Source organism: Zonotrichia leucophrys, unplaced genomic scaffold (genome assembly GCF_028769735.1).
Source record: "Zonotrichia leucophrys gambelii isolate GWCS_2022_RI unplaced genomic scaffold, RI_Zleu_2.0 Scaffold_101_159032, whole genome shotgun sequence".
NCBI lineage: Eukaryota > Metazoa > Chordata > Aves > Passeriformes > Passerellidae > Zonotrichia > Zonotrichia leucophrys.
The window spans coordinates 81,809-152,639 of record NW_026992306.1 but is presented as its reverse complement, the minus strand read 5'-3'; the positions used below and the strand labels follow the sequence as shown (position 1 = coordinate 152,639).

General features: G+C 51.2%; 3 protein-coding genes across 3 annotated transcripts; all 3 read left to right on the top strand.

Annotated features, from left to right (window-relative positions):
- Positions 1-15,244: 15,244 nt before the first annotated feature.
- Positions 15,245-16,168, top strand: LOC135460806 (olfactory receptor 14J1-like). Its single transcript, XM_064737739.1, has one exon. It carries the CDS (start codon positions 15,245-15,247, stop codon positions 16,166-16,168), a length of 924 nt encoding a protein of 307 aa, XP_064593809.1.
- A 26,252-nt stretch (positions 16,169-42,420) lies between these two features.
- On the top strand, positions 42,421-43,353 carry LOC135460805 (olfactory receptor 14C36-like). The gene has a single exon (XM_064737738.1). The coding sequence runs from the start codon at positions 42,421-42,423 to the stop codon at positions 43,351-43,353; it is 933 nt and encodes a 310-aa protein (XP_064593808.1).
- Positions 43,354-54,571: 11,218 nt separating this feature from the next.
- Positions 54,572-55,504, top strand: LOC135460804 (olfactory receptor 14A16-like). The gene has a single exon (XM_064737737.1). It carries the CDS (start codon positions 54,572-54,574, stop codon positions 55,502-55,504), a length of 933 nt encoding a protein of 310 aa, XP_064593807.1.
- The last annotated feature ends 15,327 nt before the right edge of the window (positions 55,505-70,831 follow it).

Here is a 70,831-nt window from a genome sequence, read left to right as displayed (position 1 = left end):
GTGCACAGCAAAGCCCAGGTCACTCTGGGAACACTGGCTCCTGGCCAGGGACATGGCAGAGACAGGAGGAGTGGGATGGAGCACCTGTTGGGGCTGGTGGCAAGGCCGTATTCCTCCTGGCATTCCTTCCAGAATGCATCAACCTCCTCTGGCATATCCAGAGTGCTCAAGAACACTTGGGAGAGCAGATGTACAAAGAAGCGAGGGAAATACACCGTCACCATATGTGGGACACAGGGCACCTGGAGGATCTTCCACATCACCACAGTTGCCTGCAAAGGACAAAGACCCCGAGACAGGGCTCAGTGCCGAGGTGTCCGTGTGGCAGGGCCTGAGCAGGGGAGGGAGAGGCTCAGAGACACGTAGGGGGAGCACAGGGCCTGGTGGGCCTGAAGCTGCCCCTGGGCCGGGTTTCAACCCAGCGCCTGAGGCAGGGAGATGCAGTGAGGGAAGGAGGATGGAGAGCTGCTGGAGAGGCAGCCTTGGGGCCAGCAAAGGCCAGTTACAGAAACTCACAGCCAGGACAAAGACACCCGTTTTGTCCCCATCGGAGGTGCACGTGCTGTGCTCTGGCCAGCTCCCCAGCACATCCAGGAGTATCAGCAGCGCCGGCTCTGCAGTCCTGGGCGAGCACATGATGCTCTTCCACATGGTCAAAGCAGCTCTGTGGGGTTAGAGCTCTGTCTCAGGAGGGTCTCAGACACAGCACCGTGGCCTGGGCAGCAGTGGGGACCTGAGCTGGCTGCCTGCTCTGCCTGTGCCCATTGCCACTCGCCAGCAGCACCCAGGCAGCCCAGCCCTGTGGGACAGGCCCCTGCGGGGCAGCGAGGGAGCACGGCAGCAGGCTCGGGGGCTGATGTGCCAGGGCTGGCCAAGGGAGCAGCCAGAGGGCCCTGGAACTCTCTGTTGGTCAGACACCTGGGCCAGGCTGTACAGGCTGATGGGCTGGCGAGCCCTGAGCCCTTTGAGCAGGTGGGCCCATACCTGTCACAGGATGGGGCCACACGCAGGAGCGTCATGACCACGTCAGCGGGCTGTGCTTCGGTGAGATCCAGCAGGGTCCTGTTCAGCCTGTGCTCAGCAAACTGATTGGCCAGGAGCCACTGGTGGATGTACCTGACCAGGGCAGGAACCTGGAGAAGGCACGGGGAGACTTGGAAAGCTGCCAGAGGGAGGAATTTCCCCAGCGAAATGCTTCCCTTCCCACCACACTGCCATGGCCTCAAAGGCTTCCAGTAACCAGCAGGTGTGGTCAAGCAATTCCTGGGAGGATCAAACTCTGGCCACAGGCTGCTTACTTGCTTTGGATTGGTAAAGCCCTCCTCTACGAGCATATCCAGCAGGGCAGCACTGGTCTTGGTTTTGAAGATGTGCGAATATGCTCTGAGCCCAGTGCCCATGGGGCTGGCCTCTTCCTCCCGAATTCTCCTCATGAATTGGCAAACCAGCTGTACGAGAAGGGCAAGAAGGCAGGGATGTTGCAGGGAATGCTCCAAGCGCGGTGCCAGCAGGCCCAGCCCAGGTGGGGATGGCTGCAGGTACCTGGGCTGTTCTGCGGAAGAGGCCACGGGCGGGGTCCTGCTCTTGTGTGCGCTGCAGGGCTGCACCTGGCAAAGAGCGAGCGCAGCCAGAGCTGAGGGGCTGCGGGAGAGGCCGGAGAACACAGCCCAGCCCTGCGCTCCCAGGCAGGGACAGCCCTGGGATGGCTCAGGGGATGGAGCACGGCCCCTGCGGGGTGTCTGCCCGGCCCCTCTTCTGTCCTGTCCATGGGCATGTCCCCAGGGAATGGGATGGGATGGGATGGGATGGGATGGGATGGGATGGGATGGGATGGGATGGGATGGGATGGGATGGTAGAGGATGCAATGGGATGCGATGGGATGGGATGCAAAGGTGCCAAGCTGGTGCAGGCACCAACCCTGTGGCCCAGCTCTGGCACTCACCCTCCTGTGGCAGCTCAAGTGGCACCGCCTCTTTTGTCTCCTGTGCTGGGGCAGCTCCAGGGCCTTCTTCCTCCTCTTCCAGCCAGGCCAGCTTGGGTGCTTTCAGAGGTCTCTGTTCCATGTTAGTGATTGGATTTGTGGCTACTTGCAGGAGAGATGCCTTGGAAAAGTTCCAAGTCAGCAAGTCCTGCAGTGCTGCCTGGAAGGCACCTTCAAGACAGAAGACTCGGGAAGGCTACAGGACAGAAAGTCCTGCACTGTGGTCTCGAGGGCTCCTGCCACAAGGACAGGAGACTCCTGTCAAGGATTGTGGTCTGGCCTTGAGGGCACTGGTGTCAGGGATAGGAGATGCCTCTGGGGCACCAAGTCCTGTGGTCTGGCCTCGAGCTCAGCTGCAGGAATAACGCCTCGGAAAGGCTCCCGGTCAGACAGGAACGAGTGCGCTGTGCGGGGGCTCCTCCCAGCACCGCTCTGTCCCGTTCTGTCCCGTTGTGTGCTCCAAGCACTGTGGCATGGTCCTGTCACCACCAGCTCCTATGTCACCACGTGTCACAAAGGGCCCTTGGACACCCGTTCCATGCCAGGGTGACCATGCTGCACCATGTCACAAAGGGCCCCTGCACACACACCCCCCTGCCCTGGGGCTGCCCCCAGCCAACCCAAAATGGCCCAGGTTGCAAGGAATCTCTCACCCCAAGTGTCTAAGACAGCCCAACATATGCTTTAGGAACAGCTCAAGCCATCAGCAAATGCTGCCCTGCTCTGTGGGCTCAGTGCAGCAGAAGGAGCCCCAGGGCTGCCGACGCAGCCACGCTGGGAAGGGCACAGGACCTTCGGCACGGCCTCCTTGGGACACGTCCCAGCTGGTGAACATCCTAAACCCACAGGTGAGACACAGACAAGGAGCGTGTGGGCCAGGGCACGAATGCTGCTCTGACCCTTTGGGGCCCGGGCAGCGCTGACATCAGCAGGTGTGGCAGAGTCCCTGCCCAAGCAGAGCTGCCACCCCTGAGCCCTGGCAGCGCTGGTGCCCATCTCCTGCCCCAGAGACCTGTGCCCCCGGGGGGCTTCTGTGCCACAGGGAGCCAAAGCCCACGTGCATTGGGGGCTGTGCTCCTTCCTGCAGGGGCTGTTGGCAGCAGCACCTGGAGCAACTGCTGGCAACACTTGGTCTCTGTCAGAAGCTCTTACTCCATGCTGAAATTATTTTCTCATTGAAGTAATTTCCTTCAGCACAAAAACACCTTAGTGGCAAAGGCACAGAAGGACCTGTCATTTAACACTCCACAATTCAGGAAAGTTTTACTTCCCATTGTTCAACTCACATAGTTCCAAAAAGTTGCAAACTTCCCAAATTCATTGGGATGGTGAAGGTGAAGAGTTGGAATTTTGCTTCCCTTCTCAAAGCAGCAACTCATTTGCCTTAATGTCATCCACTGAGAGTCACTTTACAGAACATAACACTGCACAGAGGAAAGAAAAGGCCATTCTTTGGTTTGCAAATGGTTTTCTGTGAAGGGATGATAATATCCTAATTCTCTTAAGGAATAAAAGCTCTCAAGAAATGAAAGTCCACTCAGTGTTATAAAAGTAGCCCAAGCAAATGAGTAGATGGCAAAGGGGCTAATCCTCCCCCTGGTACAGATATCCAAGTGGCCAGTAAAGTACAGCTCTCCTCTCTTGTTCCCTTTAAAAGAATCAGGACCATGAACAGGAAAAATCACAGATTTTCTTTCTGCTCTCCGTAACCAAAGCTGTGCCAAACCACAGATGCTGCCTTCAAACTGACTCAAATTCCAGCTGAGACCTCCCACCTTCCAGACAACACCTTCTCCAACACCCCACCAACATCAACCTCCCCAAACTCTCCCACAGAAGCCCTCAACACCCCACCAGGTCCCCCAGCTGTCCCTGTCCCTCCGCAGAGCTTTCACCCCCTCTGGCAGACACCCTGGTTCCCTGCACGTGCCGTGGGATGGCACTCAGGAGGATCTGCTCCAAGGCCCTCCCCGGGGGCAGCTCAGGCTGCCAGGCCTGTGGTTCCTGGATCACCCTTCCCACCGAGCCTTCCTGGGCACGGCTGTTCCATTGGCACCTCTGCGCTCAGCTCGGACTGCTCCACTCCGCCAGGGCTGCTGGTAAAGGATCCAGAGCAGCCTGGCCAGCTCTTTCTCCAGCTCCCTCTTTACTCTCCGGGCAGGTAGAACATCCCACAGGAAAGCAACTGGTGCCACAAGGAGCAGGGGGCCTCAGGCACCTTTGGCAATAGAACAAGGCCTTTGTTTGACATAAGTGAGCACAAGCAATTCACATTAGTACACAAGTGCTTAGCGCAGACAGACATAAGTACTTACCACCAGTTAGCATAAGAAAAACGTGGCTGGCCTAACTTGAGATGAGAGCGACTTGACAAAAAGCTTTAGACATAGTCTGCCAGAAGAACCAAGGGCAAGTAGGGAATCAGCCCAGTGCAGGGAAGCCCTGAGGAAGACTTTGTGCTGCTTTAGGGCATGGTGACTGCTCCTGGCCAGTGCCTGCATTTCAGCTTCAAGTCTAGGAATCTGACACAATGTATTTCTAACCCCCTGCCTATCGAATCACCTCAGCAGTGCAAAGATGGATGGTATTTTTGATACAATTCCTACATTAACCCACTGAAATGTATACATGGTGGAGAAACATTTTAGTGGGGTGCAGACTCCTGCCTCCTGCCAGATCAATGAAAGGGCTTCTGGCAGACAATGCATTTGTCTGCTGATTTCTTTGAATGAGGGAGACAGACCCCTCAGGACTGCTATATCCTGAGGGAACACCCTTGGCCTTGACCTGTAGGCACCTGCACAAGCGTAAAATCAGCTGCCTCAGCTTCCAGGACCTCTCTTGGCCAGCATCCTGATGTGGATGCAGGGCTGCTGCGAGGCACTGCTGGGACCCAGCAGGACAGGACCAGCTTTCTCATGTCCATGTAGCACCCGTGACACAGCCAGGGCCATCCCCAAACCAGACAAACGCTCACGTGTCAGCAGAGGGGAGCAAGGAGCACTGGGCTCCTCTCAGGGTATCTCAGCTGGGCTCGCTCCACAACATGCCCCCATTTTAAGGCCTGCTGATGCCCAGCTGCCAGAAATGCCCACCTTGTTCTCTCCAAGATGCACAGGGAGAGCCAATGAACAGGAGACCTCGGGAGGCAAACCTTCCAAGCCTTTTCTGAGGCCAGGGACACAGCAAGATCAGCCAAGGCTCTCCACGCTGCCTGGCCCACACAGCCCAGCTCTGTGCTGGCCCTGGGCCACAGCAGCTTCCACCAAGCAGCAGGAAAATGTGTATGTCAAGAGCTGAAACACATCAGACAGGAATAATGAGAAAAGTGTGTGCGTAAACGCCTTTAATTCACAGCTCTCAAGGAGAGCTTTGGGGCTTGTGGCTGGACAGAGATGCTCCTGCTCACACCTCTGTCCAAAGGGGGGAACACACCCTACTGCAGGTGCTTGGGTTGGTCTCTGCAGGTCCAGGCGGATGCCAAACCTGCTCTTCACAGCCTTCTCCCTTGCCCTGCCCCTCTGCCAAGTGCAACAGGACTCAAGGACTGAAAGGAGCACAGAGAGCCAAAGTGGGACACTTGCACCTACCTCACTGGAGCTCCCTGGGAAGCACTTTCCTTGAGAAGCAAGCCTCTTTCCTCCAAAGGCATTTCACCAAATGTACAGCTTTCCTGGGAAACACCAACACACTCTTAAGAAATCTGGCAAGGCTGAATGACTCCAGGTCCTTTCAGGACAGGCCCTCCTAAGGGCTGAGGAGAAGAACAGAGCCACTTCTGCTGGAAGGCAGGCACATGGATTCACAGCTATCACACACTAACTGTGTGTTTTTGGGGTTACAATAATATTGGTACTTGCTGTGAGGAAATGACACCAGGGGAAATTTTCTCCCAACCCTTCACCCAGCTCTTTGGGTCTGCCCCACCAGCTTTCAAAGGGTTCAGTTCCACTCTAAATGCCAATGATATCATACAATGGTTGGTGTTTCTGATAGGCCTGCTCTATTTAGCATCCAGAGATAAGGGAATATTAACCTTGATAACCACGTGACACCAACCCCAGAGACAAGGGATGCTGCTGCCCCAGAGCCTGACCCTGCCCCACAGCCCACCTCAGAAATGAACCACCCAGACTGGGTGGGGGTTCTGGTGAAGGAGATGGGCCAGATGCTGAAGGAGCACATTTCCCCAGCTGGTGAGAAACCCTCCCCCTGCCCCAAAGAGGGAGAGTCTGATGGTGCAGCAGTGGAACCCACAGATGTTACAACCATCCAGGTTCCAGCTGAACTGCAAAGGCAGTCACAGCCAGCAGCAGTCACCCCTGTGGAAACAAGGAGATCTAAAATGAAATCAGAGCACCCAGATAAGGATAAGAAAGGAGAGCCCTCACATCCCACAGGAGAGACAATGGTTGAGATCATCACCGAGTCCCTGATGTACAAAAGTCTCTGTAATCTGCACAAAGACATTGTACAATGGGGACGTGAGGCTTATACAACCTGGTTACTCCGTGTCTGGGACCTTATGGGTACAGGCGTGCAACTGGATGGTGGTGAGGCAAAGAATTTGGGGTCCTTGACCCAGGACTCAGGTGTGAATCAGATTTTTGTAAGGGAGTCAGGGTCCCTTTCCCTCTGGGAGCGGCTTTTAATGAGTGTCAGAGAGAGGTTTGTCCACAGGGAGAGAATGCAGGAGCATCACCATAGAATGTGCTGCAAGACCCTCAAGGAAGGGATCCAACAGCTGAGAGAAGTGGCAATACTGGAGGTACTCTTTGGGAGGGATGGACAGCATGATAATGACCCAGACAAGGTCAGGTGCACAGGGCAAATGCTGTGGAGTCTGACAAATCTGGGGCCATCCCAATACACCACCTTCATTGCAATGATTAATACTGATAACAACCGAGAGACAGTGGGTTCTGTCACCAACAAGCTTAGAAATTGTGAGAGTGTGATCAATGGCCCAATGCAGGCTCATGTCTCTGCTATGATTACAAGCCTACAAGAAGAGACAAGGGTGGAGGGAGGAAGAACAGTTCCCATATCACACCAGTGTGAATCACAGGCCCCAAAGTCAGAGCCCAACATCCCCCAGCCAGAGAGAGAGGGTACACCCCACGGGCTGACCTGTGGTTCTTCCTGCATGACCATGGGGAAGACATGGGAAGGTGGGATGGGAAACCCACTTCTGTCCTGGCAGCACGGGTCCATCAACTCAAGGAGGGAAACACTAACTGAGGGAGTTCCTCTAAAGTGAAAGTAGCCTCAACCTCCCATGACCAAGCTGCCAGGTGTGATCTGTCAGATCCCCTTGAAGGAACCTCTACCATGTATGCCCAGGAAAGAAATAATAACAAGGGCTAGGGGTGTCCTGCCTCTAGCTGTGGAAGGGGCTAACAGCAGGCCTGTTAGCTAAAGGAGTGAGAAGAAGCTGTAACCAAGGAGACCGAGAGAAGTGAGGAATTGAAGAAAGATAAGAGAACTTTGCAGCTGGACAAAGTATTTTTAGAAAGTTAGTTGAAATCACTGTAACTTTTCACCAATAGTGTTATGTTGACTTATTGTGGCCAATAGTTAGGATAGAAGAAGCATAAACAATTGGAAAATGTATAAAATGTCAGCCCTGTTCAATAATAAAGAGTGTCCACCTGAGACTGCTTGTGGTCTCTGCTTTGTAACGTGACTGCCTCGACAGCGACATCTAGTCAGGAAGAGGCACAGGAAAACCAGATTTTCTGGACGGTGTGGATCCAATGGCCTGGCACATCAGAGCCACAAAAATACAATGCTTTAGTTGATACAGGTGTGCAGTGTACCCTGATACCATCGGGACATGTGGGGGCAGAACCTGTTTCCGTTGCTGGGGTGATGGGCGATCACAGCAATTGACCCTGTTGGGAGCTGAGGTGAGCCTGACTGAGAAGGAGTGGCAGAAACATCCTATTGTGACTGGCCCAGAGGCCCCGTGGATTCTGGGCATAGACTTCCTCTGGAACAGCTTTACAAAGACCCAAAGGGACTCAGGTGGGCGTTTGGAATAACTGCTGTAGAGGCAGAGAACATAAAGCGGTTGAACACCTTGCCTGGACTATCAGAAAACCCATCTGCAGTAGGACCCCTGAGGGTGGAAGAGCAATGAGTGCCAATTGCCACCCTGACGGTGCACCGCCAGCAGTATTGAACAAATTGAGATGCCATGATCCCCATCCACAGAATGATCCATGAGCTGGAGAGCCAAGGGATGGTCAGCAAAACCCACTCACCTTTTAACAGTCCCATCTGGCCTGTGCACAAATCTGACAGAGAATGGAGATTGACTGTGGACTATTGTGCCTTGAATGAAGTGACTTCACTGCAGAGCACTGCTGTGCCAGACATGCTGGAACTCCAGTACAAGCTGGAGTCCAAGGCAGCAAAGTGCTTTGCCACTGCTGACATTGCCAACGCATTTTTCTCCATTCCTCTGGCAGCAGAATGCAGGCCTCAGTTTCGCTTCACCTGGAGGGGCGTGCAGTACACCTGGAACCGACTGTCCCAGGGGTGGAAGCACAGCCCCAGCATCTGCCATGGACTGACCCAGGCTGCACTGGAAAAGGGTGAGGCTCCAGAGCACTTGCAGTGCATTGAGGACATCATTGTGTAGGGGAACACAGCAATGGAACTGTTTGAGAAAGAAGATCATCCAGATTCTGCTGGAAACCAGCTTCACCATCAAGAAGAGAAAAATGAAAGGACCTGCCTGAGAGATCCAGTTCCCGGGAGTAAAGTGGCAAGATGGACCGTGTCAGATTCCCACTGAGGTCATTATTAAGATCACCGTGATGTCTCCATCAACCAGCAAGAAGGAAACACAAGCTTTCCTGGGTGCCATAGGCTTTTGGCGAATGCAAATTCCCAAGCACAGGCAGATTGTGAACCCTCTATACCTGGTCACCCGCAAGAAGAACGATTTCCACTGGGGCCCTGAGCAGCAACAAGCCTTTGCCCAGATCAAGCAGGAGATCCCTCAAGCGGTAGCCCTTGGTCCAGTCAGGACAGGACCAGAGGTAAAGAACATGCTCTACTCTGCAGCTGGGAACCATGGTCTGTCCTGGGGCCTTTGGCAGAAGATGTCTGGGGAGACTCGGGGTCGACCACTGGGATTTTGGAGCCAAAGCTACAGAGGGTCCAAAGCCAACTACACTCCCACAGAGATGGAAATCTTGGCCACCTATGAAGAAGTTCAAGGGTCCTCTAATGTCACAGACATCTTTTCATTAAAATCCTTTCTTAGTAATTTTTCCTGCTGAAGCTGAGAAGTTTCAGCAACAAAGTGTAAACAAGGGCTATCTGCTGCTGTGGAATGCAACAGGTGGATCCGTGATTGGTCTCCTGTGGATGTTTGGATTTACTGACCACTCACGGCAGAGCTGGGTCTCACTCTCTGCTGAGACACAGATCTTTGTTGTTCATTCATTTCTATTCTTAGCTTAGCTAGCCTTCTGAGAACTTTTCCTTCTATTTCTTTTTAGTATAGTCATAATGTTATATATATATCATAAAATAATAAATCACGCCTTCTGAACATGAGGTCACCATTCTCGCCTCTTTCTTCACCTGCAACCCTTGTGACCACTGTCACACTCAGAATTAACTGGTACAGAAGCACAGCTCCTCGCTGGCACTCTGAATACCAGTGTTTGGGTGGATGTTTAAAGGAACGGTTCCCACTACCGATCATGCCACTGACCCCACATGGGGCAAATGGATTGCCCTCATCACACAGCACACCTGTATTGGGAACCTGAATCACCCTGGGGTTTTAGAGATAATTACAAACTGGCTGGAAGGTGAAAACTTTGGTCTCACTGATGAAGAGAACCAGGAGTAAGTGACAAGGCTAAAGAAGCTCCACCATACAATTAGCTATCAGCAGAGGAAGCACACCATGCTCTTTTCGCTGACGGTTCCTGTCGCATCGTAGGGATGAACTGGAAGTGGAAAGCAGCTGTATGGAGCCCCACACGACAGGTTGCACACGCTACTGAAGGAGAAGGTGGATCAAATCAACTTACTGAACTCAAGGCCATTCAGATGTCCCTGGACATTGCTGAAAGAGAGAAGTGGCCAAAACTCTAACTTTATACTGACTTGTGGATGGTTGCCAGTGCTCTGTGGGGATGGCTGGAAAGGTGGAAAGAGGCCAGCTGGCAGCGTAGAGGAAAACCAATCTGGGCTGCTGATGAGTGGAAAGACATTGCCGTTTGGGTAGAAAATCTACCTGTGCATGTCCACCATGTAGATGCCCATGTCCCCAAGAGTAGAACCAATGAGGAGCACCAAAACAATGAGCAGGTAGGTCAGGCTGCAAAGATATTGGTGTCAAAGATAGACTTAGATTGGCAACATAAAGGAGAGTTATTCCTAGCTCGATGGGCCCATGGTGCCTCAGGTCATCAAGGCAGAGATGCCACCTATAAGTGGGCATGAGACCGAGGGGTGGGTCTAACCATGGACAGTATTTCTCAGGTTATCCATGACGGTAAGACATGTGCTACCATCAAGCAGGCCAAGTGAGTGAAGCCCCTCTGGTACGGTGGGCGGTGGTCCAAGTACAAGTATGGGGAGGCCTGGCAGATTGACTCCATCACACTGCCCCAGACACTCCAAGGCAAGCGCTATGTGCTGACCATGGTGGAAGCCACCACTGGATGGCTGGAGACCTACCCTGCGTCTCATGCTACAGCCCGGAACACCATCCTGGGCCTTGAAAAGCAAATCCTGTGGAGACATGGTGTGGGAGGATCTTTGTCCATTTGTCCCAGGTGTCCACGGGGTTGGGTTTCTTACCTACATACAATCAGTCATTTGGTGATAGCGAGACTCCCACCCCACATGTTAAGAGCGTTATCGTCTACACTTCCCATGGCCATACAAAGATTGTCTGGCTTTAATGACTTCACCAAAGTGACCCAGATGTTTTGTTTTGGCTGAGGGATGATCCAGCTGGTGGTCATTTGGATACAGATGAGGGCGCAGATAAAGACGATGGCAACGGTGGCACTGGTACTGCTGTAGGGTGCCCTGGAGGGTATTGCCCGAAGAATCATACTTCTTCTTTCCGACTGGGTAGTTTTCACTTGTGGATGGTAAAAGCACATATTAGTTGACTTATTTTAAGACATCCTTAAATATTCTTAAGTTCTCCCTATAGCTCTTACCAACTCCTCCCAATCACTCCCTTCTCTTTTTTAAGGGAAGTTTGAGGCAGGGAAAAAGGAGTAGTTTCAAGAGTGGAAAGAGGGAGGGGTAGGGATAAATGGTCACTGGTAGAGGGATGGAAAAGGGACGGGTGTGTCTACATTTGAGATTGACATGGACGTTATCAGTGGGATATATCTACGTGTGATGAGTGTCCTTGCCACAATGTTTGGATATGTGAATTTCTTTCTTCTTCATCTCCAAGAGAAAGCTGCTTCTGTGGCATGGTGGGAGAGGGAGCTGACTTTGTGTTCGTTCAAGGGGTCGTCTTCAGATCTGTGGTCTACGTAGGGACTGATAAATCTTCTGGGAATCCACTGCGGTCCTGTATCTGTAGAAACACAAGCATATTCTGTCACCCACACAATGAGAGGGTATGGCCCTTCAATACTTTTAGATTCATGATTCCGGTCAAGTACTGGAGGTCTTTCTTTGAGGTGTGTGTACATGTTGTTATGAAAGTGCCTTAAGACAGGGGGGTTTGGTTCTTTTTGAGAGCAATTAATGAAATATATATGATATTAGAATTCATGAAATTCGAATAACATAAAGTACTTTGCACAGTCTCTCTTGTGAGGGGAGAGAACCGGGGGCTATGTACAAACCACAAACGGGACAGGGCTGCTGTGGAACGTGCGTTGAGATGTTTTATTTTTCAGCATCAGTCTCATTACATGGTTATGACAATGGGAAGATGCCATCAGCTCACATCCCAAACAGCAGACCAAGAACTTAATGTTGCAACTTACTTTATAAGTTTTTGGACCAATCACACAAAGTAAAAGCTTATTGACAGTTCTATCCAACAACTATAAGCACGCATACCTTTGGATAAATAAATGCTTGATTATTTTGAATACAATACCTGCTTGTAAGCCTTAAAACACAACGCAGAGAGTCCATTATTAAGCTTCATATTCCTAATATCTTGCTAGAAAAACTTTTCTGACTCTTAGGGAGTTATTCTAGACAAGTGTTAATACACAGACCATTTTTCTATTTGCCCTTTCTACTTTTTAAATAATTTTTCTGCTGACCAATCTCATGGCTGCTGCTTAGCTCTAATCACAGTTCTGCTGTCTCTGAGGCCTGCCTTTTGCAGCTTTCCCAAAACCCTCTGATTTTGTGGATTCCCTCACTGAACACAAGTTCAGCTATTTTAAATCAAATGCTCATTGATGTAGATAGGATTAGACATGGCACACTGCAAAATAGAGCTGCTATAGATTTTTTGCTGTTAGCACATGAGCACAGGCGTGATAATTGTGAAGGAATGTGTTTTATGAACCTCTCTTTCATTCACAGGAAACTGAAACAACTACAAGACAACATGAAGAAATTGACTCTGAATGATTTGTGCTTTGATGAATGGTTTGAGGGATGGGGAAAAATTGGATGATTGAAAGATACCTTAAAGGGAGCTTTGTTATTACTAGTAGTTATTAATATATTGCTTTGTATTATTCCATGCATAGTGAAATTGGTGACCTGCTTGGTAGAAAATACAGTAAAAAGGGTTTGGCTGGTGCAAGAAGAAGAAGGGGGAATTGTAGCAATGTATCTGAACAACTTGGGCCACACTGTGCATGAGCCATGTTGCTTGTAGTCGTTCTTATCAGAGCCCTCTGGAATTCATCAAGGTTACTAAGACATAAACTGTGCTAAATGAAGAATGAAAAGACTGAGAAACAGAATACCAAGACCACAAGAACTCGATAACAGAGGGCTGTGAACTACCTGAACTGTAACCAATCACATACTCTGAGAAGTGAGTGGAGAACACAAGGACAAGAGAGAGGCTCCAATGAAGAAGAGCGTGATCAGTGTATGCAGTAGGGTTAGAATGTATAAATAGGTGCATAATGTAAACAATAAAAGGCTTCTGCTTAATCATACTGGTTAGTAGTATGGGAGCCCTGTTTTCCCACAATGGGTGCCTGGGAAGGAAGGAGGATTCTTTTCCATAAAAAGGAAAGCACTGAGGCAGGAGCAGGAGACAAGTGACCCTTGCAGGCCTGGGGCCTCATTGCCTCCTTGTCCCTGCTCAGCAGCCTGGCAGGGGCCGCCCCATGCTCCTGCCCTTGCCATTGCACATCCCCACATGCCAGTGCCCATCCCGGCAAGAGCCCTGAGCAAGGAGGGAGGGACAGGATCTGCCTGGCCAGGGGCTGGGGCTCAGGCCTTGGCCCTTGGCATTCCTCAAACACATCCAGCTTTGCTCAGCACCAGAGACACCTTTGCCTTGTTTGTCCCCAGCTGTCATCACTGCCTCCAGTGTTCTGCTCTAACTGGAACCTTGGGACACTTTGTGAGTCGTGTCTCTCTGTGGTACGCATTAAAACTTTAAGAAACTTCAGAGTTTAAATTAAAACTTTAAGAAACTTCAAAAATTAAATTAAACTTTGAGTTTTGAAAAGTTCTTTGATCACTCTCTCAGGGACTGAGTTTGTTGTAAACAACATCAATGCCCCAAGAGGCTCATTAAAGTCCTTGTGCTGTGTCTGTGCTGCTGAGCTTTAAAGGAACAGCTCTTCCCAGGACCAGCTCCTCTCCCAGCCCAGCAGGGCTGAGGGCTCTGCCTGCAGGCACTGAGGTGACAGGAGCCAGGCAGAGACAGGCTGAAGGCAATCAGGATTGGGAAGACATTGAGCTGAGACTTCACTTGGGGAAAGATCTTCACAGCCCTGTGCCTGGTGAGTGTGTGGGTGCAGGGCAATGTCCCCTGTGCTCCTGGAGGGATCTCCTGAAGCCAGCACACCCCACAGCCTGGGGGATGTGTCAGGAGGACTCTCCCAGTTTCTCTGTGGCACAGGAGCAGGAGGAGGATGTGCTGCAGAGCGGGGCTGCCCTGGGCACTGTCAGAGGGACAGGGCAGGACGGCTCCTGCTGCCAGGGACGGCTGCAGGGGCTGAAGCTGGAACTGCAGCCAGGGCTGCCCAGGGCTGTCCTGCAGAGCAGCTCCTGCAGCCCTCAGGGCTCTTGGCCAGCCCAGGGCATGTGCCACCTGCCAGGGGCAGCTCTCAGCCTGCCTGGCAGCTCCCCATGGACGCTGCAGGGGAGAAGTTGGAGGTGGAAGGAGCCACCCCCATCAGGGCAGATTCCTCCTGCTCTGGAGATGCTGCTGCATGGCCAGGGCTGCTCTCAGCTTTCTCCTGAAGGGAAGGGAAAGGCGCTGTCAGCTTTGGCTGTGTCACTGACACTCCTGCACTGTCACTCTGGGCATCAGCAGATGGGCCTCAGATCTCCCTCAGAAAGTGCCTCCTCAGCCTCCTCTCCCTACAGACAGCAGCAGCAGCACCTTGGCTTGGAGCATCTCTGTTTGTCTGGCCTGCCCTTAAGGCTCTGCTGCCAGGGAGATGTCCCTGGGCAGTGCCCTGTGCTGGGAGGGGTCTGCAGGGCAGAGCTGAGCCCCCAGGGCAGGGCTGGGCTCTGGCAGCACTGGCAGGGACAGGGCTTGGATAGAGAGAAACAGATCCCAATAGGCACAACTCCAGGCAGCAGGGAGCCAGACCAACCCTTGGTATCCCTCCCTGTCCAGCTTCAAAGGGAAAGAGAGAAGAGTTGGGAGAAAATTATCTTTAAACTGGAGAATTCACAAAGTCCACTTTGTTTTCAAGAAAGTTTTAGGTGTGATCACACTTAAATCAAAAGAGGTGAAATTAACAAAGAGCATCTTTCTGGCGACTAGCGCTGACTGCACTGGGGCACAGGGAGCCCTGTTTTCCTTCTGGGCTCCAGAGTGTTCAGGCTGAGAGCAGTGCTGAAGATGAGGCAGAAACTCAGCACACAAACCCCCACTCAAATAACGTTTAGCAAAGTTTCCTCACAGGAAGAAAATTAATTTTGAAGGGAATTCCAACAAAAATACACAGGATAGACTTAAAGACTTGCTCCAGCTATTCAAGTCTTCTTTCAACAGTCCACGATCCCCAGAGTGAAGAAATGTCCAATCTGGCACTGCCATTTCCTTCCCAGGCAGGTGTTAATGCTGTATAAATACCTGTACCCAAAGGCACCAAATGTCCAACAGCAGCTCCATCAGGCACTTCCTCCTGCTGGCATTGGCAGACACGCGGCAGCTGCAGCTCCTGCACTTCTGCCTCTTGCTGGGCATCTCCCTGGCTGCCCTCCTGGGCAACGGCCTCATCATCAGCGCCGTAGCCTGCGGCCACCACCTGCACACGCCCATGTTCTTCTTCCTGCTCAACCTGGCCCTCAGCGACCTGGGCTCCATCTGCACCACTGTCCCCAAAGCCATGCACAATTCCCTCTGGGACACCAGGACCATCTCCTACTCCGGATGTGCTGCACAGCTCTTTTTCTTTCTCTTCTTCATTTCAGCAGAGTATTTTCTCTTGACCGTCATGTGCTACGACCGCTACGTGTCCATCTGCAAACCCCTGCACTACGGGACCCTCCTGGGCAGCAGAGCTTGTGCCCACATGGCAGCAGCTGCCTGGGCCAGTGCCTTTCTCAATGCTCTGCTGCACACAGCCAATACATTTTCCCTGCCCCTGTGCCATGGCAATGCCCTGGGCCAGTTCTTCTGTGAAATCCCACAGCTCCTCAAGCTCTCCTGCTCAAAATCCTTCCTCAGGAAACTTGGAGTTTCTGTTTTCACTACCTTCTTTGCATTTGGTTGTTTTGTGTTCATTGTTTTCTCCTATGTGCAGATCTTCAGGGCTGTGCTGAGGATCCCCTCTGAGCAGGGCCGGCACAAAGCCTTTTCCACCTGCCTCCCTCACCTGGCCGTGGTCTCCCTGTTTGTCAGCACCTCATTTTTTGCCTACCTGAAGCCCCCCTCCATCTCTTCCCCATCCCTGGATCTGGCAGTGTCAGTTCTGTACTCGGTGGTGCCTCCAGCCCTGAACCCCCTCATCTACAGCCTGAGAAACCAGGAGCTCAAGGATGCCCTGAGGAAAATGATGACTAGCTGCTTTTGAGAAGCAGAACATTGCCTGTTTTCTTTTGCATAGCTTTTGGAATGGAACTCATGACAGGCCCAAGAGGCCTTCCTGGGTCTTTGGTAGGGGTCAGTGGGGTTTTTAGTCATAATGTTGTACTTGATGAAGTTATTTAATCACCATCTAATTCACTGTCTTTCTCTTGAATTTGACCCACAAGCTCTGTAAACCAGGGATTGGGCTATCGCTACATTTGAAGAAAAGACGCTTCCTTGCAGTGCATGTTTCATCTGGAATTCCAACTCTGTGCCCTGTGTGAAGTTAGGGGGAAGAAGGGGAAAAGAGTCCCAGCAGAGCAGCACGGCCAGGGAGCAGCAGGGATTGGTCCTTTCGGAGCTGCTCTGCCCAACTCCAGCCTGTCCTTGCCAGCCCTGCTGTGGCTGTAAGGCCGGAGTGCTCTGGCAGCTTGGTCACTGTCCTGCTGCGTGTCCCTGCTGTGGCCACAGGCAGGGCCAGGCCATGGGCACTGCTGGGACACAGCTGGGCTCCAGCACAGCAGCTCCAGCAGCAAAGGGCATCTCCTGAGGGCAGGGCAGGGAGGCTTTGCTCCCCTCCAGAGCTGCTGTCAGCAATGTGCTCCAGGAATGCCCTGGCACAGCAGAGCCCAGTGCCTGGGGCAGGGGGAGTGTGCAGGGGGGGCTCACAGCAGTGTCCTGGCACAGCCAGAGCTCCTGGCATGGACCTGAGGCAGCAGCAGAGCAGGGCCTGGGCTGTGTCTTTGTTCTGGGACAGCCTGGGAAGGTGCCCCAGGGCAATTGTCCCACACCAGCCCCTGCAACCACCATTGCCAGCACTGGCCTCTCCCCACCTGCAGGAGGTTGTTTGTCCCTGCATGGAGGGACACCAAGTGACCAGGCCAGCAGGCCATGTTTGCTCTGCGCTGAGGAGATCTCAGCAGTGCATTGTGTGTGTGTGGGGAGATGAACCCCAGTGAGCACAAACACCATCAGCAGCACCCAGGGGTGGCACAATTCCAGTGGCACAAACAGTGCCTTGAGGCCACTTCACTCTGAGAGTAACGTCCTCTGGGAAAACACCTGAATTCTTTGCTGGGTTGTGGTTAGGACTGCATAGAGAGAAATATCCCAGGCAGGGAGGCTCCAGGAAAAAATGCTCAGGGCAGCCATGGACTGCACAGAGAGACATTGGATAGAGTGAGGGTCTGGGGAGAAATCAGAGCTGCCTCCCTTCTGAACCAGCCCAGGGACCTGGACAGGGCTGTGCTGTGTTCTGGGCACTGACCTGGAACTGAGGGAGGTGGAAAAGGCCTTTGGTGTCAGGGCTGTTGAGAAGGCTGGGCAGTGTCACTGTGGGACCTCTCTCAAACCCCTTGGAAAGGCCAGAGCCATCCCAGAGGGTCCTGGGCACTTGGGAATGGCAGACATGGAACCAGTCTGCAAACAAGGCAGGGAGGGGGCTGGGAGAGTCACAGCCTGGTCAGGCTCAGCAGGGAAGGGGATGTGGCAAATCCTCCTTCAGCCATTCCAGGCACTGGCAGGACAGGGCAGGGACTGCAGAGCCCACGTGGGAGGGAAAAGAAGGGGATGTTGTGTGCCCAGACTTCAGCCAGGCCTGGGACAAGGTCTGCTGTGGTCTCCTCAGAGCCAGACTGGAGAGAGCTGGGCTGAAGGAGTGGAACATGGGCTGGGTGGGAATTTGGCTGAACAATGAGGGTCAAATATCATCCATGGTACACAGTCCTCTTGGCAGCCACTCCCTGGTGACATCCCTCAGTGACCAGCCCTTGGCCACCACTGTGGAATATTTCTATTGTCTCTACAATGGCATGAAATGTATTTTCAATTCCTTTGTGGATGCTGCCAAATTGCAGGGAGTCTGTGACTGAACTCATCTACTTAATGGTGACTGTAAAATGTAATTGGGCAAGATGACTGAGTTGGGTAAATTTATCTTGCCATCAGGCACCAAGCAAGCCACAAGAAAGGGCAGAAAAACTTACGCATCAGAAGAAAGGCAGTTCAATAGGGAAAAACTCAAACCCAAACAAAATAAAACAAAACCAAACCCAATCAAAAAACCCAAAGCAAAACCCACCCACAATAACCCAAAAACCCCACAAAGAAACCAACCACAAAAAGAAAAGACCACAAACAGAAGAAAAGCAAATCCACAGGAAAACTCCTAACAACAGAAAATGTTTAACCACCTTTTGGCAGGAAAGGATTCTGTATGTGTAGGTGCTGTTTTGAAAGAAAAATGTCTTAAAAAAGAAATTAATCCCATACCCTACTTGCCCCCCTGCTTCTCTCAGTTGATTGCTGATCATGGTGTGACATGGAATGGAACATCCCTTGGGTCAGTCCAGCCCAGCTGTCCCATACCTGTTCCCCAGGAACACTTGCCCACCCCAGGCCCATAGGTTGTGGGGGTTGCAGACGCCTCATGCGGGGCGAGCACTGAGACAAGGACAGGAGAACAGAACGACATTTACTCTTGGCAAGGACAGTAGAAGAGAACAGCCTTGGAGAAACTGATTGAGGATGTACCTCTGGCAAACAGAAGTCACACACAATACAAGCAGTATGCCAGCTCAGCTCTGCAAGGCTGACAAAACAGAAGTTATGCCCAACAATAATACTGCCTTTACTCAAAAGGAAGGGTCAAGGAACAGCCACCTTAAAAGGGCACTGGATGTTGAAGACAAAACACAAAGAACCATAAAAGGATTTGAGATAAGGGGTGCAACTATGTCAAATAAACTCAAAGGAACTGGGGATAGGTCATGAACACATAATCAGTGTGTGTGATAAAAACTCTGTTCATTTGATGCTCAGTTCACTCCAATGGAGGAAGGATGGCCCAAGTGACCACCATGCTGTAATAAAGAATACCTGCTTTCAAATACCCAAAACTCTGTTCAGAAGTTTCTATCCAGTGGATTTCAGTATCAGTGGTGTCCTTGACTCCATTATGCCCCACAGTTTCACAATGGCTCCTTGGCTCCATGAGGCCCTGCTGTAGAACAATTGACCCTTGGTTCCATTGGGTTCCGTATTCTCAAAATGGCTTCCTTGGTTCTGCACTGCCACAATGCTCTCCTTGGTTGCACCAGGCCTTGGTGTGTCACAACAGCCCCTTGGTTCCATCAACTGCCAGTGTCACCCTGGTCTCTTGGATCTGCAGTGTCACAATGGACAATTGGTCACAAGCAGCCCTGCTGTGTCACCATGAATATTTGGTTCCATGGGGCCCCACAGTGTCACAATGGCCCCTTGGCTCCACGAAGTTCCACAGCATCACCATGGTCTCCTTGGATCTGCAGTATCTCCATGGACCATTGGTTCCATGTGGCCCTGCTGTGTCACAGTGGCCCCTCGGTATCATGAAGCCCCACAGCATAACAATGATATCCTGGTCCCATGAGGTTCTGTACTGTCACAATGGTCTCCTTGGTTCTGGACTGTAACAATGGACCCTTGGTTCCACGAGCTTCCATGATGTCAAAATGGTCTCCTTGGTTCCACAAGGCCTTGTTTTGTCACAATGGACGCATGGTTCCATAAGCTTCCATGCTGTAACTATGATCTCCTCAGATCCACATTGTCACAATGGACAATGGGCTCCATGGCCTCTGCTGTGTCACAATAAACTCTCAGTGCCATGAGATTCTGTGGTGTCCCAATGGTCTGCCTGGTTCAACGAGGCCCTGGAGTGTCACAATGGCTGCTTGGTTCCATGAGCTTCCGCAGCATCAACAATGGTCTCCTTGTTTCTGCAGTGTCATAATGGACCCTCCAGAAATGAGGTCCCTAGATGTCACTGGTCTACTGGGTTCCATGTGGCCTGCGGTGTCACCATGGCACCTTGTTTCCATGAGTTTCTGTACTGTCAGCAATGGTTCCTTTGTTCCAATGAGGCCCTGCTGTGTCACAATGGACCCTGGGTTCCATGAAGTTCTTCAGTGTCACAATGGTCCCATGGATCCATGAGGTCCCACAGTGTCACCATGGTGTCCTTGCATCCACACTGCCATAATGGGCCATTGTTGCAGGTGGAATAGCTGCTAATAAAGCCCAGGGTAGGAAAGCAAAAAGGGCCTTTGCATAGTACCCACAGATGCTTAATTCAGCCATGCAGTGACATGTTCAGGGTCACAAGGCAGGACTCCTGGGGGAAGTCCAGGTTTCTGTATCTCCAGAGGAAGGGGCTGATCAGTGCCATGGGGGCAGTACAAAGATGGGGCCAATGGGGGAATGGGGAGGGAGGGGCTGAGGGACACAGAACAAGGGGAAGGAGCCAATGGGGTCAAACAGCTTTTGAGGGAAGCTTCTTGTGTCTCCCTAACCCGGGGAATGCCTCTCAGGGTCTCCACAGCTGCAGAGTGTCAAAATGGCCCTTTGGTTCTTTTGGGCTCCTCAGGATCCCAGTGGCCCCTTGGCTGCATGAGGCCCTGCTGTGTCACACTGGCCCGTTGCTTCCATTGGGCCCCACAGTGTCACAACAATCCCTCCCCTTAGTTCCATGAGGCCCTGCAAAGTCACAATGGACCTCTGGTTCCATGAGTCCCACACTGTTCCATGAATCCTTAGTTCCATGGAGATGTCACATCCTAAGTTCCTGTAGTGTCACAATGGGCCCTTGGTTCCATGGTGCCACACAGAGCCACAATTGCCCAACAGGGCCTCATAGTGTCACAATAGACTCCTTGGTTCCACGGATACTCAAAGTGCCCAAATGGCCCTTTGGTTTCACAAGGCCTCAAGGTGTAGAAATGGCCTCCATGGTTTCCTGCAGCCATGCTGTGTCACAATGCACCTGTGGTCCCATGGTGCCCCACAGTGTCACAATGGTCTCCTTGATTCTGCACTTTAAGAATCTCCCCTTGGTCCCATGGAGCCCCACAGTGTCACTATTGTGCCCTTGGTTCAATGAGGCTTTGCTGTTTCACAATGCTCCTTTGGTTCCATGAGGCCCCATGCATCATAATGGTGTCCATGGTTCCATGAGACTTTGCTGTGGCTCAATGGCCCCCTTGGTTCCATGATTTGCCATAGCAGAGCAATGGTCTCCTTGGTTCCATAGTGTCAGAATGGCCCCTTTGTCCCATGGAGCCCCACAGTGTCACTGTGGTCCCCTTGATTCCATGAGGCCCAGAGGTGTCATGGTGGCTCCTGGGCTCCATGAGGCAAAGCAGAATCAGAATGGCCCCTTGGTTCCATGGAGCACCACGGTGTCACCATGATCCCAGTGGTTCCACAGGGCCCCGCAATGTAACAAGGAACCTTTGGTTCCATGAGGTTCCTCAGTGTCTCAGTGGCCCCTTGGCTCCATGTGGCCCTGCTGTGTCACAGTGCCAGGTGGTTCCATGAGGTCCCACAGTGTCCAAATGGTCTCCTTTGTTCTGGGAACCCCCATGGAGCCACAACAGACCCTTGGTTCCAGGAGGCCTTGCTGTGTCCCAATGGACTTTTAGTTCCATTGGGTTCCACTGCATAACCATGGACGCTTTGTTCCATGGGGTTCCATAGCATAACATGATCCCCTTGTTTCCAGAAGGTCCTGCACTGTCCCAATGGACCACTGGTTCCATGCAGCCCCACACTGTCACAATGAGCCCATGGCTCCATGAGCTTCCACACTGTCAGCAATGCTCTCCTTGGTTCCATGAGGCCTTGCGCTGATACAATGGACATTAGGTTCCATGGGGCTCCAATGCATCACAATGGACCCTTTGTTCCATGGGGTTCCACAGTGTCAGAGCTAGGCCCTTGGATCTGTCAGCCTCTGCTGTCACCAAATGTCCAAAATATCAGAAAAAGGCTCCTTAACACTCATTTGCTGTTTATGAGAGCATCATTTCTTCAGGCCTGAGGTCCAACATGGGAAAGTTCCCAACGTTAATTGGACATGTAATTCTACCAGTGCCTTGCTTATATACAGACACTAAATGCGAATTACAATTTACCCATTTCCATAAAATCCACCTCAAGTTCCCACATTCACTCCTTGTTTCCTCTATCCCTGCACCCTTGAGCCAGATGTCTTTTTCTTCTCTTCCATCCATCCTTGCTGGGGAAGCAGTCCCTGCATGCCTTGTTCCTGTGCTGAAAGTTCACAGGCAGTGTAAACATGGAATGAACCCTTTTGGTATCAGCCCCAGGCTTTGTGTGGGCAGGCAGAGGCAGGCAGGAGGCAGAGCTGTCAGCAAAGGAAGGGGCCAGCCAGGTGGGGCAGCCAGGGGATGCCGACAGCCTGCAGGGACAGAGGCGCAGGGCAGGGACACCGTAGCACAGCCTGGGCTGCACAGGGCACAGGCATGTGCAGCAGCTGCAAGACAGCCCTGCCAGAGCCACCTTGGGCAGCACTTTGGCCATGGCTGCTGGGCCTGGGCCTGAGGCAGGAGCAGGAGACAAGTGACCCTTGCAGGCCTGGGGCCTCATTGCCTCCTTGTCCCTGCTCAGCAGCCTGGCAGGGGCCGCCCCATGCTCCTGCCCTTGCCATTGCACATCCCCACATGCCAGTGCCCATCCCGGCAAGAGCCCTGAGCAAGGAGGGAGGGACAGCATCTGCCTGGCCAGGGCCTGGGGCTCAGGCCTTGGCCCTTTGCATTCCTCAAACACATCCAGCTTTGCTCAGCACCACAGACACCTTGGCCTTGTTTGTCCCCAGCTGTCATCACTGCCTCCAGTGTTCTGCTCTAACTGGAACCTGGGGACACATTCTCATTCATGTTCCTCAGTGGGACCCATTAAAACTTTAAGAAAATTTGGAGTTTCAATTTAAGTTTGAGTTCTTGAGAAGTTGATTGAAGACACTCTCAGGGACTGACTCTGATGTAAACAACACCCAAGCCCTGAGAGGATCATTAAAGTTTTCCTGGCACAGTTATGGAGAAAGATTTCAAGGACCTTATAAGAAATACACATTCCTATTTTAAAGCATGTATTTTATTTTATTTCTCTTTACAGCAGAGGTGATTGCAGCATTCTGTGATTGGTATTGACCCCGGGTCTTTCCTCAGCAGCTCTGGCCTGCTCACAGAAGCTGTGCCTTGAGCTCTGACCCAGTGTGGACAACCTTGCTCCACATTGCCCAGCCCCATCCTGTCTGTCCTCACTGCCCTGGGACCTGCTGTCCTTGCAGAGCTGGCTGCACTCAGCCTAAGAGGGGTTTTCCCTTTTTGGGTTTTTTGAAGCAATCTGACACTCCTGAGTTTCCCCACTGCAAACAGACACACTGCTCAGGTGTGTGCCAGCCCCAGGTGCCACCAAAGCCACTGCAGAGCTGCCCTGGGCCAGCTGTGAGGGTGGATCATCAGCCCAAGCTGCACTGGGCCACTGCAAGGGGCTGTGGCCATGGGCACTGCACTGACCCCACTGCTGGGTTTGGCTGCCACGGCCACCGAGAGAAATGAAACTGTCCTTGGAAACACTGGGGAGGACTGGGACATACTGGGGAACACTGGGAACGCTGTGGGAGACACTGGGGCATACTGAGAGTGACACTGGGGGATACTGGGAGAAACTGGGGACACCGGGGATATTGCAGGGAAGACCGGGGGACAATGGGGCGTCCTGTGGATGACATTGGGAGGAAGTGGGAACGACTGGGAATGAACTCGGGTGTGTTGGGATAGATTGGGCTGCACTGGGAGGAACTGGAGGGGCACTGGGGTTGTACTGGGTTCTACTTGGGATGAAATGGACTTTACAGGGGTTACACTGGTGTGTACTGGGAATGAACTGGGCTGTAGTGGAAGGGCCTGGAGGAGGGTGATTTGGCTGTTCCCACCTACAGAACATCCCATTTGCCGAGGCTCCCGCCCATCAGCAGTTGCAGCCAATCAGCACCTGGGATCTGGGTCTGGGGGCGGTTCCTAGATGGGCGTCATATTTCCTATTGCCTACATCTCCCGGCATGCACCGCGGCTGGATACAGCCACATTGGAGCCGGGACTACAACTGCCATAATGCCCTGCGCTCCAAAGAACCCCGGGATCCGTCCCCATCTGTCCCATAAGTGTCCCCCACACACTCCAGGATCCCTCAGTGCCCCCTTAAAGCCCATCCGGTGTTATGAACAAAAAATCAGTTAATATTTTTTTGGTGAGAAAAAGTTACAAAAAGGCAGCCAGATCTCTGTCCCTGCCAAGCTTCTGCGTGTTTTGTTATTGTAATCACGGGTCGTGGTAGCTTATCACCCCTTTTGTATTGGTAAAGGCCCTGGCTGGGGTGGGGTGATGGCCCTTCCCCAAGGCTGTGCTCTTTTCCCAGCATAGTGAAGACACCTGAGAGGGTGGGGGGGGTTATGCAAAGTGACTCCAAGACCAGCATGCTTTGTGGGACCCCGACTCCAAACCCACGGAAAAAAACCCAAAAACAACGAGCCACCCAAGAACTGAGAGACTAAAATGATGTCTCGACATGAGGAACCGATGGCTGAGCCTGCAGAGATGCGGAGCCCCTCTCGCCCTGAGCAGGGAGTGGTTCCAACGCCGGGACTAGCCACCTGGGAAGATCACAGGATCAACATCTGACGGGGACCTCACGCCCTAAAGCTCCCACGAGGACTGGATCCCCAACTCTGCCCCTAGTGGACGGAGCTGCGCATATCCTCCTCCTCTGAGTCGCCCTGGGAGACGCGACGGGGACTGCAGCCCTGCCGAGCCGCCCAATCCTGAGCTGATCACTTTTAATAAAGGCATTATAAAGGAGAAGAAGTCTCCTGGCCTTGTTTATTTCAGCTGGGGGCACTCGTCCGGAATAGCCACGCCGCAAGAAGACTCAAGACTGGCCATCTTGGACTTCAGGACAGCTGGCTACCAGGACCAGAGGGATCGGCTCAGGACCAGCGACACAGAGGAGCACCAGAGCACCGGATTGGTGAGAAAGCCAGTGGCGGGAGCGGGAGACGTGCGCATGTGTGTGTGAATGAGACGAAGGCCGGCAGCCGGACCTTTGAAGCGAGAGCGGACCTCTCAGTACCGCGGTTCCGGACTCCTGCGAAGGGGCCGGCCGGGAACAGGGGGCGGAGCTTGGAATTAGCGTGAGTGAGTCGTCTCCCAAGGGGGAATAAAGGGCCCCCCCCCCCTCCGGGCGTGCGGAGGGAATATTTGTATGAGTGGCACGCACCCAAAATAGGCCCTGACAGAGGGAAGTCAGGCAGATTTGTCAGTCCCGAGAAGGATTCGGGTAGCATTTGTAAGTCTCGAGAAGGATTCGCGTAAGATTTTGTCAGTCCTGAGAAGGATTCGGGTAGCTCACAAGCCCTGCAGCAAAAGTAAGTCCTGGCACAGGAGCCAGGCACAAACCCCAGCGAAGGAGGCTGTGGTTTGCTTTTAAGTCCTGATACGGTGAAGCCTAAAAATTGGCGGGTTAGGCAAACTAAAATCAGGCAGTTGTTTTTCCTGACTGAGGGAGTCAGGCACAGCCCGGATTCTTAGGCCGAGGCTTCGTGTGTTCAAGTCCCGATAGATGTAAGACCTGACGTGGGGAAATTGGGCAATCAAGAGATTGGGCAGTTGTTTCAGTATAAAGTCCTGAGCATCAGGCAGAAATTTGAAGTTTCAGTGGAGGAGGCTGAAGCTCCTCAAAGAAGGTTCTTTTTGAAATTACTGGTCAGTAAAGGCACCTTTGGGATTTTTTACTGTTGAGACCTGTAAAATGGGAGGGTGTAATAGTAAAAAGACCGGCAAGAGGCTGAGGGACATACCTCCCAATAGTCCCTTAGGAGAACTGTTAGTAAAATGGGATTCTATAGAGGCTACAGAGGGATTAGATAAAATTAAAATGATCCATTATTGTATGGAAGTGTGGCCAGAATTAGAGTTACAAGGAGGATGGCCTTGGTGTGGGATGAAGGATAAGTGGATGTGCCAACAATTAAATAATTATCTGACAGCTCGAGGAGATACTGATCCTGAGCAATTATTGTATGTAGCTTGCTGGTTAAAGAGCGCTGTTGGGGATGAAGGGGTGCGAATTTGTAAGGTACAGAGGAAGAAAGAGGGGAATGAAGGAGGGGATGATAGGACTAGTAAAAGATGGGATCCCCTGGATTATCTGCCTCCTTCTGCCCCTCCACTTTATAATCCTCTTCTTCAAGCACCTCAAATGGCAGGTCCGGTTCTTCCCCCAGCTGCCATCTCATTACCACCTGCTCAGACTCCTCCTTCTACCTCTTCAGCTTCCGCTATGATAAACCCAGTATCCCCTCCAGTTCCTTCTGCACCACCACAAGTGCCTACTCCACCTGCTGCATTCTCCACCCCTTCTCCAGCTGCACTTAATATTCACTCAGGCTCTTCTCCCCCTCCTATTGCTGTCCCTTTACCTCCTCCTAGTTGGGGCACAAATGCCTCCTCGCCCGATAAACAGCTATCAGCAAATACACCTGCTGATGGGCAGAAAGTTCAGGGTAACCCAGATATCCCTCAAAGTAGTTTGGCATCTGAAGATGGGCCGTACTGTAGCACCAGATCCAAGACCTCCAAGGCAGAGAGACTCTTTCCCCTCAGAGAGGTTCCTATGGGAGGAGTAGTGGGAGGTGTTGGCTTTGTGAATGCTCCCCTAACTGCTTCTGAGGTGAGAGGATTCAAGAAAGAGTTGGGGCATTTAGTTGAGGACCCAGTGGGCATAGCCAACCAAGTGGATCAATTTCTAGGTCCAAATATCTACACTTGGGGGGAGATGAATTCCATCCTGAGTATATTATTTTCTCCAGAAGAGGTCCAGATGATTAGGGTGGCTGGCATAAGCATTTGGGAGAAAGATAACCATCCAGGACCCCAGGTGCCATCAGGTGAACAGAAATTGCCACTAACGGATCCCAGCTGGAACCCTAACCAGGAGGAGGGGAGGAAGGCCATGATGGAATATAGGTCTTTGATAATACGGGGGATCAAAGAGTCAGTTCCCAAAGGAACTAACACCCAATTGGCATTTGAGGGCATGCAGGAGAAAGAGGAAGCTCCTGCTGCCTGGCTTAATCGCCTAAGGCGGAACTTCCAGTTGTACTCTAGAATAGACCCAGACACCCCAGAAGGTCAAATGCTACTAAAAGTCCAATTTGTTACCAAATCTTGGCCTGATATAAGGAGGAAACTGGAAAAGATGGAAGAGTGGCAAGCGAAGGACATTAATGAGTTATTAAGAGAGGCACTGAAGGTGTATTTAAGGAGGGAGGAAGAAAAAGCAAAGGCCAAGGCTAAGATCATGGTTGCTGTAGCTAGAGAAAGTGCAGGGTGGGCGGGTCCACCACCAGGAGGAGGCAAGGATAGGCCTCTTGTACTGTCAGGTGCAAAAGGGATAGAGACACCTCAAGTCCCTTTGAGAGAACGACATTGCTATTACTGTGGAGAGCCAGGACACACCAGGAGGTTTTGTAGTCTCGATGTGGCAATAGCCAGGGAACAAGATGATGTCTGGAAAGATCCTTAGAGGTGATGAGTAGAGGGTCAGGGGCTTTATACTTTAGGGGACCCAATGCAACATCTAGAAGAGCCCTTGGTAAACTTTGAGGTGGGACCCCTAAATGAAGAATTTGAATTTTTAGTTGATACAGGAGCAGATAAGTCCTGTCTCAACAAAGTAACATCTCAAGTTAGGCAAAAACAGCTAGGCAGAAAGGATATCCAATAGCACCAAAACTGGCCAGTAAGACTACACTTGTAATAAGTGGTGTGAAAGTAAAAGGTACCTTATTGTTGTCTTGTTGTGTGTGTGAGAGTTAGTCACAAGCGAAGTCAGCCTCAACTTCCTGGGCAGGTGGGAAGGGGGCAGTGGGAGTGTGTGTGTGTGTGTGTGTGTGACCTGCAAACCAGGCTTGTGGCCCCGGGCGGGTGGGGGCTGTGACCAAAGCGTGTGTGTGTGTGTGTGTGTGTGTGTGTGTGTGTGTGTGTGACCTGCAAACCAGACTAGTGCTCCCCAGATGTGTGAGGGAGCCGTAGCTGTAAGAGCGTGAGTGACACGCAGGCAGCCTCACAGGTGAATGTGCACCAGAGGCAACCAGAGTCAGGGCCCTTCCAAGAGGCCCAGAGATACTGAGACCTGTGGGCCAACCCCAAGGTGAGGGGGGGCTATAGGGACCTGTGATTTTCTAGCAATAAGTTTGTGTCTTAAAGGTGTGGAGGAGTGTGTGAAAGTGAATGAGAAATGAGAGAGTGAATATAGATGAGTTAGAATAGAAGTGATGTAGATTGTGCATTACAAGTTTTACCACATCTCCTTAGAAGGAAGTGTATTGTGTAAAAGAATGGTGTAAGAAAAAAAAAAAAAGGAAAAAAGAGATAAAGTGTAAGGGGTTGAAAGAAGTATTTAAGCTGTAAGTAAAAGTAAGAAACAGAAGCAAGAGATAAATAAATAAGATCTTGAAAATAGAACAGAAAACCAGTGAATTAAATACACAGAAAAAATAGGAGAATAAAAGTACTTTGAGAGTTAAGCTAGCTGAGAAATACAACTCCTTGCAAAATACAGAGTATGTAGAAGTTGATGAGAGAAACATACAAGCTATGGAAAAAGAGAAATTACTGATAACATTAAACAGAGAGGCTGAGTTTTGATAAAATCATTAACAGTAGACCATTAATGCCTGTGTTTGAAAGCCCGTTTCAGGTGTTCTTCATTACTAAGACGGTTGGACTCACATCACTCTCACCCCTGGTATTGGACCAGGATTCAACACCAAGTTTTACCCTCTGGCATTCTGGTATTGGACCGGACTGCACCCCTTTCTCCCTGGCATTGGGCCAGACTTCCAGTTTCTCCTTGTGGCATTGGACCGGACTCCACCCCTTTCTCCTTCTGGCATTGGGCCAGACTCCCAGTTTTCCCCTCTGGCATTGGGCCAGAGTCCACACCACTCACCTCCGGGCACTGGATAAGGATTCATCCACATCACAAGTTAATTCACCTGGGTATACTGTGATTTGGAGTTGACTCTCAGGAAGAGGAGTCAAAAAGACTGAACTGTATGGGAAAAATTGGTATCAGAGTTCTAATATTGCTTAAAATGTTTCAAAACTGTTTTGTGTAAATTATGTTGGTAAAAAGTTTAAGGCTGTAAATAAGTAATTCTAGTTTAAGTTCCCCAATATACTTCTCAAGACTCCAGGTTAATCCTCTACAGAACACTCCCCTGGGGGGGGAAACTAAAATTTGTAGGGAACAGACCAAGAGAGGCTTAACCAGAGAAGCGGGTAGAAGGGACTCTAAAGAGCTTGGAAGCTTCTTCTCAGTAAAATTCCCCAAGAGGCAAGGCCGGGTGGGCAGGCTGTGCAAGATGACCCATACCGGACTCTTGGGAAGGGTGGTACTGATGGCTCTAATTGCTGGTGGTGCTCAGGGGAGCCCAGCTGAGCCGTGCAGTGAGTGCTACCAACCCCGCTATGAAAAAGAAGTGAGCTCCTTGTCGAGAGTCCACATCAGTTCTAACCCTGATTGTGTTAACCTCTCCCACTTGGTCCTTTATCAGAAAAATAAGAGAGTGTATTGGATAGTCCAGAATACTGCCACTTTTAGGCAGCCACTCCTAGGAGAGTGCCCTATAGAGGAAGCCTGGTTTTGCTTTGAATGTGATGCTGCTGAAACAAGCTCAGCAGATCTAGCAAAAAGCAAAGAAATGGTGAAAATAGTAAGAAAAGTTGTTTGTTACAAGTATTTAGATGAGTGTACTGGAAAAGAGATAAACCCCTTTTGGAACACATTTCAGGGGAACTCTAAATCCCTAAGTTTGATCTCATCTGGCAACTGCATTGCTAGAGTGATAAAACCAATTTTCTTATTACCCAAAGAAACTGGATCAAGTTTGGGAGTTCCTATATATAATGATTTGGGAGAAATTAAACAAAACCGGGAAAGTGAAATAGCAATTGGGAAAATCCAAAATTGTAAAAGTCAAGTTCGGATCCCAAAATCTGTGTTGAACAAAGTCATCCGGCTACAGGCAGTATTAAAAATAAAGAATTCAATTATTAGGGACATTACAAACGAAATAAAAAGACTGGCATGTGTAAATAATCAAGATCAAACTCCTACACCTGATCCCAGTGGGTGGGAGAATTTAGAGATTTTCAGAAAATATGTATGGGAAAAAGTGGTTTTTCTCGCTGTGTGTGTACTTGGAGGATTGCTCTTTTTACTATGCTTATTTGTCTGTTTTAGTAAAACAGTATTGGCTGTACAAACCAATCTGGAAAAACCAAGCAAAGTAACAAGGTTAAGTAAGCATGATTACCAAAGTGCACAAGAGATTTATAGTAGATTCAAAACAAAAAATTGTGAGTTGATGCGAGTTTAAGAATTTAAGCTCGATCAAAGAAAAGGAGGGGGGACTGTTATGAACAAAAATTCAGTTAATATTTTTTTTGTGAGAAAGAGTTGCAGGGGGGCAGCCAGGTCTCAGGCGCTGCCAGGATTCTTAGTGCTTTGTTATTGTAATACCGGGTCGTTAAGGCTTATCTCCTTCTTTTGTATTAGTAAAAAGCCTGGCTGGGTGGGGAAATGGCCCTTCCCCGAGGCAGTGCGCCCTTCCAGCATAGGGAAGACACCTGAGAGGGTGGGGGGGGTTATGCAAAGTGACTCCAAAGTCCAGAATGCTTTGTGGGACCCCGACTCCAGAGGCACAGAAAAAACCCCAAAAACAACGAGCCACCTAAGAGTTGAGAGATTAAAGTGATGTCTGGACGTGAGGAGCCGAGTGCTGAGCCTGCAGAGATGCTGAACACCTTCAGAGCCCCTCTCGCCCTGAGCAGAGAGTCGTCCGGACGCCGGGACCAGACAGGACCGAGCCAGGCAAAGTAACATCTGACAGTGACCTCACGCCCTAAAGCTCCCACGAGGACTGGATCCCCGACTCTGCCCCTAGTGGACGGAGCTGCGCATATCCTCCTCCTCTGAGTTGCCCTGGGAGACGCGATGGGGACTGCAGCCCTGCCGAGCCGCCCAATCCTGAGCTGATCACTTTTAATAAAGGCATTATAAAGGAGAAGAAGTCTCCTGGCCCTGTTTATTACACCTTGGGCAGCAGGATCATCCTACAAATGCTGCAGGAATTGTCTGCAGGCTCCTGCAGTGCCTCGTGCTGCTCCCTTGCCAGAGGCACCCCAGGCCAGGGGGCACATCTGGGCTGCTGTGTCTGGCTCTGGGGCTCCCTGTTCTGGGCAGTGAGGAGGGGCTGCAGAGGCTCTGCAGGACTGACAGGATGGGCTTTGGGGCTGGCAGGAGAAGCTGAGGGACCTGGGCTGCTGGAGCTGCTGAAGAGGAGGCCCAGGGATCCTCCTGCAACTGCTCCAAGGGTGGTTCCAGAGAATCACAGAATCAGCAAGGGTGGAAAAGACCTTGAAGATCATCAATTCCAGCCTGTGCCCTGATACCACCTTGTCTCCCTGAGCCTCCTCTTCTCCAGGATAAACAACCCCAGCTCCCTCAGCCTCTTCTCACAGGACTTGTGTTCCAGACCCCTCACCAGCCTTGTTGCCCTTCTCTGGACACGCTCCATCCCCTCCATGGCCTTCCTAAATTGGGGCCCAGAACTGGACACACCACTCGAGGTGTGGCCTCACCAGTGCTGAGTGCAGGGCAAGAATCACTGCCCTGCTCCTGCTGGCCACACCATTCCTGATCCAGGCCAGGAGCCATTGGCCTTCTTGCCCACCTGGGCACACCGCTGCCTCATGTCCAGCCTGATGTCCATCAGTGCCTCCAGGTCCCTTTCTGCCTGGCTGCTGTCCAGCCACTCTGTCCCCAGCCTGTAGCACTGCAGGGGTTGTTGTGGCCAAAGTGCAGGACCCAGCACTTGGTCTTGTTCAACCTCACCTTGTTGGATTTGGGCCCTGGATCCAGCCTGTCCAGGGCCCTCTGCAGAGCCCTCCTACCCTCCAGCACATCCACACTCACACCCAGCTTGGTGTCATCTGCAAATTTGCTGGTGCTGGACTCAGTCCCCTCATGCAGACCATCAATGCAGACATTGAAATCCACCCTGGCTGCCTCTGATCCCTTGGCCATGCTGTGGGTGCCCTGGGATGGCACTCAGGGTGATCTGTTCCATAACCTTGCCGGGCACCCAGGTCAGGCTGACAGGCCTGGAGTTGCCCAGCTCCTCCTTCCAGCCCTTCTTGGGGATGGGCTCACATTGGCACCTCCAGTCCTCTGGCACCTCCCTGCTGAGCCAGCACTGATGGTAAATGATGGAGAGCAGCTTGGGGAGCTCATCCACAGCTCCCTCATCCCCCTGGGATGGATCCCATCTGCTCCCAGAGACACCTGTGAGTGTCTGAGTGGCTCAGCAGGTCCCCAGCTGCTTCCTCCGGGATTACAGGGGGGCTGTTTAGCTCCCTGTGCCCTTCCAGCAGCTCAGGGTACACTTGTCTTGAGGACAACTTCACTTTTTGTTGAAAAGTGAGGCTAAGAAGAGGTTCAAGTACCACAGCCTTTCCGTTATCTTTAGTTACTCTATTCCCCACTGCATCCAACAATGAATAGAGGTTCTCCTTACACTTCCTTTTGCTATTAATTTATTTATACAAATATTTTTTATTATTTTTCACCAAAGTGATCAGGTTAACCTCTAATTGACGTTTCACATCTCTGCTTTTCTTTCTGCTTGGCCTAACGACATTCTAAAACACACCCTGAGTTGCCAGACCTTCTCTCCAAAGGTGATGCACCCTCTTTTTTCTGCTGAGTTCCCACAAAAGCTCCATACCCAGCCAGGATAGTAATTTTCCTAGCTTGCTCATCTTTTGGCAGGGACAGGCTGCTCCTTCCCCCCAATAATTAGTTTCTTTAAGTGTGTCCACCTTTCCTGGACACCTTTGTTTTTAAAGGCTGTTTTCTCTTTAAAAATCAGTACCTGACTGAGTACTCTCCAAATCTGCATCTCAAGTAGGCCAAGGTCTGCTCTCTCTAATTCCAGTGTAGACATTTTGTTGATGCCACTCCTTCTTTCACAAGATGTTGAAAACTCAATTATTTCATGGCCACTGTGCCCCAGGCAGCCTCCAACCGCCACATCTCCCACCAGCCCTTCTCTGTTTGTGACCAGCAGGAGACAGAGCTTTCCTTGGGAGTGGGACTTTTTCCAAAAATTCAGTAAAACAGAAAATCCATAATCCCAATGTCGCATTAAGAAGCAGCATTCTTTATTTGGCCAGATGCACAGGGGGATAGCTCCTCCCAAAGCTGCGCATGCTGAGTGCTGGAAGGTTTCTGTTTATATTCTTTATTTTGCACACATATTCATTGATTTTCCTGGACTAAACATACATATGATAATCATTTCCCCAAAATCATTAATATATTTCCCCTCCCCTTTACCCATGCATTCTCCTGTCCTGGGGGTCTCTCTGGTGGTCCCTGGTGCTCATGGACCCCAATGTTCCAGTGGGCCTGGCTGAGCTGGCAGGACACTGAGGCTGGTGAATTTCAGTTCCCCTTCTCACACAATGGGCATTGTGTGGTTTCCATAGGCCTGGGGTTTTGGGGAACCAGCACTGTGTGTGCTCACTTGGTGGAAACAATTTATCATCTGGTAACATGAGGTCACAGAGTGGGCTATGACATCACAGAATGGGTTACGTGAGGTCGTCAAGCAGCTGGGACATCATAGACTGCCTCTGTGACATCACAGAGCCAGCTCTGAAATCACAGGGCAGAGGTCTGACATCATAGAGGAGATAAGGACAACACAGAGTTGGCTGTGACATCAGACACCATCTGTGTGACATTGAAAATGTGTTGTGACATCACAGAGCATGCTGTGACATCACAGTGGGGGTGGCAGTGTGACATCACAGAGCAGAGTATGACATCAGAGAGTTGGCTGTGGCATCAGAAACCATCTGTGTGACATTGATAATGAGTTGTGACATCACAGGAGGGCTGTGTGAGGTCACTGGGTTGGTCATTCCGCCTCAGCCCCCCCTCACAGTTTCCCCCCAACAGTCCAAAGCTGTTCACGCCCAGCAGGGTCCCTGTTCCCTGGTATCCCCCTGGCCCACCTGGAGCCACAGCCTCCCCCAAGGATGTTCCACAAGAATAACCCCATAACCTGACACAGGGACAAGGGGCCAGGGCTGTGTGACCAGGACATCAAGGATGTGGATTAACCAGGTCACTGGGGCCTGGTTTGGGTCCCCAGGACACGAAAGATGTCTGGCAGCTGGAGCAGGGCCTGAGAAGGGCCTCCAAGGTGGGGCTGGAGCCCTTGGGCTGTGAGCAGAGGCTGAGGGAGCTGGGCTTGTCCAGCCCAGAGCAGGGAAGGCTGAGGGGCTCCTCATCCCAGTCCGGCAGTGCCAGCGAGGAGAGGATGGAGAACACAGAGCCAGGCTCTTCACCAGGGGGCATGGGGAGAGACAAAAGCCAATGGGTGGAAGGGGAAAGAGGGGAGATCAGCCAGAACAGGAGGAGTTGAAATGAGTCAGGCTGGTTTCAGCATTTCCTCAACACCAAAAGCAGCCTGACCCACTTCTCCATCCACCACTGACAGCTCTGCAAACCAGGAATTGTTCAGGCTGCTTTCCCCCACTCCAGGATGGGCATCATGATACAAGAACGTCACTGTGTTCACATCTATCACAGAATCATATTTTTTAAAAATAATTTTAGTGTGGAAATCACTTGTGGATGGTGGACATGTCAGACACTGATGGGACACGGCACATGGCTCAGGAAAGAGCGTGGTTGTTATTGAATTGTGTCCTGTTCAACCATGGTTGGTTGGCCATGAAGAGAAACTTCCTGTGCCTCTCAGTCCCACCAGTTCCTGACCCCCAAAGGACACAAACCTGGTGAGTTCTGGTTCCCACTCCAGTGGTGGCACCTGCACCTCCCTCCATCCCCAGAGCAGAGCTCCCTTGTCCCAGAGAGTCCCTGGCAATGCAGGGATGAAGGAAACAGGACAGGCTGTGGGGATCAGGGACAGGGCACATCCAGGGATTTGGGGTGGTTGTGAGCCCAGGGCAAGACGTGGCCCTTGGCCTTGGTGAACCTCATCCCACTGTCCTGCGCCCATGGCTCCAGCCTGGCCAGATCCCTCTGCAGAGCTTCCTGCCCTCCAGCACAGCCACACTGCCACCCAGCTTGGGCTCACCTGGGAACTGACTGAGGGTGCCCTCGATGGCCTCGTCCAGATCCGCAATAAAGAGATTTCACTAACCTGGCCACAATCGTGAGCCCTGGGGACACCGCTGGATGTGACTCCATTCCTCAACTGCTCTGAGTGCCAGGGGTTGGATAGGGGAAATGATGGGGAGGGGGTAGGGACAAAGTGTGACTGATTGTCAGCCATGAAGGGTCTTGATTTTCATATCTGTTCAGACTGCATGAGGAGGGGCTGGGGATCAATATCAACTGGGGATTGCTGATACTAATCTATAAACACAGAAAGAAAATTAAAGAGGAAAAAACATTTTTCTCTTCCTTGTTTTCAGTGTAGTAGATTCACTTTGAATACACTTCTGAAATTTGTCTAATTAACCACAGAAGAACTGAAGATTTGAATTATTCCCATGGGCTTGTCTTGTTTGGGTGTTTTGAACAAATGTAAATGAACCTTTGTCACTACATTTCTCAAATGAGAAGCTCAAGAAAGAAGAGGCCTCTGGAAAAGTAAAATTCATCACCAACCTCCAAGGTGCTGAGGATCCATCCTGATCAGAGCAGGAATGAACAGAAATGGGCACAGCTTTGTGGCTGGCCCAGCTTTGGGATGGGCCCTGGGCCTGGAGCAGGAGCAGCTCTTGAGGGCCCCAAGGCCGGGGCTTTGTGCTGCCCTGGGCAGATGGGATGGCAGCAGGGGCTGCAGAGCTCTCAGCATCTCCTGCACAGGAGAACAGGGCACCCAGGGAGCCTCCTTTCCCTTGGCCAGGCACCTTCCCCCATGCTGGGGCTGAGTCCTGTGGCAGCTGCAGCTGCTGCTGTGCCCTTGCCAGGGGCTGAGGCCGTGGGCAGTGCCCAGAGCAGCCTGGCCTGAGCAGAGCTGTGGGGCCAGAGCCGGCTGGGCTGGGCTGGGGAGAGGCCCTTGGTGCTGCCCAGAGCTCAGGGCAGCTGGCAGAGCTTGCAGGGAGCTGGGCTGGGCTCAGAGAGCCTGGCCCAGAAACCATCAGCGTCCATCTCAGCCTAGCTCAACGTGCAGGGGCCAAGAAGAGCAGCCCAGGGTCTGCAAGTTCTCCGGATGGGAGCTGAGCTTGTGAGCCCTTGAGCCCTGCCAAGTGCTGGGGCTGCACCTCCAGCTCCAGAGGAAATGGGACAGATGGGAGCACGGACAAATCATTCCTGCTGCATTCTATCTTGTGTTTGCTTATACAGGTGACCTGGATCCATATGTAGAGGAGGTGATTTGTGTCAGATAACATTGGTAGCAGAAGAAGAAGAATATTATGTAGCTTAAAATAATATTTCATGCATAATACAAAATGAGGAAAAAAAGACAAATATGATCAGAAGAGCATCTGAGTTTTTCAGAGGAGGAGAGACTCATTGATGTTCCAGTAGCCAAACCTGTTTAAATACTTTCTCAGCGCTTCCTTGAGATGAGAGGTGACCAGCAGACGCCAAGGCCAGCCAGAACTCTCTGTCCTGGCAGCTCTTGCCTGGGAGAACCCTTGCAGATAGGGAATTTTTCAGAGGGAGTATCAATTTTAGCTGTGGGCACCTGGAAAGACGGATGGTTCTTTTCCATAGGAAGGAAAGCACAGAGCCCCACTTCCTAAAGAACTGATGAGAGGCAGCCTTCAGCATTTCAAGATCACATGGACCTGTCAGGTGGCCCCTGGGAGCCAAACCAGCCAGACCTGTTCCATGTTCCCTTGGTTCCACAAGGCCCTGCAGTGTCACAATGTTCTCCTTGCTTCTGCAGTGTCACAATGGCCCCGTGCTTCCAGAGACCCTGCAGGGTCACAGTGGCCCTTTGGTTCCCCAGGCCCCACAGTGTCACAATGCTCTCCATGATTCCATGGGGCCTTGCAATTCCACAATGCTCTCCATGGATCCACAGGGCCCTGCAGGATCACAACGGCCCTTTGGTTCCACCGGGCCCTGGAATGCAGCAATGGCCTCTTGGTTCCACAAAGCCCTGCTGCTTCACACTGGGCCCTTGGGACCATGTAGCCCAGCAGAGCCACAGTGATGGCCTTGGTGCCATGGGGTCCTCACAGTGTCACAATGATCCCTTCATTTCTGAAGGCCCAACAGTGTCACCATGGTCACCATGGTTCCATGGGCCCCGCAGTGTCATCATGGTCTCCATAGGAAGGAAACCACGGAGCCCTAGTGTTTCAGGGGCTGATGGACTGCAGTCACAAGAGGCTGAGGCCAGGCAGACCTGTCTGTCCTGGCAGGTTTTACCTGAGAGAGACCCTTGCATATAGGAATTTCAGTGGAAAAGTACGAGTTTTGGCCATGGGTGCCTTGGCAGGAGGAACAGTTCTTTTCCATAGGAAGAGAAGCAGAAATCATCAGTGTTTGAAGGCTGGTGAGACCCAGCTCTCAGGAAGACAAGGTCAGCCAGACCTTTCTGTAATGGCAGCTTTTGTTAGGCAGCAATCCCTGGATACTGGGAATTTTGGAGGGGGAATCCTGCTTTGGCCATGGATGCTTGAATGAGAAGGGCACTTCTTTTCCAATTGAAGGAAAGCACAGAGCCCCAGGGTTTCAGGGATACTTGAGAAGAGACCCTCGACATGCCAAGGGCAGTTGGACCAGTCAAGCCAAGAAAACCAGACCTGTTCCCTGTTCCCTTGTTTCCATGGGGCAGCTCTGCAGTGTCACAGAGGTGGTGTCACATTGGATCCTTGGTTCCATGAGGCCCAGATGTGTAACACTGACCTTTTGTTTCCATGGGGCTCCACAGTGCCACAATGGTCCCTTGCTTCCATGGGGCCTTGCAGTGTCACAGGGGTCTCCTTGGTGCTGCAGTGTCACAATGGACCCTTGGTTCCATGGGGACTCACAATGTCAGAAGGGTCTCCTTGGTTCCATGAGGCCCTGCAGAGCCACTTGATTCAACGAAGCCTCCAAGTGTCATCATGGCCTTCAGGATTCCATGAGGCCCCACAATGTCATAATGGACCTTTGTTTCCATGGGGTCCTGCACTGTTCCATGGATCCTTAGTTCCTTGGGGCCTTGCAGTGTGACAATGGCCTCCTAGGTTCCATGATGCCACAGAGTGTGACAACTACCCCTTGGCCTGCCAGGACTGCAGAGTGTCACAATGGTTCCTTGTATCCATGAGGCCTTGCAGTGTCATAATGGTCTCCATGATCCCATAAGGCCTCGCAGTGTCACAACAGACCATTGGTTTCATGGAGCCCCACAGTGTCACTATGGTCCCCTTGGCTGCACAAGGCTCTGAAGTGCCACAATGGCCCTTTAGTTTCACAAGGCCTCCAAGTGTAAAAATGGCCTCCATGGTTCCATGCGCCCCTGCTGTGTCACAATAGACCTTTGGTTCCATGACGCCCCAGAGTGTCACAATGGCATCCTTGGTCCCAGGGTGTCAGAATGGACCCTTCATCCCATGGACACCCACAGTGTTCACTGCAGTCCCCTTGATTCCACCAGGCCCTGCCATCCTCTAATGGCCCCTTGGTTCCAGTGGGTCCCAAAGTGTCAGCACAGTCTCCATTGTTCCATGAGGCCCCACAATGTCGCTGTGCTCCCCTTGGTTCCCGACGGCCCCACAGTGGAACAATGGACTCTTGGTTCCATGAGGTTCCTCAGTCCCAATGGTCTCCTTGGTTCTGCAGTGTCACCATGGACCCTTTGTTTCATGAGGTTCCGCAATAGAACACGCTCACCTTGGTTCCGTGAGGTTCTGCAGTGTCACAATGGACCCATGGTTCCACCAGGCCTTGCTGTGTCACAATGGTCCCTTGGTTCCAAGAGGTTTCTTAGGGTCACAATGATCGGCGCTATCATAATGGGCCATTGGTTGAATGTGGCCTCAATGTGCCAAAATGGATTTTGGTTCCATGGGGTTCTGCTGTGTCACCATGGACCCTTTGTTCCATGAGTTTGCAAAGTGTCACAGCTGACTCCTTGGGTCTGTGAGGCACTGCTGTCACCAAATCTCTGAAATATCAGAATAAGGCTCCTGAACACTAAGTTGCTATTTCAGAGGGAATCATTTATTCAGGCTTAAGGTCGAACATGGGATAACTTCTAACCTTATGTGGACATGGAATTCTACCAGGGTGTTCCTTATATACAGTCCCTAAATGTGAATTACAATTTACCCACTTCCATAAAACCCACCCCAAGTTGCCAGATTCACTCCTTGTTTTCTCCATCCCTGCACCCTCGAGCCAGATGTCTTCTTCTTCTCCTCCAACCATCTTTGCTGAGAAAGCAGCCCCTGCATGCCTTGTTCCTCTGCTGAAACTTCACAGGCAGGGGGAAAATTGAATGAACCCTTTTGGTATTAGCCCCAGGCTTTGTGAGGGCAGGCAGGGGCAGGCAGAAGGCAGAGCTGTCAGCAAAGGAAGGGGCCAGCCAGGTGGGGCAGCCAGGGGATGCCGACAGCCTGCAGGGACAGAGGTGCAGGGCAGGGACACCGTGGGACAGCCTGGGCTTACAGGGCACAGGGATGGGCAGCAGCTGCAAGACAGCCCTGCCAGAGCCACCTTGGGCAGCACTTTGGCCATGGCTGCTGGGCCTGGGCCTGAGGCAGGAGCAGGAGACAAGTGACCCTTGCAGGGCTGGGGCCTCATTGCCTCCTTGTCCCTGCTCAGCAGCCTGGCAGGGGCCGCCCCATGTTCCTGCCCTTGCCATTGCACAGCCCCACATGCCAGTGCCCATCCTGGCAAGAGCCCTGAGCAAGGAGGGAGAGACAGGATCTGCCTGGCCAGAGGCTGGGGCTCAGCCCTTGGCCCTTTGCATTCCTCAACCACATCCAGCTTTGCTCAGCACCAGAGACACCTTGGCCTTGTTTGTCCCCAGCTGTCATCAAATGCCTCCAGTGTTCTGCTCTAACTGCAACCTGGGGACACTTTCTGAGTTTTAGTCCTCAGTGGGACCCATAAAAACTTCATGAAACTTCAGAGTTTCAATTTAGCATTGAGTTCTTGAAAGTTTTTTGAACACTCTCTCAGGACTGAGTCTGATGTAAACAACACCAAATCCCTGAGAGGCTCATTAAAGTCCTTGTGCTGTGTCTGTGCTCCTGAGTTGGACTGGGCTCCAGGCACAGAGGCAAACTCCTTGCAAACTAAGAGAGCTTCAAAAAGACATTTCTCCTGAGGAGCAGCTCCTTACCAGCCCAGCAGGGCTGGGCCACTGCCTGCAGCCGCCCTGGGCACAGCACAGAGGCACAGACAGCTTCAATCAGTCAGGGCTGGGAAGGTGCTGAGAAGTGCCAGGGCACAATCACTGCCAGCCCTTGGCACAGGAACCTCTGGCTGCAGGACAATGCAGCTGCAACTCCTGGAGCCATCTCCTAAACCTGGAACATCCCAATGCCTACAGACTTTGTGAGTAAAACTCTGAACATTTCTGGTGCGGGGGAGGTGAAATGCTCATGAAGCTTTGACATGCTGAGGAATGCTGGTCAGTCATAAAATATTTCCAATACAAGGATTTAATTAAAATTAGGACATTTCCAAAGACTTTATATTTAGTTTGCTAGTATTGGAGAATGGCAGGGAGCCGGGAGATTAATATTAAAAATTGGTTATGAATTATTAATTATGAAATTTTACAAGTGTCTGAGACATTGGAACTGTTATTTTTGTATTCCGTAAATTCACAGGAGATCCCTAATGTGTTTTCAGCCTCTCTGCCCATGGACAGCACCAGTATTCCCTTTGCTGGACCCATCAGGCTCAGTCTGAGCTGTCCTTTGTCCCACCTGCAAACAGAACCTGCCCCAGCCAGGGCCCTGCAAACAGGCAGGGCTGTGTAGGGCCTGTAGGGCCCTGTAGGGCCAAGGAGAGGGCACAGAGATTTGGGGTCTGTGAGTGCTGGCAGGGAGAGATCAGGCACAGGGAAACACCTGCAGGAGGGAAATAGCCTGGAAGCAGAGAAAAGATTGGGCAATTGGGAGAGAAAACAAACCCCAGCAATGCTGTGGCAGGGAGAGTTTAGAGATGCCCACAGGTCCCCTCCAGTGCAGCCCCTCCCTCTGAACAAGCCCCCTCCCTCCTGTGCCCCAGCCCAGCCTCTGCCCTCAGGACTGGGGCTCCAAGGCGTGCAGCCCCTCCTGTGCAGGCAGAGCTGCCGCAGAGCCGTGGGGCAGCTCTGCAGCCCCGGGCCCAGTTCCCTCTGCAGAGCACAGGGCTGGGAGCAGCTGCCCGGCCCTGGGGGCTCTGGAGGGGGCACAGCTGGCTCAGGGTGACGCTGTCCCCAGTGCCTGGCTCTGGGCAATGCTGTCAGGGCAGCCAGGGAAGGAGCTGCATCTCCCTCAATCCAATGCCATCATAAGGACACCTGGAATCTCCCTGAGATTTCAGTCCAAGCTTTGAGCTTCCCCCCAGGATACATACCTGTCCTGTAGCATCTCTGTGTTATCTAAAAGCCCCACTGTGAGACACAGAAGGTCTATGATGAGAAAATGCTGTTGGGTTGGTGAAATGAGCCCTGTCCTGGGTAAAAATGTGGGGCTGAGACCTTGAGAAGGGGATGGACATTTGGTGGTCTGTGGGGATTCATCTGCTCTCAGCAATGTCAGGATGGTTTTTAAAGGAAACATGGGAGGGTGATATCCTCTGTCTGGGAAAGGTGAAAGCCTAGAGAATACTGGAACAGGACAGGGTGATGGACCTCCTTCCCTCCCTCTCCACTCACCACCTTGCCTCAGAGAACTCAATGTTCTCTCAGAGGGCAGCAGAAATGCAGAGATTTTCTGACATCCAAAAATAATCAGCAGGGGAGATGAAGAAAAGCTGTAAATAACACTAGTACATTTAAACAGACTATACCATTCCTGTTCTCTGGCAGTGGGAGGGCAGATGCTGACAGGGACTTCTGTGTTAACAGAGATTCAAAGTGGAACACGAGGACAGGTCCCTGTCCCTCTCCTATGTCTGCACAGCAAGGCTGAACTATAAAAACCTCTGTGTGTACCTGCCCTGAACCTGAAGTCCCACTCAGGCAGCACCAGCCAGGGCTCCACACTTGGACCTGAAGAAAAATCTGCTGGAAATTGAAAAGGGTGTCACAGTGTTACAGGAGAAGGGTCTGTGGGAAACGGCTTTGATTTTGTTGGAAGAAGTTTCTCCCAACCGGTCACTGACTTTTCTCCATGAACAGCTTCCAATGGCCAGAGAGAGCAAATGTCCAACAGCAGCTCCATCAGCCACTTCCTCCTGCTGGCATTGGCAGACAAGCGGCCGCTGCAGCTCCTGCACTTCTGCCTCTTGCTGGGCATCTCCCTGGCTGCCCTCCTGGGCAACGGCCTCATCATCAGCGCTGTAGCCTGCGGCCACCACCTGCACACACCCATGTTCTTCTTCCTGCTCAACCTGGCCCTCAGCGACCTGGGCTCCATCTGCACCACTGTCCCCAAAGCCATGCACAATTCCCTCTGGGACACCAGGAACATCTCCTACTCAGGATGTGCTGCACAGCTCTTTTTTTTTGTGTTTTTCATGTCATTAGAGGTTTCCCTCCTGACCGTCATGTGCTACGACCGCTACGTGTCCATCTGCAAACCCCTGCACTACGGGACCCTCCTGGGCAGCAGAGCTTGTGCCCACATGGCAGCAGCTGCCTGGGCCAGTGCCTTTCTCTATTCACTGCTGCACACAGCCAATACATTTTCCCTGCCCCTGTGCCATGGCAATGCGCTGGACCAGTTCTTCTGTGAAATCCCATACATCCTCAAGCTCTCTTGCTCCAAATACTACCTCAGGGAACTTGGGCTCATTGTGGTTGGTGCATCCTTAGGTTTTGGCTGTTTTGTGTTCATTGTTTTCTCCTATGTGCAGATCTTCAGGGCTGTGCTGAGGATCCCCTCTGAGCAGGGACGACACAAAGCCTTTTCCACCTGCCTCCCTCACCTGGTTGTGGTCTCCCTCTTCCTCAGCACTGGCACATTTTCCTACCTGAAGCCCCCCTCCATCTCCTCCCCATCCCTGGATCTGGCCCTGTCAGTTCTGTACTCGGTGGTGCCTCCAGCCCTGAACCCCCTCATCTACAGCCTGAGGAACCAGGAGCTCAAGGCTGCAGTGTGGAGACTGATGAATAGACTATTTAGGAAACATTAAACAGGTTGCCAATTTCTGCAAATCACTTCTAATAAAAGTCATCTTTGTTAACTCTGTCGATTTTTTTCATTTTTTGTTTCTTTGTTTTCGAATAGTCTCTAAACCAAGGCCAATGTGTTTTAAATTTCCCATTTTCTTTCTCTCCATTTTCTCTTTAGCCACAGATTGGGTCAATGAGGAGCTGCAGTGTTGGTGGCTTTAAATGAACTAAAAGATCACCGAGCAGAATTTTCACTAGAGTTCCCCCTTTTGTTGCCTTCTCCGGAGCTGCAGCAGCAATGTCTGTGTACAGAGCTGGGGCAGATCAGGGCTGGCACAGCAGCTGTGCCCAGCAGCAGCAGCAGCACTTGGTGTTGCCAGTGCTGCTGCCGTGGCCCTGCCCTGCTGCCCTGGTGGCCCTGGTGTTGCTGCAGGGCCTGAGTGCTCTCGGGGCCGGGCACAGCCCTGGGGGTGGCAGTGCCGGGGCTGCAGCAGGGACAGGCCATGGGCACTGCTGGGGCAGCGCTGACGCCTCAGCCCAGGCCCTGGGGGCTCCAGGCTCCTTGCCCAGGCTCTCTCAAGAACATGCCCAGGCCAATGCTCAGCACAGAAAAGCCCCGTGAGCAGCCCCAGGCTGGCTGTGGGCAGGCTGGGGGCAAACAGCATGGCTGGGGCTCTGCAAGGGCCCTGGGGCAGACGGGAAGGAGCAGCAGAGCAGGGGCTGATCCATCCCCAGTGCGCTGCACAGCCCAGGGCAGCGTCCCAGAGCATCCTCATGGAGCTGCCAACAACATCCCCCCTCTGCAGCCCTGGCCTCTCCCCCAGCTCACACAGGTGCCCCATCCTTGCAGGCACAGACATGGCAGCACTGGCTCAGGAGCCCCTGTTTGCATTGCACAGAGCAGGGGGAGCACCCCCATGCTGTTGCTGTGGGGACATGAACCTGAGGGAGCACAAATGCCATCAGCCCCTGGGGCCAGAGAGGGCTGGGGGACACCAGGGAAACCACTCAGGTTTGTCATGGCCTCTGCAGTCAGCCAGAAAGTTTATTCGCATGAGCTGGGAGTTTGCTGTCCCACTGCAGATGCTGTTTCCACTGCTCCAAGGATAGTTTCAGAGAGCCACAGAATCCGTAAGGTTGGAAAAGACCTTGGAGGTCATCAAGTCCAACCTGTGCCCTGACACTGCCTTGTTACCCTGAGCCTCCTCTTCTCCAGGATAAACAACACCAGTTCCCTCAGCCTCTCCTCACAGGACTTGTGCTCCAGACCCCTCCCCAGCCTTCTTGCCCTTCTCTGGACATGCTCCAGCCTCTCCATGACCTTCCTAAATTGGGGAGTCCTGAACTGGACAGAGCACTCGAGGTGTGGCCTCACCAGTGCCGAGTGCAGGGGAAGAATCACTGCCCTACTCCTGCTGGCTACACCATTCCTGATCCAGGCCAGGAGCCATTGGCCTTCTTACCCACCTGGGCACACTGCTGCCTCATGCCTGTCCTGCTGTCCATTGGTGCCTCCCTTTCTGCCTGACCGCTGTCCAGCCACTCTGTCCCCAGCCTGTAGCACTGCAGGGGTTTTTGTTGCCAAAGTGCAGGACTTGTTCAACCTCACCTTGTTGGATTTGGGCCCTGGATCCAGCCTGTCCAGGTCCCTCTGCAGAGCCCTCCTACCCTCCAGCAGATCCACACTCACACCCAGCTTGGTGTCATCTGCAAATTTGCTGATGCTGGACTCAGTCCCCTCATGCAGATCATCAATGCAGATATTCAAATCCACGCTGGCTGCCTCTGATCCCTCGGCCATCCTGTGGGTGCCCTGGGATGGCACTCAAGGTGATCTGTTCCATAACCTTGCCGGGCACCCAGGTCAGGCTGACAGGCCTGGAGTTGCCCAGCTCCTCCTTCCAGCCCTTCTTGGGGATGGGCTCACATTGGCACCTCCAGTCCTCTGAGACCTCCCTGCTGAGCCAGCACTGATGGTAAATGATGGAGAGCAGCTTGGGGAGCTCATCCACAGCTCCCTCATCCCCCTGGGATGGATCCCATCTGCTCCCAGAGACACCTGTGAGCATCTGAGTGGCTCAGCAGGTCCCCAGCTGCTTCCTCCTGGATTACAGGGGGCTGTTCTGCTCCCTGTGCCCATCCACCAGCTCAGGAGAACACTTTTCCTGAGGACAACTTCACTTATTGTTGAAAGTTTAGGCAAAGAAGGTGTTAAGCAGCTTGGCTCTTCCTTATCTTACTTATTGTATTCTCCACGGCCTCCAACAAAGAGTAGATGTTCTACTTATCCCTCCTTTTGCTATTAGGTTCGTTTTAATAAATTTTTTATTATTTTTCACAGAAGAGGCTGGGTTAAGTTTTAATTGACCTTTTACCACTCTACTTTTCTTTCTGCATGACCCAACAACTTCCTTAAACACTTCCTGAGATGCCTGATCTTGTGTCCGAAGGTGATGCACCCTCTTTTTTCGTCAGTTCCCACAAAAGCTCTATGCCCAGCCAGGACAATTATTAGGTGGCTAAACTTTAACACAGAGGCACAGGCTGCTCCTTCTCCCTCAAGTTTTCTTTCTTGAGCTGTGTCCATCATTCCTGGATACCTTTGTTTTTAAGGACTGTTACCCTTAAAAAGTCAGTATCTGATTTGGTACTCTCCAAATCTGCAGCCTGAATAAGCCAACGTCTGCCCTCCATAATTCCAGTGATGAACTTTTGTTGCAGCCCCTGTTTCTTTCATAGAATATTGGAAACTCTGTTATTTCATGGTGACTTTGCCTCAGGCAGCCTTCAACCACCAAATCTCCCACCAGCCCTTCTCTGTTTGTGACCAGCAGGAGACAGAGCTTTCCTTGGGAGTGGGACTGTTACCAAAAATTTGGCAAAATAATAAAACTCCATAACCCCAATGCAGCATTAAGAAGCAGCATTCTTTATTTGGCCAGATGCACGGGGGGATAGCTCCTCCCAAATCTGTGCATGCTCAGTACAGGAAAGTTTCTGTTTATATTCTGTATTTTGCATACATATTCCTTGATTGTCCTGGACTAAACACATATAGGATAATCATTTCCCCACAATCATTGAAACTTTTCTCCTCCCTTTACCCATGCATTCTCCTGTCCTGGGGGTCTCTCTGGTGGTCCCTGGTGCTCGTGGCCCCCAATGTTCCCGTGGGCCTGGCTGAGCTGGCAGGACACCGAGGCTGGTGAATTTCAGTTCCTCTTCTCACACAATGGGCATTGTATAGTTTCCACAGGCTTAGGGTTTTGGAGAACCAGCATTGTGTGTGCTCACCTGGTGTAGACAATTTATCATCTGGTAACATGAGGTCACAGAGTGGGCTATGACATCACAGAGTGGGTTATGTGAGGTCACTGATCAAGTACAACATCACAGGCTGCCTCTGCGACATCACATACCCAGCTGTGACATCACAGCAGAGAAGGACTGACATCATAGAGCAGACTATGACATCAGAGAGTTTGCTGTGACATCGGAGACCACCTGTGTGACATTAGAGAACAGGCTGTGACACCACAGAGCAAGCTGTGACATCACAGGAGGACTGTGTGAGGTCACTGGGTTGGTCACTCTGCCCCAGCTCCCCCTCACAGTTTCCCCCCAAAAGTCCAAAGCTGTTCATTACCAGCAAGTTCCCTGTCCCCTGTTATCCCCATGGCCCACCTGGAGCCACAGCCTCCCCCAAGGACATTCCACAAGATCAACCCCAAAAGCTGTCACAGGGACAAGGGGCTGGGCTGTGTGACCAGGACATGAAGGACACAGATTCTCCAGGTCACTGAGGCCTGGTTTGGGGTCCCCAGGGGAGGAAAGATGTCTGGCAGCTGGAGCAGGGCCTGGGAAGGGCCTCCAAGGTGGGGCTGGAGCCCTTGGGCTGTGACAGAGATTGAGGGAGCTGGGCTGGTCCAGCCTGGAGCAGGGAAGGCTGAGGGGCTCCTCATCCCAGCCTGGCAGTGCCAGCGAGGAGGGGATGGAGAACACAGAGCCAGGCTCTTCACCGGGGGGCCTGGGGGGAGACAAAAGCCAATGGGTGGTATTGAAGTCGGAGGGAGAGGACCTACCTTGCATTGATCAGCATCAACTCCGATTTATTAATCAATCAGGCACCTTTTATAACAGTGTTAATCAAGTTCATGCATATTGCAAAATCTGAGCTCACAATAGGTCAGAGATAACATACCAACCCCTCCTTATGTTTCCAATACCAAGATTTGGGTTCTCAAAATTATTCTTGCTTTCCCAAAACAGCCAAAGATAGAACATCTACTTGTTATGAGAAAGCTGCCTGAGAACTCTGATGTGCAAGGCTGTCAAGGCCTTCATGCTTGTCACCTTTACCTGTAATTAAAAATAGCCTGAGAACCTCTGCTGTCCACAGAAACAGGCTGTGAGAATCTGCTCCTCACAGCTGCCTTCTAGGCCATCCCTGAAAAAATCTCCAACAGGGTGGAAGGGGAAAGAGGGTTGATCAGCAAGGACAGGAGGAGATGTAATGAATCAGGCTGGTTTCAGCATTTCCTTAACACCAAAAGCAGCCTGACCCCATTCTCCATCCATCACTGACAGCTTTGCAAATCAGGAATTGTTCAGGCTGCTTTGCCCCCATTCCAAGATGGGCATCCTGATACAAGAACTGCACTGTGTTTATCACAGAACCATATTTTTCTAAAAATAATTTTATTATGGAAATCACTTGTGGATGGTGGACATGTCAGACGCTGCTGGGACGTTGCACATAGCTCAGGGGAGAGCGTGATTTTTATTGAATTGTGTCCTCTTCAACCATGGTCAGAACCGGCTGGGCTGGGCTGGGGAGAGGCCCTTGGTGCTGCCCAGAGCTCAGGGCAGCTGGCAGAGCTTGCAGGGAGCTGGGCTGGGCTCAGAGAGCCTGGCCCAGAAACCATCAGTGTCCATCTCAGCCTGGCTGAGCGTGCAGGGGCCAAGAAGAGCAGCCCAGGGTCTGCAAGTTCTCTGGGTGGGAGCTGAGCTTGGGAGCCCTTGAGCCCTGCCAAGTGCTGGGGCTGCACCTCCAGCTCCAGAGGAGATGGGACAGATGGGAAGCAGACACAAATCATTCCTGCTGCATTCTTTCTTGTGTTTGCGTGTACAGGTGACCTGGATCCATATGTAGAGGAGGTGATTCATGTCAGATAACATTGGTAGCGGGAGAAGAATAATATTATGTAGCTTAAAATAATATTTCATGCATAATACAAAATGAGGAAAAAAAGACACATATGATCAGAAGAGCATCTGAGTTTTTCAGAGGAGGAGAGACTCATTGATGTTCCAGTAGTCAAACCTGTTCAAATACTTTCTCAGGGCTTCCTTGAGATGAGAGGTGACCAGCAGAGGCCAAGGCCAGCCAGAACTCTCTGTCCTGGCAGCTTTTGTCTGGGAGAACCCTTGCAGATAGGGAATTTTTCAGAGGGAGTATCAATTTTAGCTGTGGGCACCTGGGAAGACAGATGGTTCTTTTCCATAGGAAGGAAAGCACAGAGCCCCACTTCTTCAAGAACTGATGAGAGGCAGCCCTCAGCATTTCAAGAGCACATGGACCTCAGGTGCCCCTGGGGCCAAACCAGCCAGACCTGTTCCATGTTCCCTTGGTTCCACAAGGCCCTGCAGTGTCACAATGTTCCCCTTTGCTTCTGCAGTGTCACAATGGCCCCGTGCTTCCAGAGACCCTGCAGGGTCACAGTGGCCCTTTGGTTCCCCAGGCCCCACAGTGTCACAATGCTCTCCATGATTCCATGGGGCCTTGCAATTCCACACTGCTCTCCATGGATCCACGGTGCCCTTCAGGATCACAACAGCCCTTTTGGTTCCACAAAGCCCTGCTGCTTCACACTGGGCCTTTGGGACCATGCGGCCCAACAGAGCCACAGCGAAGGCCTTGGTGCCACAGGGTCCCACAGTGTCACAATGGTGTCTGGTATTGATGATACCCAAAATGTCACAGTAGTCCTTTGGTTCCACAGGGCCCCAAAGTGTCACCATTTTCTCCACAGAAAGGAAACCGTGGTACCCCACCCTTTCAGGGGCTGATGAACTGCAGTGACCAGTGACAAAGGCCTCTGGACAGACACATCTGCCTGTCCTGGCAGCTTTGTCTGGGAGCAACCCTTGGATATTCAGAATTTTGAATGCTGAATACCAATTTCAGCTATTTGTGCTTGGAGGACAAACCCAGTTCTTTTTCATAGAAAGGAAAGAACAGAGCCCCTGTGTTTGGAAGACAGGTGAGAGCCGGCCGTCAGCAGGCCAAGGCCAGCCAGACCTGTCTGTAATGGCAGCTTTTGTGAAGGAGCAATCATTGGATATAGGACTTTTGGAGGTGGATTCCCAATTTCAGCCATGGGCACCTTGAGAAGGATGTTTCTTTTCCATAGGAAGGAAAGCACAGGGCCCCAGTGTTTGAAGGCAGGTCAGACCCAGCTCTCAGGAAGACAAGGGCAGCCAGACTTGTTGGTAATGGCAGCTTTTGTCTGGGAGCAATCCCTGCATATTAGAAAGGTTGGCAGGGGGAATCCCATTTTGGCCATGGATGCTTGAATGAGAAGAGCAGTTCTTTTCCATTTGAAGTAAAGCCCGGAGCCCCAGGGTTTCAGGGATACATGAGAAGGGCATGCCAAGGGCAGTTGGAGCAGTCAGGCCAAGCCAACCAGAGCTGTGCCCTGTTCCCTTATTCGCATGGGGCTCTGCAGTGTCACAGTGGTGGTGTCACATTGGATCCTTGGCTCCATGAGGCCCAGATGTGTCACACTGGCCTCTTGTTTCCATGGGGCTCCAGTGTCACAATGGTCCCTTGCTTCCATGAGGCCTGGCAGTGTCACAGGGGTCTCCTTGGTGCTGCAGTGTCACAATGGACCCTTGGTTCCATGGGGACTCACAATGTCAGAAGGGTCTCCTTGGTTCCATGAGGCCCTGCAGAGCCCCTTGATTCAATGAGGCCTCCAAGTGTTACCATGGCCTTCAGGATTCCGTGAGGCCCCACAATGTCCCAATGGACTTTTGGTTCCATGGGGTCCCACACTGTTCCATGAATCCTTAGTTCCATGGGGCCCTGGAGTGTCACAATGGCCTCCTTGGTTCCATGGTGCCACACAGTGTGACAACTGCCCCTTGGCCTGCCAAGACTGCAGAGTGTCACAATGGTTCCTTGCTTCCATGACACCTGGAGTGTCACAATGGTCTCCATGATCCCATAAGGCCTTGCAGTGTCACAACAGACCATTGGTTTCATGGAGCCCCACAGTGTCACTATGGTCCCCTTGGCTCCACAAGGCCCTGAAGTGCCACAATGGCCCTTTGGTTCCACAAGGCCTCTAAGTCTAAAAATGGCCTCCAGGTTCTATGAGGCCCTGCTGTGTCACAGTGGACCTTGGCTGCCATGATGTCCCAGAGTGTCACAATGGTATCCTTGGTTCCACGGTGTCAGAATGGACCCTTCATGCCATGAACACCCACAGTGTTCACGGCAGTGCCCTTGATTCCACCAGGCCCTGCCTAATGGCCCCCTGGTTCCAGTGAAGTCCCAGTGGTCCAGTGGTTCCCTTGGTTCCAGTGTCAAGAGCCTCCATTGTTCCATGAGGCCCCACAATGTCTCTGTGCTCCGCTTGGTTTCACAGGGCCCCACAGTGGAACAATGGACTCTTGGCTCCATGAGGTTCCTCAGTCCCAATGGTCTCCTTGGATCCACAGTGTCACAGTGGCACGTTGGCTCCACTTGGCCAAGCTTTGTCACAAGGGCTCATGGTTCCATGAGGCCAAACAGTTTAATAAGTGACCCTTGGTTCCACCAGGCCTTGCTGTGTCACAATGGCCCCTTGGTTCCAAGACGTTTCTCAGGGTCACAATGGTGTCCTCGGATCTGCAGTATCACAATGGACCATTGGTTCAATGTGGCCCCATGGTGCCAAAATGGATTTTGGTTCAATGGAGTTCTGCTGTGTCACAATGGACCCTTTGTTCCATGAGTTTGCACAGTGTCACAGCCGACTCCTTGGTTCTGTGAGGAACCATTGTCAGAAAATCTCTGAAATATCAGAATAAGGCTCCTTACCACTGATTTGCTATTTCAGAGGGGTCATTTATTCAGGCTTGAGGTCCAACATGGGATAACTCCCAACCTCCCATGAAAGTGTAATTCTACCAGTGTATTGCTCACATACGGTTGCTAAATGTGAATTACAATTTACCCATTTCCATAAAACCCACCCCAAGTTCCCAGATTCACTCCTTGTTTTCTCTATCCCTGCACCCCTGAGCCAGACGTATTCTTCTTCTCTTCCATCCATCCTTGCTGGGGAAGCATCCCCTGCATGCCTTGTTCCTGTGCTGAAAGTTCACAGGCAGGGTAAACATGGAATGAACCCTTTTGGTATCAGCCCCAGGCTTTGTGTGGGCAGGCCGAGGCAGGCAGGAGGCAGGGCTGTCAGCAAAGGAAGGGCCCAGCCAGGTGGGGCAGCCAGGGGATGCTGAAAGCCTGCAGGGACAGAGGCGCAGGGCAGGGACACCGTAGCACAGCCTGGGCTGCAAAGGGCGCAGGCATGTGCAGCAGCTGCAAGACAGCCCTGCCAGAGCCAACCTGGGCAGCACTTTGGCCATGGCTGCTGGGCCTGGGCCTGAGGCAGGAGCAGGAGACAAGTGACCCTTGCAGGCCTGGGGCCTCATTGCCTCCTTGTCCCTGCTCAGCAGCCTGGCAGGGGCCGCCCCATGCTCCTGCCCTTGCCATTGCACATCCCCACATGCCAGTGCCCATCCCGGCAAGAGCCCTGAGCAAGGAGGGAGGGACAGCATCTGCCTGGCCAGGGGCTGGGGCTCAGGCCTTGGCCCTTGGCATTCCTAAAACACATCCAGCTTTGCTCAGCACCAGAGACACCTTGGCCTTGTTTGTCCCCAGTTGTCATCACTGCCTTCAGTGTTCTGCTCTAACTGGAACCTGGGGACACTTTTTGATTCATGTCCCTCAGTGGGACCCATAAAAACTTCAAGAAACTTCAAAGTTTCATTTTAAATTTGAGTTCTTGAGAAGTTCTTTGAACACTCTCTCAGGGACTGAGTCTGATGTAAACAACACCAAAGCCCTGAGAGGCTCATTAAGGTCCTTGTGCTGTGTCTGTGCTCCTGAGTTGGGCTGGGCTCCTGGCCCAGAGGCAGCTCCTTGCAAACCAAGAAGAGCTTCAAAAAGACATTTCTCCTGAGGAGCAGCTCCTCTACCAGCCCAGCAGGGCTGGGGCACTGCCTGCAGCCACCCTGGGCACAGCACAGAGGCACAGAGAGATTCAATCAGTCACGGCTGGGAAAGTGCTGAGAAGTGCCTGGGGCGCAATCACTGCCAGCCCTTGGCACAGGAACCTCTGGCTGCAGGACAAGGCAGCTGCAGCTCCTGGAGCCACCTCCTAAACCTGGAGCATCCTAGTGCCAGACTCTGTGAGTAAAACTCTGAATATTTCTGGTGCAGGGGAGGTGAAATGCTCATGGAGCTTTGACATGCTGAGGAATGCTGGTCAGTCATAAAATATTTCCAATACAAGGATTTCCTTAAAAAATAGGACATTTCCAAAGACTTTGTATTCTGTTTCCTAATATTGGAGAATGGCAGGGAGTGGGGTGATCAATAGTAAAGATTGGTTATGAATTATTTATTATGAAATTTTGAAAGTTCCTGAGACATTGGAACTCTTATTTTAGTGTTCTGTAGATTCACAGGAGATGGCTAATGTGCTTGCAGCCTCTCTGCCCATGGACAGCACCAGTATTCCCTTTGCTGGAGCCATCAGGCTCAGTCTGAGCTGTCCTTTGTCCCACCTGCAAACAGAACCTGCCCCAGCCAGGGCCCTGCAAACAGGCAGGGTCCTGTAGGGCCAAGGAGTGGGCACAGAGATTTGGGGTCTGTGAGTGCTGGCACACAGAGATCAGGCACTGGGAAACACCTGCAGGAGGAAAATCACCAGGAAGCAGAGAGAAGATCAGGCAATGAGAGAAAACAAACCCCAGCAATGCTGTGGCAGGGAGAGCTTAGAGATGCTCACAGGATCCCCTCCAGTGCAGCCCCTCCCTCTGAACAAGCCCCCTCCCTCCTGTGCCCCAGCCCAGCCTCTGCCCTCAGGGCTGGGGCTCCAAGGCGTGCAGCCCCTCCTGTGCAGGCAGAGCTGCAGCAGAGCCGTGGGGCAGCTCTGCAACCCCGGGCCCAGTTCCCTCTGCAGAGCACAGGGCTGGGAGCAGCTGCCCGGCCCTGGGGGCTCTGGAGGGGGCACAGCTGGCTCAGGGTGACGCTGTCCCCAGTGCCTGGCTCTGGGCAATGCTGTCAGGGCAGCCAGGGAAGGAGCTGCATCTCCCTCGATCCAATGCCATCAGAAGGACACCTGGAATCTCCCTGAGATTTCAGTCCAAGCTTTGAGCTTCCCTCCAGGATACAAACCTGTCCTGTAGCATCTCTGTGTTATCTAAAAACCCCACGGTGAGACACAAAAGGTCTAAAATGAGAAAATGCTGTTGGGTTGGGGAAATGAGCCTTGTCCTGGGTACAAATGTGGGGCTGAGACCTTGAGAAGGGGATGGACATTTGGTGGACTGTGGGGATCCATCTGCTCTCAGCAATGTCAGGATGGTTTTTAAATGAAGCATGGGAGGGTGATCATCCTCTGTCAGGGAAAGGTGAAAGCCCAGACAATCCTGGAACAGGACAGGGTGACGGACCTCCTTCCCTTCCTCTCCACTCACCACCTTACCTCACGGAACTCACTGTTCTCTCAGAGGGCAGCAGAAATGCAGAGATTTTTCTGACATCCAAAAATAATCAGCAGAGGAGATGAAGAAAAGCTGTAAATAACACTGGTACATTTAAACAGACTATACCATTCCTGTTCTCTGGCAGTGGGAGGGCAGATGCTGACAGGGCTTTCTGTTTTAACAGAGATTCAAAGTGGAACACGAGGACAGGTCCCTGTGCCCCTCCTATGTCTGCGCAGCAAGGCTGAACTACAAAAATCTCTGTGAGTACCTGCCCTGAACCTGAAGTCCCACTCAGGCATCACCAGCCAGGGCTCCACACTTGCAGCTGAAGGAAAATCTGCTGGAAATTGAAAAGGGTGTCAGAGTGTTACAGGAGAAGGGTCTGTGGGAAACGGCTTTGATTTTGTTGGAAGAAGTTTATCCCAACCAGTCACTGACTTTTCTCCATGAACAGCTTCCAATAGCCAGAGACAGCAAATGTCCAACAGCAGCTCCATCAGGCACTTCCTCCTGCTGGCATTTGCACACACGCGACAGCTGCAGCTCCTGCACTTCTGCCTCTTGCTGGGCATCTCCCTGGCTGCCCTCCTGGGCAACGGCCTCATCATCAGCGCCGTAGCCTGCGGCCACCACCTGCACACGCCCATGTTCTTCTTCCTGCTCAACCTGGCCCTCAGCGACCTGGGCTCCATCTGCACCACTGTCCCCAAAGCCATGCACAATTCCCTCTGGGAAACCAGGAACATCTCCTACAAAGGATGTGCTGCACAGCTCTTTTTCTTTCTGTTCTTCATCTCAGCAGAGTTTTCCCTCCTGACCATCATGTGCTATGACCGCTACGTGTCCATCTGCAAACCCCTGCACTACGGGACCCTCCTGGGCAGCAGAGCTTGTGCCCACATGGCAGCAGCTGCCTGGGCCAGTGCCTTTCTCTATTCACTGCTGCACACAGCCAATACATTTTCCCTGCCCTTGTGTCATGGCAATGCCCTGGGCCAGTTCTTCTGTGAAATCCCACACATCCTCAAGCTCTCCTGCTCCAAATCTTATCTCAGGGAACTTGGACTCATTGTGGTTGGTGCATCTTTAGGTTTCGGTTGTTTTGTGTTCATGATTTTCTCCTATGTGCAGATCTTCAGGGCTGTGCTGAGGATCCCCTCTGAGCAGGGACGGCACAAAGCCTTTTCCACCTGCCTCCCTCACCTGGCTGTGGTCTCCCTTTTCCTCAGCACTATCATGTTTGCTCACCTGAAGCCCCCCTCCATCTCCTCCCCATCCCTGGATCTGGCCCTGTCAGTTCTGTACTCGGTGGTGCCTCCAGCCCTGAACCCCCTCATCTACAGCCTCAGGAACCAGGAGCTTAAGGCTGCAGTGTGGACAATGACGACTGGATGGCTTCAGGAACACTAAACTTCTTGCCAGTTTCTACAAGTCATTTGTAATAAATTTCGTCTTTGATAATACTTGGGTGTGACAGTGCTCACAGGGGTTTTCAGGTGAGGGAAGAGACGTAGATCTGACTCTGTATTTCAGAAAGCTTGATTTATTATTTTCTGATATATATATTACATTAAAACTATACTAAAAGAATAGAAGGAAAAGGTTCATCTCAGAAGACTAGCTAAGCTAAGAATAAAATAGAAAATAATGATAACAAAAGGCAGCTGTCTTGGACTCTCTCAGAGATAGCTCGGTCTTGATTGGCCATTAATTATAAACATCCCAGATGGGCCAATCAAAAATCGACCTGATGCATTCCACAGCAGCAGATAACCATTGTTTACATTTTGTTCCTAGAGCCTCTCAGCTTCTCAGGATGAAAAAATCCTAAGACAGGATTTTCATAAAAATATATCTGCGACACTTGAGTTTAGTATTTGATTTGTTCTTTCCTTCCCTTTTTCTTAATCTTTTAATATTAGAACAAATGGCATTGTTTGAGCCATATTTCATTTTGTTTTTCTCCACATTTGCTGTGGCCCCAGAGTGTGTCCATGAGGACTTCTGCTCTCAGTGGTTTTAAGAGACTTAAAGCATCTCCAAGCAATGTCTTCCCTGGCAATTCCCCTTTTGCTGCCTTCTCTGCAGCTGCAGCAGCAAAGTGTGTGTGCAGAGCTGGGGGCATGTCATGGGTGGCACAGCAACTCTGCTCCTGCTGGCCACACCACTCCTGATCCAGGCCAGGAGCCATTGGCCTTCTTGCCCACCCAGGCACTCTGCTAGTTCATGTCCAGCCTGCTGTCCAGCAGTGCCCCCAGGTCCCTTTCTGCGTGGCTGCTCTCCAGCCACTCTGATCGCTTGGCCATCCTGTGGGTGCCCTGTGATGGCACTCAGGGTGATCTGTTCCATAACCATGCCGGGCACCCAGGTCAGGCTGACAGGCCTGGAGTTGCCCAGCTCCTCCTTCCAGCCCTTCTTGGGGATGGGCTCACATTGGCACCTCCAGTCCAGTCCTCTGGTACCTCCTTGCTGAGCCAGCACTGATGCTAAATATTGGAGAGCAGCTTGGGGAGCTCATCCACCAGCCCCCTCACCCCCCTGGAATGGATCCCCTCTGCTCCCAGAGACACCTGTGAGCATCTGAGTGGCTCAGCAGGTCCCCAGCTGCTTCCTCCTGGATTACAGGGGGCTGTTCTGCTCCCTGTGCCTTTCCAGCAGCTCAGGAGAACACTTGTCCTGAGGACAACTTGACTTATTCTTGAAAATTGAGGCTAAGAAGGGGTTAAGTACCTCAGCTTTTTCCTCATCTTAACCATTTCCCCTCCAATAAGGAATGGAAGTTGTCCTTATCCTTCCTTTTGCCATTAATATATATTTATAAAATCATTTTTATTATCCTTCACAGAAGTGGCCTGGTTAAATCCTAATTGAGCTTTCACATCTCTAATTTTCTTTCTGCATGACCTAAGAACATCCTTTAACATGTCCTGAGTTTCCTGTCCCTCTGTCCAAAGGTGATGCACCCTAATTTTTTTCCCTTGAGTTCCTCGAAAATGCTCCATGCCCTGCCAGGTCATTCATTTTCCTTGCTAGCTCACTTTTGGGCATAGAGGGACAGGCTGTTGCTGCTCTGTCAAAATTATTTTCTTCAATTGTGTCCACCTTTCTTGGAATCCTTTGTTTTTAAGGGCTGTTTCCCTTTAAAAAATCAGTACCTGATTTGTTTCTCCCCAGCTCAATCCTTTATAGGCTAAAGTCTGCTCCCTGGAACTCCAGTGTAGAAGATTTGTTGATGCCCCTCCTTGCGATAACTGTGGGTCTCTAGGCTTATTGTAATCCAGAGCCGGCTTGCTCAACACTAAAGTCCACACAGAATTGCATGAACAAGACAAAAGATGAAAAGCGCTCTCTGCCAATGTGGAGATGAGTATCCAGGTTATTGGCTTGAGACAGGGACACTTCTGCAGTGAGCGACCACCAGGTAGCAAAGAGGTAGAGCCTCACCTGCAGTAGGGTTTTATGCCCCAGGTGATGGGGGCAGGGAAAGAGGACCGCAGCCAATGGGATAACACTGGGGAGGGGTGAGGGGAGGGACCACCCGTGGGGCAGACCACCAGAGATACAGAGACCAGGGGGGTGAGGGAGAAGCCATGTGAGGGGGAATATACCATCCACGTGACCCAATAACATATTTTCCCAACACCCAGTGAAACCAACTAAATATCTAGTCCAATACAACACCTCCTTTCACAGAATATTTAAAATCTTCAATAATTTCACAGTCACTGGGCCCCAAACAGTCTCTGACAATTACATCTTCTGCCAGCCCTTCTCTGCTTGTGACCAGCAGGAGACAGAGCTTTCCTTGGCAGTGGGAATTGCAGGAAACCTCCCCAAAGTGCAGCTTGGAAGGCTCAGTCTGGAGCTGAGGAGAAAGCAAAGTCCCTTGCAGGGCAGAATGTTGGTGCTGGAGGTGTGGCAGCGTGAGGCTGGGCCATGGCGGGCCTCTGTGTGCCAGGAGCCGGCAGCGCTGGGTGCAGGGAGCCCAGGGAGGGCACAGAAACGCTGGGTGAGAAATGCTGGGGCACAAGGAGATGGGCGAGTGCAGCCGGCCAGGGCAGAGGAGCAGCACGCCCAGGGGGCACAGCCTGCAGGACAGATGGCCAAGGGCTGGGCAGGGCTGGCAGGGCCACAGGCACCCAGGCCTTTGTGCCCTGGGCTCGGGCAGCGCCTCTGGAGGCCCCACAGGAGAAACTTTCCTGGCAGGGGCTGCACTTTGCTTCTCCCTCGGCCTCCCTGCGGAGGCTCACAGGGGCTGCGGGTTGATGCCATTTGTCCTTGCTGCCCCTCACATCCCCCTGGCCCACCAAGAGCCCCGAGGCAGCCGTGAGGGACAGGCCCTGCTGGCCCAGGCTGGGCTCAGGGCTTGGCCTTTCTGCTTCCTGCAGCCAAGCCAGGCCTTGCTCAGCATTGCAGTTCCCTGCTCAGAGCCTTGGGCTCCCTGCAATCCTGCCCTCAAGGATCTGCTCTCACCAGGCCCTGGGCAGCCTTTGGCACTCCCTGCCCTCACTGGGGCCCAGCCATGCCCCAAAGCACTTGGAGTTTTGCTGCTGACTCCTTGAGCAGCTTCTTCATCCTTCTCTGCGTGCCTGAGGCTCCTGGACCCAGCCCCAAGTCCAGCGTGGGGATGATTAAAATACAGAAAGGCCTCAGGAGCTCTTTGTCTCCCTTCCATTGTCTTTGAGTCTCCAGGGCTTGTGCAGTGATTGGAGTCAGTTTGGAGTTGTCTTCAGGAGGGAGATTCCACAGTGCACATCATGATTGGTTTTTAATCAAGGGTGCATTTTTTTACTTTTCATTTCAGAGAAGAGGTGATGGAAGCACTCCCCAAGTGATCTTGATGCTGAATGTCTCCTTAGGAGGTCTGGGCAGGGAGAAGAATGAGCCCCTTGCAGGCTGAGCCAGTTTGGAAACCTGCTCCTCACGCCCAACCTCACCATGACCCCCTAGGACTGAGATCCCAAAAAACACCCAGAAAAGTTCATGGAATATTTTATTTCTTTTTTTTATTCTGTAACACATTATTTGGTGTTACCATTTTATTACTTATATATTTTTATATTTATTTATATTTATAACAACAGTATTGGATTTTATTACCTAGTTTTTATATTTATATAGAAAAATCACTACATTTTTAGTAGGCAAGAAAATTAATGCTCAACGTTTCTAACTAACACAATTCACTTTGTGAAAAGTGCATAGTATATGGCTCCATGCAGGTATTTACCATATGTTAGTGGGATTTTTTAAGAAAGGAATGAGGCACTTGCACCAGATAGCAACCCCAGGACACCTAAATCTTTCAGAGAAAAAGAATTTATTGCCCTCTTATCAGAAGAAACGAACTTCTTCCTCAAAGGCACTGTTAGGATTAGAAGGAAGAAGTTGCTGATGACCAGACAGAATCCTGTATTTGAATGGAATTTATTCATCATGTATGAAGGGCATGACTATGCCACAGGCTATTGCTTTTAGGGGTTAATCCTTTGCTAGCAGGTGTCCTTTTTTGGGCTCATGCTGCCCATAAAAAGGTACCTGGACGTCCGTAATTCTTTGTCTTTATTGTCTCATATTGTCCTAATTCAATTTGTACAAATTATTATTACTCTAATTGTATTGCTATTTTTAAAACAATTTTATTACAATTAAACTTTAAAAATTTTGAAAACAAGTGATTGGCGTTTTTCACACCTTCATTAATTTATTAAGCTCCAGTAGCTATTTATTTATTCCTCTTTCCATATATATATTAGATATATTTGTAGACTTTTAATCATCTTTTTTATAGTCTTTTTACAATACAGGGTCAAGAAGGGGCACTTTGGGGTCCATGGAGACATTTCTGGGTCATATTTGGGGCAGTTTTGGGTCTGGGGAGGGAATTCCGAGAGAACTTGAGGATCTGGAGGACACTTGGGGGTGCCAGGTGGGCACTTGGAGGGGCACTCAGGGATTCTGAGGGACAGTTCGGGTCCGGGGCAGCACTTGGGGGTCCAGGGAGGCCCTTGGAGGTCAGGGAGGGGAATTTGGGGCCCTTCGGCGTCCGGGCGAGCCCTTGGGGGGGAGCTCTCTGGGGCGCGGGGGGTGATGGGAGTTGAAGGCGCGGGTATCACACAGGGTAACAAGGCCGCGGAGCATCACGGGAGTTCTAGGCGCAGCTGCAATGGCTTTCGGTGGGGCGCGGGGCATGACGGGAGATGAAGTCCCGACTGGACTAGCGCTTGACACGCGCCGCGGAGCATGATGGGAACTGTTGTTCCGGAAGTAGTTGAAACGCAGCGTTTGGGGGTCCAGGAAGGCACTTGGGGGAGACTTTTGCATCCGAGCCGCGACTTGAGATCCTCGGGGGAACTTAAACGGTTCGGGAGCCCTTGAGGGGAGCTCAGGGAGCTCTTACGGGGCTCTTTAGGGCTCGGGTCACGGCAGGAGTTTTAGGGACGGGACTCTGTTCTGAGAGGCTCTGGGGCTGCGGGGGATGAGAGGAGATGAATTCCCAGAAGTGGCTGTACCGGGCATCTGTGGGGATGGGAGCACTCAGGGGGTGCGGGACGCTTGTGGGGGTCCCGACTGGGCGGTGAGGGGGCACTGAGGGATCCTAGAGGGTCTGGGGGAAACTTATGGGACAGATGGGGCGCGATGCCGGGGTTCTGTGGAGCGCGGGCCATGACGGGCGTTATAGTCTCGGCTCCAATGATGCTGTATCCGGCCGCGTGGCATGACGGGAGTTGTATGCAAAAATAAAATATGGCGCCCATCTAGGCACCGCCCCCAGACCCAGCTCCCTGGTGTTGATTGGCTGCGGTCGGTGATCGGCGGGAGCCTCGGAAAATGGGAGGTGGTGTAGGCGGAAACTGCCCGTTCAACCTCCCAAGTCCCACCCAGTAGAGACCAGTTCATCCCCAGTACTACCCCAGTACAACCCCAGAACAGCCCAGTCCCTCCCAATACACCTGAGTTCATTCCCAGTCGTTCCCAGTTCCGCCCAATGTCATCCACAGGATGCCCCAGTGTCCCCAGTCTTCTCCGCAATGTCCCCAGTGTCCCCAGTTGGTCCCAGTATAACTCCCCGTATGTCCTGTTATGTCCCAGTATGTCCCAGTGGACCTCCAGCATCCATTCCACTCCACCCAGATTCCCTCTCAGCATTCCTCTTCTTCCCAGGTTATCCCAGGACTCCCCAGTGTCACTCCCAGTACGTCCCAGTGTCTCCCACAGCGTTCCCAGTGTTCCCCAGTATGTCCCAGTCCTGCCCAGTGTTTCCAAGGACAGATCGATTTCTCACGGTGGCCGTGGCAGCCAAACCCAGCAGTGGGGTCAGTGCAGTGCCCATGGCCACAGCCCCTTGCAGGGGCCCAGTGCAGCTTGGGCTGATGATCCACCCTCACAGCTGGCCCAGGGCAGCTCTGCAGTGGCTTTGGTGGCACCTGGGGCTGGCACACACCTGAGCAGGGTGTCTGTTTGCAGTGGGGAAACTCTGGAGTTTCAGATTGATTCAAAAAACCCCAAAACATGAAAACCCCTCTTAGGCTGAGAGCAGCCAGCTCTCCAAGCACAGCAGGTCCCAGGGGAGTGAGGACAGACAGGATGGGGCTGGGCAATGTGGAGCAAGGTTGTCCACACTGGGTCAGAGCTCAAAGCACAGCTTCTGTGAGCAGGCCAGAGCTGCTGAGGAGAGACCCTGGGTCAATATCAATCACAGAATGTTGTAATCACCTCTGCTCTAATGAGAAATAAAATCAAATAGATTATTTAAAATAGGAATGTGTATTTCTTACAAGTTCTTTGAAATCTTCCTCCATAATTGGATTAGGAAAACTTTAATGATTCTCACAGGGCTTTGATGTTGTTTACACCAGACTCAGTTGCTGAGAACATCTTAAAAAAACTTCTCAAGAACTCAAAGTTAAATTGAAACTCTGAACTTTCTTGAAATTTTAATGGGTCCCACTGAGGGACACAACTGGGAAAGTGTCCCCAGGTTCCAGTTAGAGCAGAACCTTGGAGGAAGTGATGACAGCTGGGGACAAACAAGGCCAAGGTGTCTCTGGGGCTGAGCAAAGCTGGATGTGTTTGAGGAATGCAAAGGGCCAAGGCCTGAGCCCCAGCCCCTGGCCAGGCAGATGCTGTCCCTCCCTCCTTGCTCAGGGCTCTTGCCGGGATGGGCACTGGCATGTGGGGATGTGCAATGGCAAGGGCAGGAGCATGGGGCGGCCCCTGCCAGGCTGCTGAGCAGGGACAAGGAGGCAATGAGGCCCCAGGCCTGCAAGGGTCACTTGTCTCCTGCTGCTGCCTCAGGCCCAGGCCCAGCAGCCATGGCCAAAGTGCTGCCCAGGTTGGCTCTGGCAGGGCTGTCTTGCAGCTGCTGCACATGCTGTGCCCTGTGCAGCCAGGCTGTGCTACGCTGTCCCTGCCCTGCGCCTCTGTCCCTGCAGGCTGTCGGCATCCCCCGGCTGCCCCACCTGGCTGGCCCTTCCTTTGCTGAAGCTCTGCCTCCTGCCTGCCTCTGCCTGCCCACACAAAGCCTGGGGCTGATACCAAAATGGTTCAGTCCATTTTTACCCTGCCTGTGAACTTTCAGCATAGGAACAAGGCATGCAGGGGCTGCTTTCCCAGCAAGGATGGTTGGAAGAAAAGTAGAAGACATCTGGCATCAAGGTGCAGGGATAGAGAAAACATGGAGTGAATCTGGGACCTTTGGGTGGATTTCATAAAAATGAGTAAATTGTAATTCACATTTAGGGACTGTGTATAAGCAACATGCTGGTAGAATCACATGTACATGTAAGCTTTGCAATTTTCTCTCACCAGACCTCAGGCCTGAATAAATGATCCCCTCTGAAATAGCAAATCAGTGTTAAAGAGCCTTATTCTGATATTTCAGAGGTTTGCTGACCGTGGTTCCTCACAGAACCAAGGAGTCAGCTGTGACACTGTGCAAACTCATGGAACAAAGGGTCCATGTTGCCACAGCAGAACACCATGAAACCAAAATCCATTTTGGCATCTTGGGGCCACATTGAACCAATGGTCCATTGTGATAGTGCGGATCCAAGGAGACCATTGTGACCCTGAGAAATCTCTTGGAACCAATGGGTCCATTGTGACACTGCAGAACCTCATGAAACCAAGGTGAACATGTACTACTGCAAGACCTCATGGAACAAAGGGTCCATGGTGACTCTGCAGAACCAAGGACACTGCTGCTGGCTGTGTGAGAGCTCATGGAACCACAAGTCCCTTGTGACACAGAAAGGCCTGATGGATCCAAGGTTCCCTTGTTAAACTGTGTGGCCTCATGGAACCATGAGCCATTGTGACACAGCGTGGCCACATGGAGCCAAGGGGCCACTGTGACACTGCAGATCCAAGGAGACCATTGGGACTGAGGAACCTCATGGAACCAAGAGTCCATTGTTCCACTGTGGGGCCCTGTGCAACCAAGCGGAGCACAGAGACATTGTGGGGCCTCAGGGAACAATGGAGACTCTTGACACTGGAACCAAGGGGACCACTGGACCACTGGGACTGCACTGGAACCAAGGGGCCATTAGAGCATGGCAGGGCCTGGTGGAATCAAGGGCACTGCCGTGAACACTGTGGGTGTTCATGGCATGAAGGGTCCATTCTGACACTGTGGGACCAAGGATACCATTGTGACACTCTGGGACATCGTGGAAGCCAAGGTCCATTGTGACAAAGCAGGGCCTCATAGAACCTGGAGGCCATTTTTAGACTTAGAGGCCTTGTGGAACCAAAGGGCCTTTTTGGCACTTCAATGCCTTGTGGAGCCAATGGGACCATAGTGACACTATGGTGCTCCATGAAACCAATGGTCTGTTGTGACACTGCAAGGCCTTATGGGATCATGGAGACCATTATGACACTCCACGTGTCATGGAAACAAGGAACCATTGTGACACTCTGCAGTCCCAGCAGGCCAAAGGGCAATTGCCACATTGTGTGGCACCATGGAACCAAGGAATCCATTGTGACACCCCAGGGCCCCATGGAACTAAGGATTCATGGAACAGTGCAGGACCCCATGAAATCAAAGGTCCATTGTGACATTGAGGGGCCTTATCGAATCCTGAAGGCCATGGTAACACTTGGAGGCCTCATTGAATCAAGGGGCTCTGCAGGACCTCATGGAACCAAGGAGACCCTTCTGACATTGTGAGTCTCCATGAAACCAAGGGTCCATTGTGACACTACAGCACCAAGGACACCCCTGTGACACTGCCAGGCCTCATGGAAGCAAGGGACTATTGTGACACTCTGGAGTCCCATGGAAACAAGAGGCCAGTGTGAAACATCGGGGCCTCATGGAAGCAAGAATCCAATGTGACACCACCACTGTGACCCTGCAGAGCCCCATGGGAATAAGGGAACAGGGCACAGCTGTGGAGAGTTTTATTAATAGTTGGTTAGCTGAGAAAGGCCATACTGACATAATGCCTCTGGTTAAGCTGAGAGAGGGAAGTCAGCAGTCAGCAAGCTGAAAGGAGATGTCAGCAATTAGCAATCAGTGACCTTGCTGCAACATGAGGATAGGGAGTAGAGATTATTCCTGAATATATCCTGAGAATATGTAGAAAGTATCAAAAGTAGAACCATAGGAATGCAGAAGTAGGTGTAGCTGCTGATATGTAACTAACCAATCCTGAGCTCAACTTTTGCAATATGTATGAAGCTCATTATGAACTGTATTTAACCCGCCGTACTGATCAATAAAATTGGGCCTGTGATGATCAGTTGATGTCCTGGTCTCCTTCCGTCGACAAATGGTGGAGAATGCGGGCAATGCTGCGGGCAACGATGCAGCAACGTTGAACCTCTTTCCTTTTTCCTCGGATTAAAAAGAAAAAAGGGAACTCACAATGGTCGAGGAAGTTGGGTGAGGGTCCTTGCAGCCGGGACGGTGCCGGATTTTAAAAGCACCCTTGAGGATCACAACGGTGACTCAAGCCTCTACCTGCCGCCGGAGCCTGGAGAGCTGCAACAGCGCGCGCTGATTAATAGGTATGGATAGGCAAGCGGCATACGATCTCTTCTCCTCATATTTAGAAAGGCGAGGAATAAAAGGGATAGATTTAAAAAAGGAGTTACAGGGGTTATTAGCTTACGGCCATGCTAAAGGTATATTTAGTAACCCGCACACAGTTCATGAGCTATCAGAGTGGAGAAAGTTTGGGGAAATAGTGTTGGATACAGTATTAGGCGATGATAAGTCAGCGAAGAAATTCAGGAAGTTATGGCGGGTGGTGTATAATACGTTACTTCAGCAGGTCTCTGAGAGAAAGGCAGCAGAAAGGGCGACAGAAGCTCATAAGAGGAATATAGGATATGGTCGTGAGGATGATCCCTTAGCACCTTCTGTAACTAGGATACTTATGCCTAAGAGTCCCCAGCATAGTGGTGTGGAGGATTTGCCTATAGACATAGTGGAACCGTCTGCACCCCCCTTGTCAGAGGGGGAAGGCGAGTCGGATGGGGGAGGTAAGAGCAAACCAGCTTTGCCTCCGCCGCCGGCTTCAGGCGGGTCGGATGGTGGGGGTGGGAGCAAGCCAGCTTCGCCTCCGCCGCCAGCTTTGCCTCCGCCGCTACCCCCGAGCAGGCCGGCTCCGGTTACAGCTCCAGCGGGGGGGGCCCCTCTCCCCCGCGCGCGCCGGCTCCGCTCGAGCCGGCTCCGGTTTCACGTCAGCTCTGGCGGGGGGTCGCTTCCCCACGCGAGCCAGCCTCTGCTTCACTGCTTCCCTGTGTGAAAACTCGGTGTCTGCACCGAAATGCCGGCAGCATAGCACCCCCAAAGAGCCAGCTCCCATCCCAGGGGCACGCCGTGATCTATGGGGGGAAATGGCTAATCAAAGGAGGGAAGCTTGGGCTGCTGTGGCAAAAGAAGCAATGCAAATGGGGGATGGCGAGGCAGTGGAAATAGCTTCTAGCCTTGCATGTCCGGTTACATACACACCACAGTATGATGCACAGGGGAACTTAATGCATAATGTAGCAGCATATTCTCCCTTAGATTGGAAGTTGTTAACCCAGCTACGTTCTACGGTTAGTCAGTTTGGAGTAAAAAGTGAACCTGTTAGGCAAATGTTAGATTATCTCTTTAATACTCAGATTTTATGCCCAAATGATTTAAGAGGAATAGTGCGTTTAATATTCACTCAACATCAGCAGTTATTGTTTAATGCACATTGGCAAGCGTTAGTAAACGAATCAGTTGCTGTACAACGAGCCCAGGGAGACCCATTACATGGGGTAACAATGGATGAGCTCATGGGCTTAGGGGCATATTTGCGTACAGAGGCACAGATGATATCGGGACCGGATAAGCTTAGAGAGGCTATGCGATTAGTGCGTACAGCAATAGATATGGTTAAAGAGCCAGGAGGGTTACCAGCTTATATGGGTATTAAGCAAGGTAGAGAAGAATCATTTGAATTTTATCGATAGGGTAGCTATGCTATAGATGGCCGGTGTTGCAGACTACCTTAAGGGGGCGCTATTAAAGCAGTGTGCCTTGCAAAATAGTAATCCAGCAACCCAAAGAGTGTTAACTACTTTGGGAGCAAATTGGACCATTGAGGAAGCATTAGAGCAAATGGCGTTAATGCCAACGGCTTCGCAGGCATTCATAGCAGAACCTCTAAAGGAATTAGGATTGGGGTTACAAAAGCAGGCAGAGTCTAATCAGAATCAGGTGTTAGCTGCTCTTGCTCCTCTCCGAAGTGGCTCATTCACGCAAGGAGGTTCAAAGCCATTTATCAAGTGTTACCGGTGCGGTGCAGCAATGAGGGACACACACGCCGAACTTGCCGAGCGACTGGCATTTGGTGTCAGCACTGCCGATACAGCTCTCACAATACCACAGCTTGTAGGCGCCGGTCGGGAAACCATCAGCAGAGCGCGCTTCACGGGGGCCGCGCCCAGACACAAGTTGCCGCCGTGACATCGGAGACACCAGCTGCCGCAACATTGCTGCCACCTCCTGTCTGCAACCTGCAACAACAGGGAGCTTCGGTTTAGACTTATCAGCAGCAGTAGATGTCACACTAATGACGAATCGGCCTGAGAAAATACCAACTGGAGTAAAGGGTCCTCTTATATTAAATGGACAAACATGTGGAGCATTATTATTAGGACGCTCTTCTACAACTATGTTGGGATTATTTGTTTTGCCTGGAGTTATTGATGCAGACTTTACAGGGGAAATACAAATCATGGCCTACACCCTTTATCCTCCAATTAAAATAATAAAAGGACAACGCATTGCACAATTGGTACCACTATCACAAATGACATTGGGAATACAACCATTTACTGGGCAAACACGGGATGAAAAAGGTTTTGGCTCTACTGATGTTACGCTTTTAACTGTGGATTTACAAAATAGACCAAAGCAAAAAGTTAAAATTACTTATGGGCATCAAAGCATAACCCTTTATGGATTATTGGATACAGGAGCAGATACCAGCATTATTTCTCCAGAAGCATGGCCACAACATTGGCCTCTATTCCCATCAGCAAACATGCTCACAGGAGTAGGAAGATTTACATTGGCAAGCAGGTCACCTTCTTTGTCTGTGTGCATTGAGGATCAACAAATATCTGCTGTGTTTTCAATTGTGCAACTGCCTCCTACAGTCTCCTGTTTAATTGGAAGGGACATTTTAACACAATTGGGAGTGGTGTTAACTAATCAGCACCCTTTGGGGTAATTGCCATTGCTTGGACTTTCCCCATTCCACTCACCTGGAAGACGGATACACCGGTGATGGTTAAGCAATGGCCACTAAAAGGGGAAAGCCTTATGCATGCTCATGAATTGGTAGAGGAACAATATTCAAAGGGACATTTACAACTTTCCACGAGCCCTTGGAATACACCTATTTTTGTGATCAAAAAGAAATCAGGGAAATATCGTTTAATACATGATTTGCGGGCTGTAAATGACCAAATGGAACCTATGGGGGCCTTACAGCCTGGTCTTCCAAATCCAGCTATGATTCCAGAACACTGGCCACTCTTAATTATTGACCTAAAGGATTGTTTCTTCACCATTGCCCTGCATCCTAATGATGCGAAGAGATTTGCCTTTACCAGCAATAAATCATGGAGAACCAGATAAAAGATTTGAATGGACATCTCTTCCGCAAGGCATGCGTAATTCTCCGACCTTATGTCAGCTTTATGTTGATGCAGCATTACAGCCACTACGTCGCAGATGGCCAGCAACTATAATATATCATTACATGGACGATATTTTGTTTGCACAGCAACAACCATTTTCCTCTTTGCAGATTGACATTATTAAAAATACTCTTGCTGCATATTCACTTGTTATTGCTTCAGAGAAAATTCAAACTACAAAGCCCTGGAAATATTTGGGATGGACTTTGATGGATCAAATAGTGATACCTCAAAAATTGGAATTACAATTGGACATTAGGACTCTACATGATGCACAGAAGTTGTTGGGAGACTTACAGTGCCTGAAACCCATTGTGGGAATACCAAATCATTTGTTAGAAGCCCTACGGCCTTTGTTAAAGGGTGTTGACCCTACTACTCCTGTATACCTGACAAAGGAGCATCGTCTTGCTTTGCAGCAAATCAGTAACTGTGTACAACAGGGGTACGTGTCTCGTCGACAACTCGACCACCCTATTGACCTTACTATCTGGAATAGCCCTTGCCACCTGCTTGGTGCTCTCTCTCAACAACAAAAGAAAACGGGGGAGATACGGGTGTTGGAATGGTTGTCTCCACCATTACAGCATAAGAAAACAATATGTTCAAAAATTGAACAATTGGCTGCATTAATCAAAAAGGGGCATCTTAGAATTCTTGAAGTGAATGGTAGAGAACCTGCTACCATTAGATTGCCTATGGAAAAAGAAACCTTGGACTGGTACCTGATTAATTCGAAGGATTTACAGGAAGCATTATTGACATTGTCTGCTAAAGTAGATACCAGCAAATTAGTGCCTAAAGTTTTGCAATGGATGACAGAATGGAACTGGATTACTCTCCCTTGAGAGAAGAACGCCCTATAGAAGGAGCTATTACAGCCTTTACAGATGCAGGAAAGAAATCAAGGCGTGCTGCTGTCACTTGGCAAGAAAAAGGACAATGGAAACATCAAATCATCACAGCAGACCCTGCGGATAGTTTACAAACTTTGGAATTGTTAGCAGTAGTATGGGCAGTATCCAACTTACAGGGACCTTTAAATGTGGTTACAGACTCTATGTACGTTGCAGGAGTAGTCAGACGAATAGAGGAAGCAGCAATTAAGGAAGTGAATAATAAACGATTGTATGAGTTGTTGGTACAATTAAGGAAAGCTCTACGGGAGAGAAATGCAGCGTATTCGGTGATTCATATTAGGAGCCATAAATGGTCTGAAGGTTTAGGAGAAGGAAATGAACGTGCAGATAAATTGGTTACCCTACCCATTGATAACTCTTGTCCTATTGATAAGCATACATTGGCCAGAGAAGCACATAGTAGATATCATCAAAATGCAAAAGGATTAGCAAAGCACTTTGAATTGAGTTTGTCAGAAGCTAAGGCTATTGTTAGAGCATGTCCAACATGTAGTTATCATAATGGTGGAATAGGTTTAGGCATTGGAGTTAATCCTCGGGGTTTAGAAATAAATGAGAAATGGCAAATGGATGTTACACATATAGCTAGATTTGGTAAAGTCAAGTGTGTGCACGTCACTATAGACACGTATAGTCATTACATATGGGCTACGGCTCAGGCAGGAGAGAAAGCTATACATGTTATCAGACACCTGTTAAGTGGCTTCGCTCTCATGGGAGTTCCAAAGAGTATCAAAACGGATAATGCTCCAGCTTATGTGAGTGCTAGGGTTCAGAAATTTTTGAATCAGTGGTCAGTTAAGCATGTGACAGGTATTCCACACTCCCCTACTGGACAGGCAATAGTGGAAAGAGCAAACGGTACCCTTAAGCAATATATTGAAAAACATCAAGATTTGAGAGATCCACAAGCATGTTTGGCTAAGGTGTTGTATGTAATTAATCATTTATGTATTTTTGGGGAAGATGATACCCCTCCTGCAATTAAACATCATCCAAGGTCAGGTCAGGAAAATACTAAGGAAACAGAGGTCTGGGTTAAGTATAAGAACCCCAGTACAGGATTATGGGAAAAACCTGCAAAAGTATTATATTGGGGTCGGGGGTATCTTTGTGTTTCCTCACCTACAGGGCCTCTGTGGGTGCCTGCTAAGTGGACTAAACCTGCTTTTGATGCAGCCTTTGGTGGACCACCTCACGGAGGAGGACAGGGAGCGACTGGGAAAGAAACTGCTTTTGGTCCTACAACCGCTACTGCTACAGCTGAAGGGATACTCGAAAGCGGTGGACAGAGCACTGACACACTACTGTCAGACAACCCAGGAGCTGATTGGTTTTATTGACTCATTATCAACTTTTCGTTTAACAAATCCAGCAAAGGAACATTGCCTTGACTGTCACGATCCACATTGTGCTGCCTGGACAGCCCTACGTTGTGGGGGTTGTGATAGAACTTTTTGGTTAGAACAATCATTATTGTGGGATTTGTGGTGTCACACTTGTGAACACGAGCACCGGTGGGGTAAAAGTTGGCAAGATGAATTAAGGAGACAAATGGGCAAAATGCGTATATAGCTCTAAGTCTTTATGAGTCTCCTGAACAAAAAATTCTTGCTTA

Excerpts from the sequence above, each read along its gene's own strand:
- LOC135460806 (XM_064737739.1), top strand. The coding sequence starts at position 15,245 with ATGTCCAACAGCAGCTCCATCAGGCACTTCCTCCTGCTGGCATTGGCA.
- LOC135460804 (XM_064737737.1), top strand. The coding sequence starts at position 54,572 with ATGTCCAACAGCAGCTCCATCAGGCACTTCCTCCTGCTGGCATTTGCA.
- LOC135460805 (XM_064737738.1), top strand. The coding sequence starts at position 42,421 with ATGTCCAACAGCAGCTCCATCAGCCACTTCCTCCTGCTGGCATTGGCA.